At 41.2% G+C, this 72089-nt stretch overlaps 1 protein-coding gene and 1 long non-coding RNA gene across 3 annotated transcripts; both read left to right on the forward strand.

The window, feature by feature from the left end:
- The first annotated feature begins 1872 nt into the window (after positions 1-1872).
- Positions 1873-3040, forward strand: LOC118669386 (alpha-N-acetylgalactosaminide alpha-2,6-sialyltransferase 2-like). Its single transcript, XM_036335506.1, has one exon. It carries the CDS (start codon positions 1873-1875, stop codon positions 2935-2937), a length of 1065 nt encoding a protein of 354 aa, XP_036191399.1. The 3' UTR covers positions 2938-3040.
- A 23869-nt stretch (positions 3041-26909) lies between these two features.
- On the forward strand, positions 26910-56248 carry LOC118668803. 2 transcript variants are annotated; one of them, XR_004971761.1, is made up of 5 exons: positions 26910-26957; positions 30444-30539; positions 32177-32321; positions 34333-34598; positions 56051-56248. It is a non-coding gene; the product is annotated as an uncharacterized LOC118668803 (long non-coding RNA). The 2 variants fall into 2 exon arrangements; XR_004971762.1 differs by lacking the exon at positions 30444-30539 and having other exon boundaries at positions 26913-26957.
- The last annotated feature ends 15841 nt before the right edge of the window (positions 56249-72089 follow it).

The following is a 72089-nucleotide window of genomic DNA, read 5'->3' on the forward strand; positions in this document are numbered from 1 at the left end:
AATAATTAATTAATTGGGCATAATTGGGACATGGAGCAATGTACAGTTGTGAGCAACTGAAGCTCAACTTCACTGTGGAACTCGGAGCCCCAGTGCAGATATGCGCTGTAAAATTGTCTTGTCTCTGGGGTACAAGGGCTGAAGTATCTGTATAGCAACTGCTGTTAGTCATTGGTTAGGGGTGGTTCTCAAAAGTGGTTAATTCCCTGACACTACTGGCCTGTCACATGTGCATTGATGGTTTCCAGTGGTCAGAGAACCCTCAGGCAAAAGTATTTGGTGCTGGTGGTAGGAAGTCTGGGCTGTCATGCATGGGAATGCTAAGTGCTTATGAGCTATGGATGAAACATTCACAGCACCTGTTACAGTTTAGTGCTGTGGGGATCATGGGAAGAGAGAATTTCTGGTAGGCGGGAGTAGTGAACAATGTCCAAAAAGACTGGCAAATCAAATAAGTAAAAGAAAAACTGAGAATGAGTCATAAGCCACGGGGAAGGTGTTAATAGAAATAGGAAAAGAAAGTAAGATGCAGGAAGAGATGGAATGAGGGTGTATGTGTGTGTGAATATTTATAACTGAAAGAAAATATGCACACAAAGGCAAATTAAATAAAATTATCATTAAAAATAAAAATACCCTTTTATGTTTAATTCCTATATCGGCGTATTCAGGAGACTCTCCTGGAACTGCTAAGTCTGGCGTAAGCGCCACTTCTTTTCTTTCCAATACACCCTTTGCTTATTTTTATGGTGGAATTTACCTCACAGACTCCAAATTATTCATTTACTGCCTATGCCGGGATGGCATCAGACAGAGACACGTTAGGGCTCCATTTGGTTCATTTGCTATAAAGCTCTGGATTACGCTGTGCCCAGCAATCTTAGGACACATGGATAGAAACTAAAGCAGCGTCCTGGGGGATCTAAACCTGCCCACACAGTGTCCATTCCAAACAGGTTAGTCATACCCTTGACGCCTTCTCCTGACACAGTGAGGAGTTGTTGCATTACAGCCCACCATCCGAATACAGAGTGACTGCTTTTCAGCAATCACATTTCTCCTAAACAGTCTCTAGATGGAGATATTCATCTGCTGTTCTTTTGTTTTCTCAACAGCTGAGATGAACAATAGACTCAACAACAGAAAAAGTAAATTAAAATTATTCCTCATGTTTAAGTCCCTCAACGACTCAGGAATGATTTAGAGTGTTACGTAAGGCAGATAAGATACATGGGAAATATTTTTGAATTGCTAATCTGGATAATTTATTAAAGTGGGAGCTGGTGGAATGTTACCACTTTCCATATATGCACATTTTCTAAATAAGGTGCAAATCAGCCGCCTTTTTATATGGAATAAACTTAATCAGAAATACAAAGGAGTCCAAACATTTCCATCTCTTTTTGAAAATCTGCATTTCGTAAACAACAAGGGGGAGTAGCAAAGTCACCCGGCCATAGGGAAAAACAACATTAGCAAATGTTCTTGTGTAGATATTAACATGTAGGTAGGGCTTAGAAATTATTATTATTACTATTGAATAATCGTGTGGGTCACTTTCCCAGTAAATGGGCTATTCTGCACCCTGAGTACCTAGGCTTAGAAAAGGAAAATTAATTCGGATCCCACAGAGAGACATGGTCTGATGGAAGAATTAACCAACTCCTGACACTGGGCCAGCATTAAGGTCTCTGAGCTTCTGTTTTCTCCGCTGTCCGAAGCGGCAAGTTCTCCCTGCTGTACCCTTTCTACAGACTGGGATTGTGACGGAGCAGAGACGCTGGACTGAGTCAGGCCAGGCCGGGGGTGGGGTGGGCGGGGGAGGGGGGTGGTGGTGTGGGGGGGGGACCGGCCTCTGCCTGGCGCCTCGGGATGGGCCGCAGGTGCTCCCGGCGGCTGTGGCTGCTGCTCCTGCTGGCCGCCGGCGCCGGGCTCCTCCTCCTCCGGTGCTGGCACTGGGGAGCCTGGCCCGTGTCCTCAGTTTGGAGTTCATGGCCAGGGAGGCCGGAGCCCTGCCCGCGCCCCCTGGCCGAGGCCCTGCAGGGGCACCCGCGCTTCCAGCGGCTCTTCAACCTGTCCACCCCTGTGCTGCTGTGGGGCGGCCTCCTCACCCCGCAGCTCTGGGACGCCCTGATCCAGCTCCGGGGACCCTACAGCTGGCGCGGCCTCTCCCGGGAGGCCATCGCCTCCACGCTGCGCCTCCTGAACGGCTCGGAGAGCGCGCAGCTGTTCCCCGCGTCCCCGGAGCCGCGGTGCCTTCGCTGCGCGGTGGTGGCCAACGGAGGCATCCTGAAGGGCTCCCGCCAGGGCCGGCGCATCGACGCCCACGACTATGTCTTCAGGCTCAATGGTGCGGTGATCACAGGCTTCGAGAAGGACGTGGGCACCAAGACCTCCTTCTACGGCTTCACGGTGAACACCATGAAGAACTCCCTCTACAACTACGGGCACCTGGGCTTCGGCTCCGTGCCGCGGGGACCCGGCTTGCGCTACATCTTCATCCCTTCCAACCTCCGCGACTACCTGATGCTGCGCTCCGCCCTGTTGGGTGTGCCTGTCCCTGAGGGTCTGGACAAAGGGGACAGGCCTGAGGTCTATTTTGGACCACAGGCCCCTGCAGGTAAATTTAAGTTACTGCATCCCAACTTCATCCACTACCTGAAGGAGAGGTTTTTGAATTCCAGCCGCATTCACATAGATGCCAAAGACATATACATGCCTAGCACTGGGGCCCTCATGCTGCTGACAGCCCTGCATACCTGTGATCAGGTCAGTGCCTATGGATTTATCACAAAAAACTACCAGGACTTTTCTGACCACTATTTTGACCGAGAAAAGATGCCACTGAAATTTTATCTGAACCATGATCTGTATCTTGAGGCAACGCTGTGGGAAGATCTGCACAAGGCTGGCATCATTCAGCTGTACCAGCGCTGACCCCGACGTCTCCCAGCCCTTTGCGTCTCTTATAAAGCCTTGGCTCTCATCCTCTCGGTGGCTGAAACCGTTTTCCTTTTTAACCTATGAGAGGAGCTCCATCTTTCTCCCCTTCTTTCCAAAGGGGGTGTGGAAGGTGGGAAGGTGGGCTCATGACTCTCACCAAATATGAGACAACGGGATCTTGCCTCTGGCTCTTCCAAGAGAACTCCCCTCTGTATCTTACATTCCAACCTCAGCCAAGGAAAAAGAGACACCTCTGCTGGATCCGTTTTAAAATGAAAAATAACATTCCCAAGTAAATAAGCTGTACCTTAGCTCACAGAGGCAGGCGTATACCTGTGTTTAGCATCATTTTAAAAAAAATAATTATTGTTGAAAGTTTTACATACGTTCCTTTTTCCCCCATTGACCCCACCCCAGGCCTTCAGCACCCTATTGTCTGTGTCCATGGGTTATGCATATATGCATACAAGGGCTTTGGTTGGTTACCTCCCATCCACCCACCCTCCCCCACCTTCCCTCTGAGATTCCGCACTCTGTTCCATGCTTCCATGTCTCAGTGTTTCGCATCTGGAAGCCAGCATTTGGTTTCGTGATACTTTTGGAATGCCAATTCAGCCATTCCAGACCTATCACTGAACCTAGATTAAGCAGCAGTAGAGGCAAAGGCACAATGTCTAACCCAAATCGTCCCACTGGCTATGTCAGGATTTCACAGAACACTCCAAGTCTTCAGCAACTCAAAGATAAGTCTTAAGAACCTGTCTGTAAGATGTTAATTCTGTGAGGACATGATCAATTTGCTTTTGCCCTATGGGGAGTGGAGACTTTTTGTCTGATAAAGTGGGAGCACAAAAAAGAAGCAGAAAAGACAATGCAATTTGAGTTTAAATAATTATATAAATGACAAAAAAGTCATTTGTGTGTGTGTTTTTTTTTTCCATTAAGGATGTAGAGAAAGCATATAAAATGTAGGGTGAAGGGTGAAGATCACTTAGAAATCAAGAATCTGGTGAGGTAGACGGAGGGTTGAGAGAGGAGAGGGATGTTGGGGGGCTGGGTGAAGAAGTGAAGGGCTTAAGAAGCACAAATTGGTAGTTACAGAATAGTCACAGGGATGAAAGAACAGCATAGAGAATATAATCAACAATATTGTAATAACTCTCTATGGGGCCAAGTGGGTACTTGAAATATTAGGGGGACCACTCTGCAAAGTACTATGCTATACATCTGAAAATAATACAGAATAATATTGAATGTAAACTGTAACTGAAAACAACAACACCCAAAACAAATAAAAGAATCAGGAGAGATTTCTGGGTATTTGATGGGAGGGTCAATAATACTGAAGACTGCCTACCACTGGAGTAAATACCATTATAAATTTATTACTATCTTGTGACAAAAACCAATGGGTTAGGAACCCTCAGTCAAGTCATGATTCCAATCAATTTGAACTGAGATAGTCAATAATCAGTTTAATGGTTTTAGATGGATTAGAGCTGTAACTTCTGGGCTTTTATTGAGACTTGGTTGCTTCCCAGACTGGTTTAAGGAAGTCTCATCCAACATATTTTCACCATACAGCCTGTTTAACCAAGCCTGTGACAATGTCTTGATAACTGTAGTTATGGACAGTCTATTCCACTATATCAGGTGTTTAGCTGACAAGAGACTTTCCAAGGGAGCCTTTGCCTGGAAAATTCATGAAGGACCAGCATCTGGCCTTCAGGTCTGTGGTTTTGGAAGACAGAGTTTATCAACACTAGGAATGAATGAACTCAACAACTAGAATCAAGAGAGTAAGGTTTACTTAACTATAATAAATTTACAGAAAAACCTGATAAACAAACAAAATAGGTTGTGAGAGTGTTGTAAGAGACATTACAATAACCTTTGAATGTTAAGAGAGTACTCAGGACAGGTCTGACCTAGCAGTAGAAGCTCAATTCTTGGAAATAAGGAAGTTGTAGATCTAACCCCTTGATCTGTTTTCCTGATCTTGAAAAGCCAGTTGATTTTGAGTGGGGTTGTTTTCCTGAGCAGGATGCAAGGGTGATTTCTTGTCCAGATGGATCCCAAGAATGAAGCCATGGACAAAAGATGGTAGATGAAATGGTGGAAATTTATTGGAAGCAAATACAGACTCCCATGTAGGGAAGGGGTTCCCAGGGGGTAACCCACTAAGCTCTTTTTTGTTAAGGTTTATAAGAGCTGCAGTCCTTTGTCTCTTGATGCTCCCTTCTTATTGGTCATTATAGAAACTTCCCTCCTCTACCTCTCCCCCTTCAGTGGTAGAATTCTCTATCCTCTGTGAAAAATCTGTTTTCCTCTTTCTCCCCATACCCTGTGGCTTTTCCTATCTTCTGTGAATGAATGCTATCCTCTCCTCTTATCCTGCAGGACCCCACCCCCACCCCCCCACCCCCCCCATGAATGTATGCCTCTGGCAGTTCCAAACCCTCACCTATGCATTCCTTCCCCATGGACCCTTTTTATTCCTAAAACTCCCTAAACCTGCCTATTTTATCCCTAAAACTCCTTTCACTTTTTCTGTCCCTTGGTTACAAATGTAGGTGGGTGAAGCCCTGAAGGCGAAGCTGTGAATATAAAGTGCTAATGCAATTAGCCAAGGAGATTGCTTTATTCAAAGAAGTTCAAATTTCCTGAAATTCTAGTGGGTGAGACTCTTCTTATGCTTTTCAAATTTCTCATTTTTTTAAAATATATTTTATTGATATTTTTACAGAGAGGAAGGGAGAGGGATAGAGAGTTAGAAACATCGATGAGAGAGAAACATCGATCAGCTGCCTCCTGCACACTCCCACTGGGGATGTGCCCACAGCCAAGGTACATGCCCTTGACGGGAATTGAACCTGGGACCCTTCAGTCCACAGGCCGACGCTCTATTCACTGAGCCAAAACAGTTAGGGCTCAAATTTCTCATTTTTTTATATGAGAAAAGAAATAATCAAGATCTCACACAGTGGTTCCTTATTCTCCCGGTGTGTGCTTCAATTATTCTCTTTGCTATTCAGAACTCTCCTCAGCATAGAGCAGTCTGGCCTTAAAACCTGTACTGCTCACTCCAGGCAACCTTGTCTTCACATAAATGTACCCTGTTCATTTATTTCTCTTTGCATATATATATTTTTTCTACTGTGCCTCATGCGATCACCTCTGTTCCCTCTGCTTAGCCAAGTCATATCCATCCTTAGGGGCCACTTAACTCATTCAAAGCAACCTTCCTTGATCACTGCAGTCATTACTGGGCCACTTTTATTTTGAATCCTTGCAGCACTTATAGCTCAGTACACATAAATTGCTTTTAAACACATTATCATGTATTAGTAATACTATTGCAAGTGCCTTAGCACTTTCTCTCAAGCCAGAATGAGAGCTGGACCGTATCTTGACTTATGCCACTTTTGTACTTGTCAAAGTGCTTAGCACTATTCTTCAACATTATGTGACACATTTTTCTGTCTCAGGCTATTAATGCCTAAGACTGGATCACTCTAATACTCCTTCACTACGGACATAGTTAGTTGCTAACACTATATAACATGGATAGGTGAGGTCATAACTTGAAAGCAGACAGAGGGAAAGAGAAAAAAAGGGTCAGCAAGTGGATGGAGATCAGAGGGACAAGAAAGGGCTGGGAGCTGGGAGGTTTATGTGTCAAACAGCTTTTTTTTAAAAAAAAAAAATTAAGTTTTTAATTTTGTTTCAGAGAGCTGGACAAGGCATCTACATTCTAACACATCTTTCTATTTCTTAAAAATATTTTTGTTGATTTCCAAGAGAAAGGGAGAGGGAAAGAGAAACATCAATAATGAGAATCATTGATTAGCTGCCTCCTGCACCCTCCTACTGGGCATTGAGCCCACAACTTGGGCAAGTGTCCTGACCTGGAATTGGACTGTGACCTCCTGGATCATAACTCCACATTCAACCACTGAGCCACAATGGCTGTGCACATCTTAATACTCACTAACCAAATGAAGGATTACTTACTTATAAATAAAAACGTAAGAGAAAAAGGTCATGATTGTTTAACAGGGAATTGGAATCTCCAAATAAATTATCTTACAAAAAATCAAACTTATTTTTTGAAACACTTTTGTATTGGGAAGAATGAAGAAAACAAGTTTACACTGAAAAGAAAAATCTGTAGGCTTGAATAGCAAGTTGAAAACATTTTTTTTTTATTTCTCGAAAACTTTATTCAAAGTTATTCACCTCACTGTCAATAAGGTGTACAGTTAATTCTGTGCCATATTACTGGGCCTGCCCATTGCTGGCAATGGACTTTGAGACAACCCTTTTTCTGACACCAAAAGTTACTCTTTTCAAAACATACTGAACTCCCAATACTTGTGAAAGTATTGCATGCATCACTTTCCCATCGATCTTTAAATCTGAACTTCCATTATTAATCTGGATGTTAAAATGAAGTCATTTTAATTAAGTATGACTGTACAAATCAAAGTACCACTAGTTAATATTAGACAAGAGTATTTTACAAACACTATATTACATATTACCTTGCAATGTGAAACATTACATTTCATATTTGTGTACATTTATTTTAGATAACTGAGACTTCACAGAATTTAACAGCAAATAAAGTTTTAAAAATTGAATTCTGTACATTAGTTCCAACTAGCTCTATTTTACAATCTATAAGGCTCATGTCATAGTTCAGCACCAAAAATATCTACAGAACTGTCTAGCCAGTCTTATTCGGACCTTGTGATGGTTTTCTTAAGGTAGAATTCTGAGAAAATGCTTTATAGATCCTACTTCCAGATCTAAGTGGAATACTCATTTTGGCTGATTAAACTATGTAAAAACTTGGGTTTTACCTTTTTATTTTCATTAAACAGATTTTTTTAAAAAAGGAAAAGAATACTTACATAGTCTTTCGGTTGCATTTTTAACACTGACACATCAGAGTAACTAGTGCCTTGCCCTATCCTTCCTTTTTAAAATTTTTAAAAGGCAGCCAGAAAAATGTTTTGTTTATTCTTCAAAATAGGGTACACAGAAGGACTGCAGCAACAAGCTTCCTTATACACAAGCTCCAGTAACATCTCAGTGTTTTTCCACCTCGTCCAATATGAACAGATTCAGGGCAGACCTAGAGCCACACTCAGAGCTGAAACACACCAGGCCGCCCTCCCAGGCCTGCTCTGGGCCAGCCTCTCCGTTCAGGCCCTGTGATCACTCGACACTGCTGCCTGGATTTAAAGCCACATTCCAGTTTCCAACTCTTCTTGAAAACATCATTTTTATTCCTTAAATAATTCCTTCAAATATTTTACACAAATTTACATTTTCAAAAAAATAAGTCAAATATTTGCACTATGTTTGCTTGTTCAACTAAAATGCCATTTATCAAATTGGCATTAAACTGGACTGCAAATGCTATCCTGCAATTGGCATAAACATGTCACTGAGGCTGGATATGCACAGGTGCATGTTACATACATGTGAAATTGCTCACATCACTATGTATACTACTTCCACAAGTAGTTTTACCTATAAAATTCTTTAGATTATATTATTATTGTAGACATTTGCTCAGGCATTTTAAAAAATGCAAAAATTATAATGCTGTTGGGATTTAAAGACTATTGAACATAAGATAAAAGTCAACACTGTTTACAAAATACCTGAATATGGAGGACATATTAAACATACCCCTGTGAACAGCACATGGTGAATGTATATTATAGAGTTCTGGATTCTATAGGTCTGTTCCTGTTGTTTTATTCTAAATTTTACATGGTTTTAGATCCTTAAAAGATAGAGACTTAATCCAATATTATTACTTTAACTCTTTGTTCTAATCACCAACTTTAAAATAAGTACAGTGGAAGGATATAGACCTTAATATACTTGTAGTTTTAAGGCCAATCTAATTTTTATTGTTATGCAATATTTTAATTAACAGATGCCACTAATAAAAATGACTGCGTAATGGTTTTGTCCATGACATTTAAGTATTTTATTACTAAAATATTCCAAAATAAACCCAGTAAATATTTACTATTTCAATAGCCTGAGAGGTGAATCCAACTATTTTTATCAATTACAACTAAACTGGGATGAGAACAGCTGTGCTAAAACCCAGTCATCAAGATGTCTAAAGCACTCAGACTTTTCATCTAAGATAGAAGAATGAGCATCCAAAGTAAAGAGAACCCCATTATTAATCAAGTAACCAATCAACAACTACTGCTCTGTTATTCAAGCTAGTAGTTTTGCAAAGTTTGACATTTCTGCCTTCATTATTATTGGTGGTTCCCAGAATCACATTTTCAATGTCAAATGGGACAGCTCTAAGGCCCTCTTGCCCAGCAGTAACTGTGGGCAAGTGAATGACACCGTTTGTATTTGTGTAGACAGCTTAATCCTTCTGCGGACCATCATATCCATTCTGTGCCTCTGCGTACAGTCCTCTGGTGTCTCTTCTCTCCAGTTGTCTCCCAGTTTCAACTCTAAATATTAATGTCTTTCTGTAGAAATAAATTAGGGTGCTAAATTTGGAGAGATGGTAAGCCACATCTACTCTGGGACTAGGCATTTTCCATGCTGTTCATGGCACTGCTCTCACAGAATCTGATCTCTTGGTTTCTGATTCCTGTCCATCTGGGATTCTAGACCTGCCTGCTCCTTTCTGTCTTAGTGGACTCCTCATCATGTCTTCCTGGATTGCAGAATCTGCTAGGCTACTTCTGCTTCAGAGCCTTTCTCTTCCTGGCTCATCCTATCTAATAAAAGAGAAACATGGTAATTAGCGTATGACCACTACCCTTCCCATTGGCTAATCAGGGCAATATGCAAATTAACTGCCAGCCAAGATGGCGGCCGGCAGACAGGCAGCTGGAAGCGAACATGAGGCTTGCTTGCTTCAGTGATGGAGGACTCCAACGTTCCCCGCCTGCCTTGCCAGTCTCTGAGCTTGCAGTTTGAAACATTGTAACAAATATCGAAGCTAAAGAAAACCCCAGAAACCTGCTTTCAGCAGAGCCGGGAACTCAGAGCTGGAGTAATACATTATTTTGATTATAGAACCCAAACAAACCAGATACCTGCTTTCAGCAGCAGAGGCCTCAGAGCTGGAGCCAGAGCTAAAGCTGGCCAAGAATAAAAAAGAAAAAAAGAAAAAAAGGAGCAATTGGGAGCTTCAGTCACCCGCCAGCCTAAAAACAGCCCTCAGCCCCTCACCCAGACTGGCCAGGCACCCCAGTGGGGACCCCCACCCTGAAGGGTGTGTGACCAGCTGAAAACAGCCATCATCCCCTCATCCAGGCTGGCCAGGCACCCCAGTGGGGACCCCCACCCTGATCCAGGACACCCTTCAGGGCAAACCAGCCAGCCCCACCCATACACCAGGCCTCTATCCTATATAGTAAAAGGGTAATATGCCTCCCAGCACCAGGATCAGCGGAGCCGCGAGGCCTCCCGGCACGGGATCAGCGTGACAGGGGCAGCGCCCAAACCCCCTGATCGCCCTGCGGCTCTGTGTGTGACAGGGTGCAGTGCCCCAAGTCCCCTATCGGCCCTACTCTGTGAGTGACAGGGGGGAGCTCCTCAACCCCCTGATGGGCCCTGCTCTGTGCATGACAGGGGGGAGCTCCCCAACCCCCTGAATGACACTGCTCTGTGCATGACAGGGTACGGAGCCCCAACCCCCCAGATGGGCCCTGCTCTGTGCGTGACAGGGGGCAGTGCCCCAACCCCCCAATCGGCCCTGCTCTGAGCCTGACCAGGGGTTGCACCTAGGGATTGGGCCTGCCCTCTGCCACCTGGGAGCAGGCCTAAGCCAGCAGGGCGTTATCTCCCGAGGGGTCCCAGACTGCGAGAGGGCACAGGACGGGCTGAGGGACCCTCCCTTCCCCCCTGAGTGCACAAATTTTTGTGCACCGGACCTCTAGTCCTATATAATAAAAGCCTAGGTGGCATCATGTGTGACGTCATCACAAGATTGCTATCACCAGATGGCCACCACAAGATGGCTGCTGCAAGATGGTTGGCAGGGGAGGACAGTTGAGGGTGATCAGGCTAGCAGGGGAGGTTAGTTGGGGGCAATAAGGCTGCCAGGAGAGCAGTTAGGAGTCAATCAGGCTGGCAAGAGAGTGGTTAGGAGGCAATCAGGCAGGCAGGCAGAAGCCATTAGGGGCAATCAGGCAGGCAGGCAGGTGAGCGGTTAGGAGCCAGTAGTCCCAGATTGTGAGAGGGATGTCCAACTGCCGGTTTAGGCTTGATCCCTGTGGGCCTAAACTGGCACTTGGACATCCCCCAAGGGGGTCCCAGATTGGAGAGGTTGTAGGCCGGGCTGTGAGACACTCCCCCACCTATGCACGAATTTCATGCACTGGGCCTCTAGTTGTAAATAAAACCTCTGTACAACATGCTACCCTGTCCTTTGTTCTTTAAGGATCACAGACTTGAAGAGCAGCTAAATGAACTGGCTACTTTTTTATTAAATGTCTACTGTGTACCAGGCACTGCTCTAAATGCTTTACTCATATCAACTCATTTAATTCTTGTGGTGGCTGTGTGAGGTCCCTATTAACAATCCCCATGAAGTAACTTGCCCTAGATCACTCAGATGTTAGGGGATAGAGCCAAGATTCAAATCCAGATAGTTTGGATTCCAAAGTCTGAACTTTATATTTTTAAAAAAATATTTTTTAATTGACTTTTAGAGAGGAATGGAGAAGGAGAGAGAGAGAAACATTGATATGAGAGTGGAACATCAATGATTGGCTGCCTCCTGCATGACCAATCCTGGGGATCAGGCCACAACCTGGGCATCTAACCTGACTAGAATTGAAGCAGCAAACCCTTGGTACATGGTACAATGTCCAACAAACTGAGCCATACTGGCCAGGGCCCAAAGGCTGAACCCTTAACCATCACAGCATAAGATCTCTGTAAATAAACACCCAGGTGGCAAAATGTAAAAGAGACAGAACAGCAGGTTGAATCATTTCATATTTATTGTTATTTGCATCATGCCTCAGGATCTTATATGTGCAAAGTTACACCAGATAACAAGTTTACATTCTCTGAGTTCACAAGCTAGTGAACATTAAAATAAAGGAGAGTGTAATCAACACTATATGACAAATATAGTCTGGTTGCTAAAAGAGCACAGAAGAAAGGATGAGCAGTTCAAGGGCAGAGGATCAGGAAATATTGCATGGTAAGTCAGAGTTTGACTGGAGCCAAGCATAGTATTTGGAAATCCAAAAGGAAGAAAGAGGGGAGGACTTTCCAGGAAAGGGAATAAGAGAGGGAGAGTCCCAAGGATGCACTGTGGACAGGGAAGTACATGACTTTGGACAAGAACTTGGGTGAGAGCAGAAAATAGAGTTGAGAGGTTAAGGCTGGAAGTCTGAGACCTTATATGCCAGATGAGAGTGTGCATGCAGATTGAAAGGTGACACATGTCAGTGATTTCAAGCACGCTTCAGGAGGATGGACTGGCAGCAGAGCAGTCAAACAGAAGCTAGGAGCAGCCAAACAAAAGGTTCATATAGTCTCTTAGGAAGCTTATCAGGCAGTATAAAAGAGAGGGATGAATTTGAGAGCCATTTTGAAAGCAGAGACAAAAGCCCTAGTGAGTTGAATATGAGAGGTGAGGAAGAGTGCATTGTTGGAGCCAATGGAAGTCAGAGTGCCCTGGCCCTCACCCATGGGTAAGTATCTTTTTTTCTTTACCTGGTTTCTTAGCACACTTCACCCAATCAGAATGAAATGCAAGGCCTCCACACTCACTACCCTGCTTCTGTGACCCTCAACGGGGATAATAAAGTTGTACTTGACTCTGAGATGGCGAGTAGTCAAATCCTGCTTGGTGCATATGACATTGATACTGACAAGTGCCTACATCACTTTTGGAACCTTTGTTAGATTCCATTTAGAAATTGCATCAATTATTATAGCCACTGGTCTTAGTAGAGTCAGGGAAACTCCCAAAGTAGCCTAGAGAGCCATCGCTGAAACAGAGAACAGTACGTTGAGTTAATTGCTCACTCAGACCTTTATTTTGTTTTGGGACCTTAGGACAGGGGCAAAAGCTGAAGTGCTATCTGGAGAAAGGCTCTGAGAGCAGATGTGCTGTACTGAGTAGCAACACTGGTTGTGGGCGTTGCAGGGGGAATGATGGAAATTACCACATTCAAGCCATTCGGACTCAGGTCCAGTTTTTGTGGGGTGCTGGAGTTGAAATAGGTGAGGATCTATAGTGCCAAGCCCCCTTGAATATCTCTGGGGAATTTAGGGACCTGTCTTTTGTCTATGATAAACATTTAATGGAAATGTCTATAGCCCTTAAAAGGGTATGGAGATGATCATGATAATGAATGGCTGTAGGAGATGAGCAGACATGTTGGGTCTAATTTAGGTAAATAATTTTATCTCCTCCTTTCAGAGGAAAGAGTAGGACCTGGTTTGATGCCTGGGGATCCCCATTTACTAAGATTTAATACTTTTTCATTAGTTCTGGCCTGAAAGGGCCAACTGCCCTTGAAATTCCTCTTCATAGCATTTTCTTTCCCTTATCTCAGAAGAATGAGACGATGAGAAAGTCTGGATGATTTAAACTCATCTGTCCTTCCTTGATGACAATTCTGGCACAGCCATGTGATACTGATGGCAATGCCAAAGTCATAGTGTTGGTCCGAAAGCATGCCCGGACTGGATTTAAGGCTGAATGACCTCAATGGCCAATCCACTACCCTAGTCCTAACTGCAAATTGGAATACCAAGTGCTGCTGCTCTAATGCCACTTTATCACATGCCACTTAGTATGCTGAGAGCCTGGAGCTTGCCCAATCATTGCTCCTTTCAGCTGAAAACCGGTGTCAAAATAACATGCAAGGTATAGTCTCCATAAGGAGCAATGACATTTCGTAAAAGAGGCTGATGTGACTGCCTAAATCCCAAAGTTTTACTTAATTTGCTCTCACCAATCCTAAGAGATCTCATTTTTCTTCCTTATAGGTGGTTGGATTAAGCTATTATCTCTAAATTTGTCCAGTATGAGTCAGGTAATGGCCAGCATTATGTTCATCCTGATTTTCACAATTGATGCCTGATCTTTGAGCAGATGGCAACCACTTTAGAAGTAGGGGCATAGACAAAACTTGGCAGTGATATGGCAAGATCCTTCGCTCAAGGGCTGGAATCAAGATTCGCTTAGCTATGAAGTCATCAGGATATGGCATGAGTAAGAGCTGGCAGTTGAGGCCAATGAAGCCAGATTGCTTTATCTAGAATGCTAGAAGGGATTAGTGGGCTACTCCTCAGTGAGTCCAGAAATCCTTCCTCTCTGATGGAATCTACTAGAAGACAACTTGTTCCTAACATGTCTGAGCTTTACCTTTTGCTCTTTGCACACTGTGTGAATATTCAATTCAGAAATGAGGAATTAGGAAGAAACAGTTTTACATGTGATTGTCTGAACTGTGTTCATAGGATCAACAAAATGGAAATGCAACTCTTTAGGGCATCTGAATAAACAGCAACGTAGAAAAGCCATTATCATGATTTATACTGGAATTTATTCAAAGCTGCCACAGGTCCCAAAGCATCCTGGGGCCTATGATGACTGCATAATAAATTGAGCAGAGGATAATAGCAGAGATCATACATAAGAAAACCTGCACTATTGTCTGTGTCCATGGGTTATGCATATCTACATATACGTTCTTTGATTGATCTCTTCCCTTTACCCCCTTCCCTCTGAGAATCTTCAGTCTGTTACATGCTTCCAAGTCTCTGGATCTATTTTGTTTGTCAGTTTATTTTGTTCATTAGATTCCATATATAAGTGAGATAATGTGATACTTTTTTTTCTCTGACTGGCTTATTTCACTTAGCCTAATGTTCTCCAGGTCCCTCCATTCTGCCTCAAAGGGTAAGAGATCATTTTTTACAGCTGCATAATATTCCATTGTGTAAAGGTACCACAGCTTTTTTATCCATTTATCTACCGATGGGCACTTGGGTTGTTTCCAGATCTTAGCTATAAGACTTCAAGTCAAACATTAGGGCTTAATCAAACAATCAGAACTATATCTTACATTTTATAAATGCAAGGAGGGCTATTCCTTGGCCCCATATCCAAGTACTCTCAAATATGTCCAGACTACCTCCCAGTATTTGTGTCCATTATCACTGAACTGATTCAGCCTCATCTACTCTTGCTCAAGCCATTGTATTTGCTTTGTACTTGATATCTGTATCTTCAGTTTACATTCCCTCTAACTGAGTATCCAGGTTACCAGAGAGTTGCCTTTCTCAAAATCACACTTCCCATTATAACTTTCCTTCATTAGATAAATACTGCCTTCTGGATCAAGTCCAGATGCCTCAATGTGGCACATTAAGTTCTTTATCTTGAGGCAATGTTTGCCTTTTCAGCTTCAACTCCTGCCACTAACACAATCTTGACAAATTTTGAACACACTATGACATTTATAATTTTGTGCCTTTCTTGTTCATGGGTTTTCTTTCTTTTAAGAATGTTCTCCTTCCTCTCAACTTTCTGCATTCCCCTTGTTCTTCCTCCAAGACTCAGCAAGTAGAGTAATCTCTGAAGTTTTCCTGATATATCCAGACAGTTGGTTTCCCTACCCTGCATTATTCCTCAGACAGCTCTTGGTGCAACCTCATAACAACACTTTATAATGCTCAAGTTTCATATTTGTCTCTTTTTTCATATTATGAGTTCCTAAGTATTCATATTTTTTATCTCAGTTTTAGTGCTCATTTTAGGTTTTTGAAAAGTTAGAATTAAATCTAAGGCCCTGTTGGGTAGCACAGTTGGTTAGAGCACCATCCTGATACTCCAAGTTGTGGGTTTGATCCCCATCAGGGCATATAGAAGAAGCAACCCATGAATGCATAAATAAGTGGAACAACAAATCTATGTCTCTCTCTCCCTCTCTCCCTCTCTCTCTCTCTCTCTCTCTCTCTCTCTCTCTCTCTCTCTCTCTCTCTCAAATTAATAAATATAAATTAAACAAAAATTAATTCAATCTAAGTAATTGTTTCAATCATGCTACTGGTTAAATCAAATATGGGAATGAAGTGGCCAATAATTCCAAATGCAAAGTTTTCAAAGTATTTGGGATCAGAGTCAAAGCCTTGAGTTATTTTGGAAATAACTAACCTGAGACCAGTAGAACTGTATTCAGGATAATATCACCGCACAACACTGCTATCAAAGATATGCATTTGTTTATGCCTAATGGCAGAAAATATATGTGAATATATCTTATTAACAAGAAAAATAAAAAAATATCTTGTTAGATTATATTGTGCTTGCGTATATAATAATCTTCAGTTGGCTGGGATAAGAACTTGTCTAAGATGATTAGATGGAAGTGGTATAAACAATGCATATTGATATCAAGGGAACCTATTGCATTTAATTTTGATGGCTGCTAACATTGTCAATTCCTATGTAGTTCCAACAGCAATGGGTAGCAACATTGCTTTGAGGCACAAGCTGTTAATAAATAAAGCTCATTGTAAAATGTCAGCCAATGGGCATATCTTTCCCTATTGGGGAGAAAAAGCAAACAAACACAGCCTGATGTTTAGCTATCACATGTCTGAGGGAATTGGGCTGGGAGATGACTAATGACTATGTTCCGTATTGGAAATTCTCAGGTTTCTATGAGAAAGTAGAGCCAAGTGGGCACTGCTTTCATAAAATTTTACACTGAGTAGTGGCACTCTACTCATTCTCTCTTCCCTTTTCCCTCTCTGCCAAAGCGACATGTTATTTGTTTGTCCCCATTCTATTTGGAGAGACTATTTTATAGTATCTGTACTTTAAAATACATCAGCTGTGTGATATGTACATGGATGAGAAAATTAATTTTACACCAAAATAATTGTTTAGCACTTGATATACCCTTCTAATAACCAGGAGCGCACACTCGGAGCAGCCTCCAACAGGCACTTCAATATCACCCTCTAAATCTGTGCTATCCCCCTAATATTCCAAGTGTGGTCCAGAGCCCCTAACTGAGGCATCACCTACAATGGTAGAATGAAGCGTCTCAGGCCTTTAATCCAGACATAATGAATCAGTCTGCATTTTAACAGGATTCCCAGTGGATTCTGTGAGCATTTAGTTTGAGAATCACTAAAGGAGGCAGTCTGTTAATTAGCATGAGATATTAGAAATAATTTTTGTATTGCTGAAGTGAGTAATGACCAAACATGTGTTTTATTAGAAAGATTATACAGGTACATCTGCCCATGTTGGGATTAGATATAAGAATCTTGGGAGCCCAGTATCTTTTGGGGTGGCACCCCAAAATGAATCTAGTGTTCATTTGGTTTTGTATCCCCCCCACTGAATAGGAGATTCTGGCAAGGTTAGCTGACCCTGCAGTCAAAATATTGTCACATTTGCATTGGTGTAAAACGTACATGAAAGTTAGTTGCTTGTGCCTAGGCCAGGTGGCTCAGTTGGTTGTAGCACTGTCCTGCACACCAAAAGGTTTCAGGTTCAATCCCCAGTTGGGGCCAGTCTGGGAGGCAACCAATCCATGTTTCTCTTTCACATTGATGTTTCTCTCTCTCTCTCTCTCTCTCCTCTTTTTCTAAAAAAATCAATAAAAACACAAACATATCCTCAGGTGAGGATTAAAAATAAATAAGAATTTATTTGCTTGTTATTGTTTATAAGGACAGAGAATGAGGGTGTCATATGATTGTTTTTGTGCTTACTTGATAGCAAATGTTTGTATGTGCTTGCAAGTTTGTATGTCCAAGACTTCTTGAATTATATCATTATAGCATGCAACCTGATAGTGGTCCCAGTAATCACTGGGAACTTAGACATTTACCAGAAAGGGTTCTAAAAGGACCAAATTAGTTTGGAGCGGTTTAGAACAGCACTTGGAAGCTACACAGATCTACTTTTTCTTTTCTTTTTTTCTAGTGGTGATCTTGGCTTACAGATAGTACCATGACTGAGATTGTTTTGTATTTAAAAAAACCTTGAGTACAAGTAAGATTTAAGACTATCACTAATAATATTTTGTCCTGAAAGCCACTAGTGGGATTATATGTTCATTTTTGCAAAAGAACTTGGCCCTGGATTACTATTTCTCTCTACAGCATCATGTTAATTACAAGCAAATGGCACAAATAACCTTATACACTTTATAGACATTTCTGCAACATCCTCTTACTGTGTCATTTCAGGTAAGGAACCAACTCTGTTTATTTACACACTACAGGCCCGGTGCACAAAAATTTGTGCACTGGGGGGAGGGGGGGTGTGTCCCTCAGCCTGGCCTGTGCCCTCTTGCAGTCTGGGACCCCTTGGGGGATGACCGCCTGCTGGCTTAGGCCTGCTCCCCGGGGGACTGGGCCTAAGCTGGCAATCAGACATCCCTCTGGCAGCCCGGCAGCCCTCGGGGGATGTCCATTTGCCAGCGGGGAGCAGACCTAAGCTGCAGTCGGACATCCTTAGCGCTGCTGAGTAGGCAGGAGAGGCTCCTACCACCACCGCTGTGCTGGCAGCCATCAGCCTGGCTTGTGGCTGAGCAGAGCTCCCCCATGTGGGAGCGCACTGACCACCAGAGGGCAGCTACTGCATTGAGCATCTGCCCCCTGGTGGTCAGTGTGTGTCATATTGACCAGTCATTTCCAGTCTTTCTGCTGTTAGGGTCAGTTTGCATATTACCCTTTTACTATATAGGATAGAGGCCTGGTTCATAGGTGGGGGCCAGCTGGTTTGCCCTGAAGTGTGTACCGGATCAGGGTGGGGTCCCGCTTGGGTGCCTGGCAAGCCTGGGTAAGGAGCTAATGGCTGTTTGCAGCTGGCCACACCCCCTTTAGGGTGGGGGTCCCCACTGGGGAGCCTGGCCAGTATGGGTGAGGGGCTGAGGGCCGTTTTCAGGCTGGCCGGCGACTGAAGCTCCCAGCCTCTCCTTTTTTTCTTTTTATTCTGGGATTTATTTACCTTCTATAATTGAAACTTTGTTGCCATCACTGGAGCTGAGAGCCGGCTCCTACTCGCTCCAGCTCTGAGGCCATGGCCTGCAGAAAGCAGGTATTAGATTTGTTTAGCTTCTATAATTGAAACTTTGATGCTTTCGGAGCTCAGAGCTGGGCCGCAGCAGGCGGGGAACCTTGGTTTCCTCCATCACTGGAGCAAGCAAGACTCCTGCTCGCTTCAGCTGCGTGGCTGCTGGCTGCCATCTTGGCTGGGTTAATTTGCATATTGTGCCGATTAGCCAATGGGAGGCATAGCAAAGGTACGGTCAATTACCATGTTTGCCTATTATTAGATAGGATCATTAATTTCATTATAAATTAGCATTAAAAAACCTAACCTCTGGTATTCACACAAACTTTGCTTTCTGCTTTCGTTTTTATTATTTCATTTCTTCTGCTTACTTTGAATTTAATTTGCTCTACTTCATCTGGTTTCCTAAGGGGGTACTTAGATTATTGGTTTTAGACTGTTTTACTAATGCATCCATTCAATGCTATGAATTTCCCTCTCAGCACTGATTTTGATGCATCCAACAAATTTTGATACATGGTATTTTAATTTAGTTCAAAATATTTTTAAAATTTCTCTTGAGATTTTTTCTTTGAATCATGTGTTATTTAGAACTGTGTTGTTTAATCTCCAAGTATTTGCAGATTTTCTCTGCAATCTTTCTCTTATTGATTTATAGTTTAAATCCATTGTTACCTGAGAGCAGACACTGTATGATTTCTGTTCCTATAAACTTGTTGAAGTGTGCTTAATAGCAAAAGTGTGGTCTACCTTAGTGAGTGCTCCCTTTGAACTTGAGAATGTGTATTCTGCTGTTGTTGGAGGAAGTAGTCTATAGATGTAAATTATATATAGCTGATTGACGATGTTGTTGAGTTCCACTATGTTCTCAACTATGATTTTCTCCCTGCTGGATCTGTCCTATCTGATAAAGGGGTACTTAAGTCTCCAAGTAAGATAATGGAATAACCTGTTCCTCACTGCAAATCTATTGCTCTTTGCCTCACAGAGTTTGATGCTTTTCTGTTAAGTGCATACATTTTAAGGATTAATATATCTTAGAGAACTGGTTCCTTTATCATTTTATAATGCTCTTCTTTATACCTGATAACTTTCTCTGCTTTGAAATTTGCTGTATCTAAAATTAAGATAGCTATCTTCTCCTGTTTTCTTTTCTTGGTACTTTATGGTATTCTTTTCTTCACCCACTTATTTTATTTTTTGATGCATGAAGAGACTTTTTAATTTTATTTATTTTTAACTCCCCACACCAGTTTTAATGAGATATAATTGACACATAACGTGGTGTATATACAATGTGATGTGTGGAATCTCAAAAAGCTGAACTCAAAAATCATAGTATAATGGTAGTTGCCAAGGGCTTAGGGGTGGGAAAAATGGGAAAATGTTGGTCAAAGGGTATAAAATTCTACTTATTTTAATATATATGTCTACTTATATTTAAAGTGGGTTTCTTGTAGACAATATATATAGTTGGATCTTGTTTTCTGACCCAATCTGACAATTTCTGTCTTTTTACTTGGTAAATTTAGACCACTGGTACTTAATTATCAATATAGTTGGATTAATATCTACCAAATGTATTACTATTTTCTGTTTGTTACTCTTGTTTATAGTTTCTATTTTAATCTTCTCTTTTGTAGTTTTAATTGAGCATATTTTAGTATTCCATTTTGTCTCCTTTCTTAGCATATCAAATTTACTTCTCTTTTTATAAACCCTTTTTTAGTGGTTGTCCTAGAGTTCGAGATATACATTTACAACTAATTCAAGTCCACTTTCAAATAACAATATGCCACTTCATGGAAGTGTAAGTGCCTTATAATAAAAATAATCCTAATTCCTCCTTCTTATCCTTCGTAACTTTACTGTCAACCATTTCACTTACTATAGATATGCTTATATATGTAAATATGCATAATTGCATCCATTGTTACTACTATTTTGAATATACTATTGTTAATAAAGAATAAGAAACAAAAATTTTTGTTTTACCTTTATATTTCTTTTTTGGTGCTATTCCTTTCTGTATGTAAATCTAAGTTTCTGACCCATGTTCTTTTCTTTCTTTCTAAAGAACTTTGGTTAATATTTCTTGCAAGACAAGTCTAGTAGTAAATTCCTCAATATTTATTTGTCTCATTCTTTGTGTTTGAAGGATAATGTCATAGAGAATAGGACTTTAGGCTGGTGTTTTTTTTCCCCCCTCAAAACTTTAAATATTTTACCTCACTCTCTTATTGCTTAAATGGTTTCTGAGAAGTCAGGCATGATATTTGTTCCATTTTTTTTTTTAGAGAAAGTATATTTTTCAGGTCTCTTCTTTTGGTATTTTTTCTTTATCTCTGATTTCCTGTAGTTGGAAAATAATATGCTTAGGTGGCAGGGTTATTTTTTATCAGGTGTCTGATATTATTTTGGGAAAATTGTCAATCATTATTGCTTCAAATATGACATAGGTTCCTTTTGATTTTTCTTTGCTCTGACATTCCCATTACACATATTCTTGGATATTCTCTTCTGTCTTTTTAGTCTTTGTTCTCTTTGTTGTTGTTTTTTTTGTTTTTGTTTTGTTTGTTTGTTTGTTTTAGTTCTGGATGTTTCTATTTATATTCTGTAGCAGATGTTCTTCCCTCAGCCATGTACAGCCAATTAATAAGTGTATCAACGTAATTCCTCATTTTCATTATAGTGCTTTTATCTCTAGCATGTCTTTTGGTTGTTTCTTTCCTTTTTAAATATATTTTTATTGGTTGCTGAGAGGAAGGGAGAGGGAGAGAGAGATAGAAACATCAATGATGTGAGAGAATCATTGATTGGCTGCCTCCGGCACGCCCCCTACTGGTAATAGAGCCCATAACCCAGGCCTGGGCCCTTGTTTGGAATCAAACCCGGGAACTTCAGTCCACAGGCTGAGGCTCTATCCACTGAGCAGAACCGGCTAGGGCTCTTTTGGTTCTTTCTTAGGATTTCTGTCTCTGCTTACATTGCTTATCTGATCTCTCACTTTCTCTAGATTAGTGTTAGCATGATATCTTTCTTCATTTCATCTTTTATTCTATATGCATCTTTATTTTTAAAGTAGGTTTCTTCTAGAAAACATATAGTTGGGTTAGGTTTTTTGATCCACTCTGACATATTTAGGATAAACCTAAAGAAATCCATTGCCACAGCATATAAAAATTGAACCTCTGAAAACTAAAGGCAAAGAAAATTTATTAAAGGGGCCATAGAAAAAATGTTTAACCTACAGGGAAAAACAATTTGAATGACAAGAGATTGCTCATCAGAAACTATGGAGACAAACAGTAAATACCTAAAAAAAATTTTTTTTAGTTGCTGAAAGAAAAGAAAATGTAACTCAGAATTTCATAGCCAGTGGAAATGGCCTTTAGGAGTGAAGGGAAATTCAAGCAAGATATTCTCAGGGGAAGGGAAACTGAAATAATTTGTCATAGCAGATCTACCTTAAAAAGTAGCTAAAGGAAGTTCTCTAAATGGAAAGAAAATGATGGAAGAAACTTTGAAACATCATGAATTAAGAACTGAGTAAGCAAAATATGAATAAATAGAATGGACTTTTCTTCTCCTCTTGAGTTTCCTAAAGTATATTTGGTGGTTGAAGCAAAAAATGTAACACTGTTTGGATTTCACGTCATTTCTTGAATCCGTAAGTTTATGTCTTTTGCCACTTTTCAGGAGTTTTCATTCATTATTTTTTAGCACTTTTTTGCCCTACCCTTTTCCTCTTCTCTTTGATTACAAGAATAGTTTATCTTTTGTTAGAGTCCCATAGATCCCTAAGGCTCTAACTATTTTCTAATCTATTTTCTTTCTGTTGGTTACATGAATAATTTCTATTGTTCAGTCTTTAAGTTCACTGATTCTTTCCTCTATCTCCTCCATTTTATTGTTAGGCCTGTCCTCTGAACTTTTAATTTTGGTTATTATATTTTTCAGTTCTAAAATTTCTACTTGGTACTAATTTATATCTTCTGTTTTTTTGCTGAGACTTTCTTTTTCCTTGCTGGGGTTTTCTATTTTTTCTTCCACTAGATTCAAGTGTTTGTGATTGCTCATTGAAGCTTTTGTTTCTAGGGAGGAGGAGAGATCAGTGATGAGAGAGAATCACGGATTGGCTGCCTCCTGCAAGCCCCACACTGGGGATCAAGCCAGCAACCCGGGCATGCAACCCCAACCAGAATTGAACCTGGCACACCCCCTCCTCCTCACCCCCCTCAGTCCACCGGCCAATGCTCCATCCACTGAGTCAAACCAGCTCAGGCATTTTTTGATGGCTGCTTCAACATCTGTGTCATATAATTATAATGAGCCTGTCATCTTGGTATTGGCACCCATTCATTGTCTGTTTTCATTTTGTTTGGTTGTTGGTATAATGAACATTTTTAGGTTGAAATATGGAGTTTTGTATTATGTTGTGATTCTACATCTTACTTAAACCTGTTTTAGCTGGATTTCTCTGACATCACTTCAGCAGCAGAAGGGAGGGCACTGCCTCTTTACAGTCAGGTGGTGTAGAAACCCAGGTTTCTTAGTCTCTATTGACTTGTGGATAAGAGTCTTCTTCTTATTGCTTCATAGGACACCATGGGTGGGAAAGTGCAGTATATCAAGGTTCTGGAGAAAGATGGCAAGGGGCAGACATGTCCCTTGCAACTCCCCAGCCAGAGGTACTCCTTCTCCCAAGAGGATACCTCAGGTCATGGGGGACGGGATCACCTCACAGCTGAGTACTAGATGGTGCTGGGGGTCAGACTGGTTGATGGCGGGGAACATTACTGGGAGGTGCACTCTGAGCTAGACAGCAAGGCATTAGGCTTGGGGGTGGCCTACTGCAGCCTGGGCTGCTTTCAGCAGCTAGGCAAGACTGCAGGGTTCTGAAGGCTGCTCATCAACACCTGGTTGTGGTGCCCTGCCCTACAATGCCCATATCAAACTGCTCCTGCACACCTTCAAGGCAAAGTTCACTCAGCCACTGCTGCCTGCTTTCAGTTTGGTGTGGCAGCTTCCAGGTGATGACAGGCCTACAGGTCCCTGCTCTGTGTGCTGCCTGCAGAAGAGAGGCAGGGCCACCAGCAGCTCCAACACTGGCCTCACCTAGGCCAGTGCACCCAGGCAGGCTGATTTTAGGGGCCACCACCAGGCCTCGGCTGTTTCAGCCAGGCACCCTCCTCTCACTTGCTGCTTGGAGCCTTAACTCCTAATGGGGATCACCAATAGGAAGCAGGCACCAGGGCAGGCCCTCCTCCCCACCTCACTTCTTAAAAAAGGTCTGAAAAACACTGAAAAAATCAGTTTTATTTTTTCCCCTCATTAATGCAGAAGATAGCTCACTGTAATATAGTAACACCACACAAACAAAACGAAACGAGAAAGCAAAACCAGCCCCGAACAAACACAACCTGCAACCATGACAACATTTTGTCAACAATCTAGACTTAGAAATTTAAGAGGCTTGGCAAAGGAATAAAATATTCTACTTTTGTTAATTCTGTCCATGGACTTCATTAAGATCAGTTAGTAGGAAAACTTTTTGTTGTAAGCTGATGGTTGCATTATTTAAGAGTATAGGGAGACACAAAGAGGAGCCTGGTTCATTGGGAGATGGGCGTTACTGATAAAGGGAGAACTTATGTACATTTGACAAGACTAAAGTTTTTCTTTCTGCAAGCTGTCTGTGGTTATATGATGGCTAATGACACATGCTTATCATTTCACCTCCACTTTTAAAGGCCAAGGCCATGCGATATGGTCTCATCTACTCTATAAAACTCATACATTGTGGACATTATTCACAAGTGAGTGGAAGGACAAAGGAGCTCCTGGTTGATGGAGTGGCTTTAGCCTCATTACTGTTGGGTGATTCTAAAACCGTGTCTCCTCACTGGCTTCTTTTGCCTCCACCCCAGCAGAGAGGGGGAACGGGCACCTCACTATTGTGTGTGTGGAGGGGAGGTGGATGTATAGAGTTTTCCCTCTTGGTCTCCACTGTGGATAAACACCAGCGAGTGATTGAATCTAGACTCCTAACAAGTTCATGAAAGTTAAACTGCCTCTAAATAAGACATTTTAATTTTCCAAAGGAGAGGAGACATTTGTAATTTTTGAGAAATCAAAGATAGTGAAAAAATGAATGGGGAAATATACCTTCTGATTTTGTTCTGAAAAGTTTATCTTACTGCCAACTGTTACTTAACATGTTGATTTATTTGGCATTCTACTTTATCTATTTGTGTGTGTGTGTGTATGTGTGTGTGTGTGTGTGTGTGTGTGCTTTAGGTTTAAGACTAAGCAATTGTATTCTTAGAGGGAAAGTTTTAGCAACTTCACAAATATTTTGATCCCTCTGAAAGAAATTGCTTTTGCAATATTTTATTTGCATGCTGTTCTCTCACTGCATTCCACTTCTCGAAGGCGCAACTTTATATGGATGAGTACATTGCTGGGAAAAATTTCTTCTACCCATTTTCTCAGGTCAGAAATTTTGGTTGCTGGAAGCTCATGGTATATTGTTCTTAAATAAAATAATAATTTTATAAGGAAGTTCCGGTCTTGGCCACATATTGGCAACATGTCTAATTAAATTTTTGTTTAAATTATCAACTTACTTTCGTTACCTTCTGCTTGATGTCAATTAATTGCATGGATTCACCCTGTAAATGGAAATGGGCCATGATGGAGAGAGTTATGACCAAAACCGCCCCTTGTCTTCTGTATGCTTCTCACACTGTACAGAATCAAATTGAAGAGGCAGCTAAGGAGATTAGACTGTATGATGCCTCAGTGTTTTAAGGGATATGTCAGAAACTGTTGATGTTCAGATTTCAGGATAAAGGGGAAAATATCAATTCAGAAAGTAGACCCAAGCATGAAGGATATGAAGAGGCTACAAAAGCAAGTGTAGGGAAGATATATTATTTTTGATGAGGAATTATGACAAAGTATGAGACTGTCCACTTGAGTTGCTGATTTTCCTTTCTAAATCTTGATGAGCCTTAATTGTGATCATTATTGCACTTCACTTTTCAGAGGTAGTATTTCTCTGACTATTACAGATAATATCCAGTTCTGCCATATAATTTAGAAGGATTGGTCTAGGATTTAGCTTGCAAAATGCAATGGTAGAGAAACAGAAAATGGCTACAGTTGTAAGTGCTTTAAAAGTGCTGCAGCTTAAAGACCTGTCAAGGAAAAGTGAAGAGAAATTTAGAAAAAAACTTTGTATATAAAAAAGACATACTTAAGACTGGAAGAATTTTGATATAAAGGGTGAATGTGTGGATGAGGGAAAAAATGTTTACTTTTTTCTTTCTGCTTGAAATCTATTTTAACCAAATCTAGTTATTGGTATCCTTGTATAGATTTTACCTGATGCCTAATAAACTCTCAATTGTGGCTTTAACTTACTCTTCAGCTCGAGAATATCTGTTTCCATTTTATTTTTGATTACCGTGTCTGTCTCATTTCCTCAGGTTTTCCTATAGTACCACTGGGAATCCACAGGCTTCATCTCCATTTTCTTCTGTCTATCATGTTTGTTATCTATCTCACATTTTCATGGTGGCTTACTCAATTATTGGAGAGTTCCATATTTTTCATTCCCCTATTCAGATGAGGGCGTGGGAGGCACACTATTATGCACAGTCCCAGCCAAATTCCTAGAATTATGTGGTCAGTGAAAAGTTGTAAGCCACAGACTACTCTGTTCTCCTATATTTTCTTGTCTTGTCAGCTTCCTATGGCACCTTGACACTCAAAGATGCAATGGGCCACTCTCTTCTTTTCATTGATTTTTTTTTCTTTTTTTTTTTTACAGAGAGGAAGGGAGACGGATAGAGAGTTAGAAACATCGATGAGAAGGAAACATCGATCAGCTGCCTCCTGCACACCGCCTACTGGGGATGTGACCACAACCAAGGTACATGCCCTTGACCAGAATCGAACCTGGGACCCTTGAGTCCACAAGCTGACGCTCTATCTGCTGAGCCAAACTGGTTAGGGTGGGCCACTCTCTTCTTGAGATGTTCAGTGGAAGGGGATGAAAGTGGGTATTGTCAAAACCTGGTTGTCTCAAAACACATGAATTTCTGTCTTTTTTTATATTTGGGGCAAGAACCATATTCTTAAGGAATGCTGAAATGTTGGATTGGTCTATCTTTTTCCTGTGTGACTCATTTGTTTTGTTTTAGAAGTCAATGCTTATGTAATAAGTCAAAGCTGATATTTTACTTTATGACCCTGTTTGGTGATATAGTTCATAGAAATACCTGGATCTTTTCCTTTTTCCTCATAACGTTTATTTCCATCTGTAGTATTAAGTTATCATTTGCTTATTTGCCTATCTTTTGTCTCTCTCTATTAGAACATAAGCTCCCTCTGAGCAAGGGATCTGATTGCTTTGTTCACTGCTGGATTCTTAGGGGCTGGCATGCAATGTATATGCTCAGTAGATATTTGTTAAAAGGAAGAAAGGACATAACTGTACATTGGCGAAGACAAAGATGATTATCAGGCTCTTTACTTCAAAGGCTCTATGGTCCCAATACAGAGGGTATCCCAAAAATGTGTACACACTTTGGTTACCATTATTAATTCCAATGGATTAAATCTGAAAAGAAAGAAACATCAATTGAGCTATTGGCTGTTAAAGTGTGTATACATTTTTTGGGGAACTCACTGCATACAAGTGTCTATAAATGAAGATGAATGATTTAGGAAGGGAAGATGAATGGTTTATTTTGAATATATTGGATTTAAGGTATCCAAAATACATCATGGAGATGTCAATTGGTTATTTAGATTGAAAATATGAAGCTAAAGGGTAGTTTTATGCAAATGGAGAGACTGGGGATTCAATAACATCCTTACAGTATGTAGTGTATAAAACGCACTAAGCTGACTCTTTGTAGAATTGAATGACTAAGGGGCCAAAGACTCAACCCTTGTGCACACTAATGTGGAACTGAGAAAAAATATTTTTATATAATTATGACCTCTGAGCTAAGAAAACTAAGTAAATGGACAAACATTGGACATTAAAGAGTGATTGAATAGAGACCTCTGGAGATAGGGATTTGTCTCCAGGAGCTACGTTTTCATATTCCAAGGAAGGAGGGTGCAATATCTGGGACCATCTGTTTATAATGCAAAGAATCATAGAATATCAAGGAGAAAAGGTTTATCTCTGTTTTTCTGGAGGGGAGAGTGCTAGCTTTATGGTAGTTTCTATTTAAGTTCCCAGATTCATACATTTAGAATTATTCTCCCACCGTGCTAAAGAAAAAGTCACTTGTGGATGCAGGGTTACATCTGTCTCTCATTGTGTCATATTGTAGGGAGAACATGGGTCATGGAGAACCAACATATTTGTTGCTGTAAAGTAATAATACTATGACTTTGATCCAAAAATCTAATGTTTGATTTTAGGGAAAAATAAATAAACATGATATTAAAAAACATTGGCTAATACTTATGTTCTAATAAGAGAAAAGAAGAAACTCTACAAATGACTGAGAACTGGGAAAGGGTGCTATCTTAGAAGATAACCGAGTTTTCCAATGTTTAAAGAGCTCCGAGGTAGAAGATGGATTTAATCTAGATTATAGAGGGCTGTATAAGGTCAGTTGTCCTGGAAGGCAAGTTTTGGTGTCAACATTTTCAGCGAGGAACCCCACAAACCGTTAGAATAAGAGAAGTAACATGTTGCAATGAAAATAATACTGAATCAGGAATAGAACAATGCTTAGAATTTTTTCGCCTTCCTCATAGCCATGTTGTTTGGTGAAAGCAAACAGGATCATCTTTGAATCTCTATTTTCTCATCCTTATTCAGTCTACTTAACAGGACTTTCCTGAAGATCAGTAACTGTAAAATGTAAAATTTTAAATGCCAAAAGAATCTTAGATACATTCCCCTGAACTAAAAGATGTAAAGCAGAGATTAGGTGGCCATCTCTCAAACCACCTTGGATGTCTGACATTCTGATAACTGCAACCCCCAATGTCTGAGGGCAACCTCATGGGGGACCACAGTAAGAATCACCCTGAGTCTAGTCAGCCCACAGAACCATGAGATACAATAATAAATTGTTCTAAAATGTCATGTAGTGCTGCATAGCAATATGCTTCAATGCATTTCTGTGTGAACTGGGAATATACAAGAAACTAAAATACATGAGGATTCCCAAGGCTAATCACCCTATGTTTTGCTAAAAGTATAAGCTTTGCTGTTGTCACACAGTTAAGTGTGACTTTAAAATTTTTATGTGCTGGAGTGCTCATTTGCTTCAAGCTTCCAACTCAGTTCTCTGTGGGACAACTGCACTGTGACTCCAGCTCCCCCAAAGGACATAATTCAACGTTTCTTTCCAAAGCCATTCATGTTACCAGGGAGTGCTGCAAATATATTGCAAAGGGAGAAAGAACATATGGGTTCCCTTATAGTATTTTCTTTGTTTAAGAAAATAAAATTACATAAAGAAAAAGAAATGATTTTCCTATCCTTTGGGAGGTCCCATAAGCACCTGAGAATTGTTTGAGAATATGATCTTGTTTTTGAGAAAATTGTATATTTTGGGCATACTTTTCCTGATGATTGAACACTAATGTTATTTCACCATAGGACACAGTCATTTATCAGCAAGGAGGCAATATGTGATAATAATAGAGATATACTTTAATTTTTCAGAATTCTTTTATATATATTAATAAAATTACAGAGTTTTAAAGTGGGGAATAATGTTGGACAAAAATGCAGCCCCTTCGTTTTTCCAATAAGAACAGTGGAGGCGAGAGGGTGGAGTGGTTTGCTCATGGACATTTAGCTAGTTGGTGGCAGAACCAGATTCTTCAGTCTTTGTCCACTATCCATCGTAGCGCTTCTGTTTTGGGAGACCTTTCCCTGGTAAATATAGCAAAGCTTCTTTGTCTAGTTTTATAGTTAAGGCAGAGTATCATTATGGTTGAGTGATTTAATTAAGGTCAAAAAGGTAATTTAAAACATAACCCTAAGCACTCCTACGACCCCTTATCATCCCAGCCATTCCACTCCTGGGCATATACCCATTATTTTTTTAAAATATATTTTTATTTATTTCAGAGAGGAAAGGAGAGGGAAAGAGAGATAGAAACATCAATGATTAGAGAGAATCATTGATTAGCTGCCTCTGGAATGCCCCCCACTGGGGATTGAGCCAGCAACCCAGGCATATGTCCTTGACCAGAATCAAACCCAGGACCCTTCCGTCCACAGGCCAATGCTCTCTCTATCCACTGAGCCAAACCAGTTAGGGCCCATAATTTATTTTAATAGCGTGGTTGTGTGGGTTAACTAAACAATGTAAGTGACATACATCCCCTAAAATAGAGTAGATGATTAAAACTAGTTTCCTTCCTTTCTCTGTAGGTTATACAATCACATTTCATGGAGCAGAGTGGAAAGTTAATTGACTATGTTTTTCTGTCAAGAAGATACATGTTAAGGCTGTTGTGGGGTTGAAGGGTGAGGCTCTCTGGCTTTTCTAAGTCAAGTGCAGTTATTGGTCAGTCACACTCTGGAGGCAATTAACACATTCTCCGGACAAAGTTCACTTTCAAAAGACTTCTCTAACTCTGCCATTCTGATTGCTATTCTAGACACCTTGGTTGTTATGCAGATTTTTTTGGTGTGTGTGTGTGTGTGTGTGTGTGTGGTGACTGCATCTTCTCTGCATAGGACTGGAAGATCATCCAGGGAATTCTTTTGGGGTCCCAGATACTTCCTACAAGAGGAAGCTGATCCCCAGGAGCCTGGTAGTTTGGTACCTTTATATAGCGCGCCCCCCAAAAAACTGTAGACACATACTTTGAATAATTATAAAGATAGTAGTGTTTATTAAAATACATTTCATTTTCAAAATTGAGCTATCAGCTGTTAAAATGTGTATATGTTTTTTGGGACTCCCTTTAGATGAAGCAGAAATGGCTTCCCCTTAAGTACTATTGGACCATTCATATGTAATAGATAACTGGGACTTTATTCAGTCCATGATGTGCGATGATAAGCAGAGTGAGGGCTTTGCAATTTTACGTATTTGCATGCACCTGCTAGCTCTAAGTTTTATTAGCTTTAGGACCACTACAGTCATTTGTTTCTCTTAGTCTCAGAGTTCTCTTTGATGAAAAAAAGAAGATAAAGGAAAAAAGGGAGGTAGAGAGAGGAGAGGAGGAAGGGAAGAAAAGAGGAAGGGAGGGAGGAAAGAAGGAAATTAATATCTTTTTTACCAAATTGTTGTCGGAATAAATCAAAATGAGATAATTTGGGAGATAATTCGAGGAGGCACTTAATAAATATTTTTGCTCCCCCCCCTCTTTTCTTAAAACTGATTTTGGAGTTTAAAAGCCTTTATTAAATAATAATTCTGGACATGATGGGTGGAGATTACGCAAGTGGGAAGGGTATAGTCCCTGTCCTTAAGGACCATTAGATAAAACAAAAACTTGTTTAACATAAATTAGATTGCAGAGCCCTGGTAGGGAACTGTGCCTAAAAGCTAATAAAATTTCTTACAAATATCACTGAGAAGCTTCAAGTGAGTCTTCTTGCTCCTATGTCATCTTGTTACAATGACATTTCAGCCAATATATTTTTTGGCTCGATGAATGCCTGGCTTTGTCCTCAGGCAGTGGATACTGTCTCACTAGAGAACTTGTCATAGAGAAACTCCAAGATGGGGACTATATTATTGCCATTATATTGATGAGGGAAATTAAGGTCCAGTGAGGTAAAGTAACAAGTCCAAGGTCATATAAGAAGGAAGGGGGCACCTGGGTCTGTTCTATCCAAATCTGGAGACTTGATTCATTGTCGCCATGTGCTGCAGCCTCTCCAGGTCTTGAGGAAAGTCAGGAGAGCAGGTTGTCTAGCAGAGAGCATGGCTTCCAGAAATGACACAATAGAAGCTTTAGCAGGTTCTGAAGGGAAAGACATTCAACAGCTTGGCCCATCTGGAGTAGAGACATGGGATAACTATCGGCAGTGGCAGCTGCTGGAACAATTTGGGAATGCCACTGCTCCAGGTTGAGAAGAACAAAGCACACATTAGGCTGGATGCTTGATTCTGAAGTAATTAACTTCCTTGTGTTTTGTCGGTTGGGCAGGAGAAAGAAATGACTGAGCCACGACTTTCCTTCTTCCTCTTCTTAAAAGCTCTGCAGTCAAAGCAGTCAGTTAATATTCTCATACACAGGCACGTGGAAACCAACCCTTCCCATCTGCTTATGCAAAGAGCCATCGTGATGTGAGGTAAGGACAATGTAACAGACTTTATCTTTTAAGTGTTGAAGGGAATGGCTCCATTTCTGTGAAACCATCCATTACCTTTAGAGTGATTTTCAGCATAATGCAGAGGATGCATGATTTTTACTGCCTTTTAAACATTTGCAAGATGGATGCTGTTTTAAAAATATTGAGATAAAGCTGCGCCTAGGGAAGGATGCTACGCGGGAGTCTGTGTGGTGAGTGTTAGAGGCATATGGGATTCTTTCTTTAAGTGAAGGCTGGCCTAGGCAAACTCACCATTGGGTAAAGTTTGTCTTTCGTTCCTTTCTGTGACTCCCTCTCCCCCACCTCCGGAAATCCGATTCCTTCACAAAACTGCTCAGAGCAGCTTCCTCCCCTGGGTTTCATCCAACATTAAACCCTGCCCTCTGACTCCAATTCCCAGAGCCAGAAGTTCAATTTTGTAGAAACAAAAGTGCTAAAAAAGGTCTATTTCTTTCATCTCAAGGGGAGCAAGCATGTGCCCAGCCTTGCCACTTAACACAGGGCCCAGGGCCAATGGCATAAGACCACCTGGGAATTTGTTTAAAATGGAGAAGTTTGCGTTCTACCTGAGACCAATCGAATCAGACTCTGCATGTTAACACGTTTCTCAGTTGATAAAAGTTGGGAAGCTCTGCTCTAGAGACTCGAAGTCCTTCCATGGGAAACAAAATCCAGAGCAGAATTTCCTATGCATCGTGTCTTCCCCAATTCCATGTGGTCTTCACCTGTGCTGGAGTCTGAGGTCAGTTTGCTCAGTTTGGGAATCTCAGGGTTAAATTAAATTAAACAGGTCATTAGGATGATGAAAATACTAACATACCCTAATTGCAACCAGCTGCCATGTTTGAGTACTTATATTCAGGTACACTTGAAAATTTTCTGATTTATTTTTCACCATAATTCTATGAGAAAAGTGCAAAACATGTCTCTATTTCATGTGGGGAGAAACTTAGCTTCAAGAAATTAAATATGCGGCCCAAAGCCACAGAGCTTGTAGAGATTAAACTGAAACCCAGGCGACCTGACCCAGAACCTAAATGACTGTTCTGACCCTGCTGAAAGGTCTACAAGCCTCTAGAATTCTGATCTGCTTTGTGAATCTGTAAACCACATCTATAGTTAAGGTTCCCAAAATGGATTTGGCCACAGAGCCCCCTTTGAAAGGATGGAAGAATTTTCTAGAAGAGACCCCACAGAACATCTGGGAGCTGTCTCCCGTTGTCCCCGGTGCACTGGCAACCCTCCTCCTCCTGGCTTAGGGTCCCTATATCCAGCCTCTGTGGATGGCATTCAAAGGACACTCTTGCCCTCCACCTTATGGTTGGATTTGGCCAATGGGCGTTTGATGGTCAGAGTCCAGATGGATGGAGAGGTCAGGTTCCTCATTCACTGGGCTCTCTACCTGCTTGACTGCAATGCATCTCTCTACCAAGGGACACGGCTTCAGGTCCGTCATTCTTTCTTACAGCTTCAGGTTCAGGGGCAGGAATGGACCCTTCCTCTAGGGCAGCGGTTCTCAACCTGTGGGTCGCGACCCCTTTGGGGGTCGAACGACCCTTTCAGAGGGGTCGCCTAAGACCATCGGAAAACACATATATAATTACATATTGTTTTTGTGATTAATCACTATGCTTTAATTACGTTCAATCTGTAACAATGAAATTGGGGGTCACCACAACATGAGGAACTGTATTAAAGGGTCACCGCATTAGGAAGGTTGAGAACCACTGCTCTAGGGTGATTCACTGCCCCTCGTTGGTTTCCCTTCATTTTTCCCACAAATCTGCAAGTAGGCCTTTATTCAACTGACCAACTTCACCACTTGATTATGCCATTTGTTTCCTGCCTGGATCTTAACCGACATATCAACAAAAATGTAATGAGGTATATTTCAATGAAGATGTTTTTTAAAAAAGTATTTACCAGTACTTCTTATACTAGTACTTCTTAACTTCTTCCTCACATCTTCCCTCATTCCCCGAATCTTCAGGTGAGATCAGTGTTCAAGAAAAACGTACCTCGTTTCTCCATGGGCCTTCTTCAGGCATTTCCAAGGTATTGCGAGTACTCCAGGTGGAGGATTCTGAGAAACTAATATGGACGGATGTTGGATACTCACACCGGAGGGAAATGGATACAGCAAAAAGCACAGCCTGAGGCACTCATTTCTTCTCATCAGAAACACAGAGGAGCATGATGTGGCCACTCTCTCAGAGGAAAACTGCTGGGATCCATAGCACTGGAGTCTCCTAGGGGGTGAGTATTGGGTGGAGGCGATGGGTCCTGAGGAAAGGGGAGGCTATGAAGAAGACTGCTGCAGAGAAAGAAGAGGAAACAAATTCCTTTCCTAGAAAGTGCCTCTGGCCTCAAGCAGGAGTGACAAAGTCGATCCGTGGGGTCTAAGGTATATTTCTGTTTGTGAGAGATGTCAACCTTAGAGCGTCTCTGAGTCCAGACGGTGGCTGTCAGAACTGAATACCCCTTCTGGGAACAAGAGACATCTGGACCAGGTCAGATATGCTGAGGCACTGGGTTATGAAAAGAGTAAAGAGAACTGACAAAAAAATAAGAGGCATTTTGAAGAAACGGAGGGTGAGTTAATGAGAGAAGAAGGGCTGTGGGAATAGCTTTCTCCCATATACCATAAACATAGAGAGAAGGGCATTGAGGGCACGCTGCTGAAATGCTGCCTGAGCTCAGGGACGCCCTGCATCCCATGGAAAATGACAAGTGGACTCTTTGCCTCGTTCAGAAGGATGACTGCCAGGACAGCAGCTTTGATCTGGATCCAAAGAAAACGAGAAAAATGGGAGCCAGAGTTTCTTAAATAGATACTGCATCAAACGCTGGGACATAGTAGCCTCATTTTAATCTCCTTACAGCATCTATTTTCCCCCTTTTATTTCATACACAAGAAAACCGAGGATCAAAATTTACTAGCATAGGGTCACAAGACCAGTATCAGAGCCCAGCTCGCACTCAGTGTGCTCCGAATCTGAGCCAAGGATACCAGGCATCCTCCTCCTGGTCCAGGGAGGGTCACTTTCCCACCTCATCATGGATGAAGGGATCAGTGGAAAGCAGGCAGCATAACCTTGGAGTGGCAATAATTCCAGCAATTAAGAAAAGCTGATTCAGGTATCCAGTGCCTGAAGGAAGAGGTCTGTGAAGTAGAAAGAGGAAAACTGAGAAACTCCCTGAAAGAGACAGTTTTAAGCTTGCCATTGCAGCCAATGAAGTTAATAAGGTGAAACTCCATATTTTAAACTCCCATTAACCGTATGTGTCACACAGTTTAGACCCCACAGCTCCCTTCCACTCCAGCAAATCTCGGTTGAGCGTCAGAATCTATTTGAAGTGCTGGACCACACAATGATTAGATCGAGAGAGTTGATCTCAAATTGACGGTGCACAAGAATCACTGGGGAGTGACAGTTAAAACACAGACTCCTAGGCCCCAACTCTAGATGTTCTGATTCGATAGGTCTTGAGTACAACCCAGGAATCTGCAGTATAACAACCACCTACGTGACTCTGATGGAGGTTGATCACCTGCTTGAAGCATTGACTTTGAGGCACTTGGGGTCTGAAATCTGACCTAGGAAAAGAGAAATCTGCAGGAAATAGGAACACATGGCAGACATGTAAATAAAGCTAGTTCTGAAAGCCCGATTAGTATAACTCTTTTTTTATCCATTTTTTTTCACTCTCTGTTTATAACTCTTTACTCCTTTATCAAGTCACTCTTATACCATTTAATGGACTCAATCACTTGGGTGCTTGAAAATATTCTTTTTTACCCACTACATCAGGGTGGGGAATGTCCAACTTGGCGAGGGCCATATAAGGCCAGATAAATCATTTGGTCTGGCCCTGCCAAGGCATTAGGGGTGAGTTAATTAAATGTTTGAACAAATGTAGAAGGCTAATTTTTAAGTTGATAATTTTGCATGGCCCACGAATGATGTTGTGAATATCTAAATGACCCTTGGCAGACAAAAGGTTCCCCACCCCTGTACTACATTATCCAATCTGATATACCCTAAAAGGTAACCTTCCCAAACCCATTTTATAATGCCATTCTTTTTTTAAAAAAAAAAAAACAACAACAACAACACACCAACCTTCAAATTTTGTTAATGACTTTTTAATTTTAATGATTTTAGTGATTAAGAGTTAAAGGCCAGTCTCCTTGACATGGAATTTAAAGTTGTCTGAAATCTAGCCTCTCATTTTCTAGTATAATTCTTCTGCATCTTTTATAGAATAAGATTGTCTTTTTTTTTTTTTTTTTTTTTCCCAATTATACTCTGAGAAGCCATTCTTCCATGCCCCTGCTCATATAGGGAAGGAAACTCCTCATGTCGTCCCACATTTCTGCCTTGAGAGATGGAGGAGAAGGTGTGAGGATTAGGTGTGCTGATAAAACGTTAACAATCAGCCCTCTTTGAGGGGGAGGGGACTAGGTCTGATTTTTAGCATTTACCAGTTTTCATGCTGTCAGTAGTCCCAATATGGCTGATTTCAAGTGGACAATATTGTGGCACTGGAAGTGGGGTTCGGGAGTACTCTGAACAGTGGGGCCCTCTGAGCCTCGCTAAGCTAACTCCCTCACACTACTGGGAATGGTGTGTGAGAGTTGGCTTCTTACCTCACACATCACAGTGGTGTCTGGCTGTAGGGGAAGCTTTGTTGGTCTTTTCTAGGATAATTCTTAGAAACACACACCATTGGGTGGAGGAGTGACTAGCCTACATGCCAAATTCATTCCTCCCTGGGGCCCCCTGGTTTCAGGCCTGATGGCCTCTGTCCTGTGCAGTGCTCAGTGTTCTGCTAGCAGCTGCTAAAATCTTATTGGTGAATTATAACTTCGTCACTCTCCGTACTTTCAAGGCTCAGTGATCCTTCCCCATCAGCTGAGTTGCCTCAACTCAGCTAATGCTGGGACCATAGTCTCTGTGCTCAGCCACGTGGTCCACGTGCCTCTTGGCTCATGCTGGTCACTCACGTGGATTCCCCAAAGCAGGCCTGCAGTTCCAGACTCAGCCAGCTTCCGAGTCCACCCTGGGTGCGAGCAGGGACTTCTCTATCCCTAACCCAGGCAGGGGAGGAGCCTTGGGGGCAGTGACTGTGACCTCTCTTCCTTTAGTTTTTTCCTCCACACAGGGGGGTCATGCTAGTCACAGAGATTGTCTAAGAGAACTAGAAAGCTCTGCAGTCCTCACCTGACAAACTGAGGAGGGCATGCCAGTGCTCTGGGCCCCCTAACCTGTTTGCTGGTTCTAAAACCACCGACTTTCTTCTTTCTGAGGTTTCAACTTAGAATGGGTAGCAGGATATATATTTCCTTCTCTACCCTTCTCTTTTCTGTCTCCCTGGACTTCCATTTTTCTTGCTGAAGGACACCTATTTCCATTTCCTTTGAAAATACCACTTTTCTCATATTGTGAGTTCTCCCTAAAAATGCAGACTATGCCCCATCAGCATGGCTCAGAGGTTGAGCGTCCACCTATGAACCAGGAGGTTACGGTTCGATTCCCAGTCAGGGCACATGCCCTGGTTGTGGGAGGCATACAGGAGGCAACCAATCAATGACTCTCTCTCATCATTGATGTTTCTATCTCTCTCTCCCTTACCCTTTCTCTCTGAAATCAATAATAAAATTTTAAAAAATGCAGAATAGGAAGAATGTACAATGTTTGGCAAAAGTAGGTTTGCAGTTGTGAGTACATAAAACATAGCTTATTCTTGTATTATTATTTATTAATTATTGTATTATTAGCTGTATTACAATTGTCAACCTCTTTTGCCCACCCCTACATGAACAAATAAATACACTATTTATTTTTCCCATGGGTGCAAAGAGAAATGAATAGCAAACAAAATTACAAAATTTGTAATGACAGTCAGTCAGGACTCAATAAAAAATGGATTATTGTCAGACTGGCATATATTTTTGAATGTGTTTTATTTGACCAATTAATAATTGCACTACATTTGATGTTTTTCTGGCCTTCAGAGTGTCTGCTAGACACCTACCCACTTTGCACACTGGAATACGACATTTCACAGGATGCCGTTATCTCCGGAACAGGAGGTCTGTCTCTGCTGTGACAAGTGGCAGGAAAAATTCTGGCTATCTTGCTTTCCAACCCCGTGATCGAGCCAAGAGTCTAAGTTCTTGAGAGTCAAGGGTTTAAAACTGAACCACAGATGAGTCAGCAATGACTCTGATGGCAATTCTCCCAGAGAGAAAACATTGAACAAAGGGGAAATGGCTTGTTCCTTCAGGGTCTTAAATATTTAGGGGGGTAATCTTCTCACCGGGTATCTCTAAATTATTTAAACTTAATCGGCCTGCCCTGTGGTCTGTTCTCTGAACAGGATTTGAAAGCCTGACTATTTCCTTCTCACAAGCCTGTAGGTTTACAGCTTAATCAAAATGACAATTACCTGAGGCATTGTGTCTATTATAAAGCACATCCATTACAGGGTCACCAAGGCGGGGAGGTGGGAGGGTGTGAGGAAGAAGTTCAGGCTGCTGGTGTAACTGGAAAGCAGATTCTCCTCTGCCTCTACACCTTCCCCTAAGGTGAGGCATGAGCTTGCCCTCAAAGCCATTGGCTCTTTTGGCGTCCAATTCTGAGGCCTGTTTCCGGGGTCACTATATGAAATGCTGGTTTCACAACCACCTGGTATGTACCTGAGGACCAGGGATTCCAACTGCCTTTGTCCTTCTGCCTCCAGATCATTTCTGTCCCAACATGCAGGACTTCTTTTATTTTGATGAGAGAAAAAATAGAAGGGGTTGAGACATTCGGACTTGACTTTGAACAATTTAGGGGCTGACATTTGATCGAGGGATTCTATTATTCAATGTGGAAGCTCCAAAAGTGGAATTGAAGCCAGTGGGTGAAATTTGCACTGATGTTGCCTTTACTTTGTCTAATTAGTCTGCTAGGTCACACCTGCGTAGCTAGGTATACTCGAAGAGCTATGAGCAGTAAATAAAATGTTTAATGGCAGTAAGTTTTCACTGCAGAACTGATTATTGGACAAGTGGAGCTCTTCCGGTACCACTGGGAGAGGATGAGATACAGTAGAGAGCTTTATTTCTGTGCAATTACACCTCTGGGTTTCCAAAGCCCCGTTTCCCTTAGTCCAGTCATGGAAGTGTAGCCAGTGTCTGGAGATTCCCTTCTATGTTGGAGCGGGGTCCAGTTCAGCAGCAGGCTAGTTAGAGCCCACTATTCCACTGTGTGTGGGGTCTACATGGCTGAGGTCCACACTGGAGAGTGCTTATGGGCCAGAGCCAAATGTGCCAAGAGGAACCAAGAGCACCAAGAGAGTGAATTTCTTTGTTTAGTATCCCAAACCTTGTCAGGCTTGCAGTGGCCACACCCATCCTGGCCAATGACCTTTGTTCCCAGGTGTGACTGACAGAGAAGCATCTTCACTAGTCACCCCAGTTTTACTGGGCATGTGTTTATCTTCTCTTTGTCCAATCACCTTCCCCCAATGTTTTGCAGGGGGAATAGGCCTACAATGTCTGGCTTTCCATTTGCTCCTTTCCTATACTCAATAATTAGCTGATTACAATGATATCAGTAGAAAAATGGAAACTCCAGTCCCTCAAAATTTCTCACTAGAGTTCTCATGTGGCATATATACTCATCTGATGGACCATAGTACCCCGTTTCAGGTGCACCTGTTTCACTCCATGGTATGTATTCTTGCTGCACTGATGCCGCAGAAGTAAATTGATGCTACTTTTTGCCCTCTTTCATGAGGTTATTAGTCACTTGATCTCTAGTCAGAGTAGTTAGTGAAACCAATTCTCTTGCCTTAGGTGGTCATGGCCGCTTTAGTACTGTAACAATTACCTTCTCCATTATTCCAAAACTCTGTGCTGCCCCTTCCCTATGGTGATTTGAACACGGTATTTGCACATAAACTTTTTGCTGAACAAATTAGGTGAAGTGAAGTGAGGAGAAAACTGGCAGAAGGGAAGCTTTTTCTTGAGTCCTTAAAACAGGGAGCAATTTGTCCCTTAAATGAGATCATTGTCTGGAAGGCCCCCATGGCTAAGCTCATTAAAAAATAAAGCCATAAGCGCATCATAAACCAGGTAAGAGGTCTCAGTGTGGTCCTTGAAACAGTGCAAAGTAGAGAGAATCACAAAAGAAGGTTGGGGACCAAGATGAGAAATTACATCCACCTTGCTCTGTGGATATCTTTCTCCAAATTACAGTAAAAAAAATGCTTAAAGGGAGAACATAGATAGAAATGTTGTTTTCTTTCAGGAGTATCCTTCTTTATTAACCTTGGAAATAAGAATTGCCCTCTCTGTAAAGACTGGTAGAAATGGAATGGAATGATAAGATATAAAGGAGTCATGATTATATTTTATTAAGGAAAATGCACTGAATTATTCTCTGTTATGAGAAAAGGAACAAGAAAGTGAGCGCAGAATAGATAGTTATAGAATGTAGTTTAGGGGACAATGTTGGGACATGTGGATACATGCAGTGGAGTGGGCGTTTTGAATATGAAAACATTAAAGCCAAATAAAGTCATGTGTTTCCTGTGTGATGAACAGCTTCTGCTATCATATTAGGGGGCAGGGGTTAGACATTGGTATTGACTGTATGAGATTCTTAAATCTGTGGCTTCTTTAAAATAATTTACAGGAGAGTGATACAAATTATTGGGTGTGTTTGTTCTAAGCTGTCTGGGGGTTACCTGAAAAATTGGCACACATAACTAATTTCTGTTTTGCTTAACTTGAAACTCACTCAGGGCAGAAAAGCAGTGGGCATCACCCCAAAACATTATAAGGCAAATGGACAGCCAGCAGCCACCTGGGACAATATATTATGGTAGAGACAATAGGCAGCCTTAAACCTGGGAGTCAGCTATATGGGAAAAGGCTTTCTTTGGGAAATTGGAGCATTTAAATGTTCTCATGTATACTTGAGAATTCATATAGACACACACACATGCCCAGGGCTGGATGCATGTTTAGAAAATATCTGAGAAAACCCTTACTTAGCTTTGGTGTTTGGCTGATTGCAAGGCTCCATGCAAGCAGAAAATTAAGGCTAAGTAAGGCAGAGTTGTAAATGGCCCATCTGAGTGGGATTGAAAGAATACCTTAGGACAGGGACTATCTTGCAAAGCCTGGAAGAGGTGTTTTTAAGCTCCCAGTATTCAAGCAAACGTCTTTCAAAACAGTAGCTGGGCCGAAACCGGTTTGGCTCAGTGGATAGAGCGTCGGCCTGCGGACTGAAAGGTCCCAGGTTCGATTCCGGTCAAGGGCATGTACCTGGGTTGCGGGCACATCCCCAGTGGGAGATGTGCAGGAGGCAGCTGATCGATGTTTCTCTCTCATCGATGTTTCTAACTTTCTATCTCTCTCCCTTCCTCTCTGTGAAAAATCAATAAACTATATTTAAAAAAAAAACAAAAAACAAAAAAAACAGTAGCTGGACACAAGCTAAAAAAAACAATAAAAAAAAAAACCCCACAGAGCTTTTTGTGAGCATATAAGAAAAGGGATACAGCCTTTGCAAAAGTAGATTAGAAATGTCACTAATCAAATGGATGACTGCACCCTGGCTGGTGTGGTTCAGTTGGTTCAGCATAGTCCCAAGCACCCAAAGGTCGCCAGTTTTAATCCCTGTCAGGGCACGTGCCCAGACTGCAGGCTTGCTCCCCGGTAGGGGGCATATAGGAGACTGCCAATTGCTGTTTCTCTTTCTCCCTCTCCCTTCCTCCTCTAAAATCAGTAAAGACATGTTTTAAAAAGTGGATGACTGGGAACTTAAAAAACCCACAGATAACATAATTAATGGTGAAAGATTAAAAGTTTTTCATCTAGAGATCAGGAACCAGACAAAGATGAGCACTTTAAACACTGCTATGCAACAGGGTACTGGAAATTCTAGCCCCCAAAAAACCAAACCGATTTTTGAGGTGCAAGTTTAGATGTTGAGAGGGACTTGTTGGGTGCTACATCTATTACATTTCTTGGCTCACGTGTTTTTTACACAGGTGGGTTTATTGTGAGTAATTAAGGAAGTTATGCCATTGTGATTTGTGCATTTTTATATCTAATATTTTAATTAAAAATTAAAACATATACCATTGAATAAAAAAGTAAAGTGACCATTGTGACTGCAGTTTAGTTTTAATATAATTGCATCGCTATTTTTGAATTAAAGTAAAAAATTATTTTTAAATAGAACATAAGAAAAAATACATAAAAACATACAGTGAGCTTCAAGTAAATGAACAAGAAATGCTTTTTACAGCAGCTACCTTCCAATGGACAACCGTGAGACATGGCGTTTCTCATTTCGGCAATAAACATTTCACTGGAGCTGATGATATAGACTAGAGGAAACTTGTGATCTAATTTTACATGATTAGCTTGGTTGTTTCTTTATTGTTTCTTCCTCTATAACTTTGTGAACATTAAGGTGGGGAAATGAGTCTTTCCCAAAAGATTGGCTTATAAATCATTACCCACTCATTTGTCTATGTTGATTTTTTCCCTTTGACGGGAGTCTGGATATCTGCAGAAGAAATCTTCCTACAGTAATGTGCTTTGACTAATGCTAACTTTATTAAACTTTGTGCTTCTGGCATGCCCTTGACATTTTGGAAAGCATTTCTATTTTCTGTCAATAATATGATAAATCCAGATCCATTTTGGTATTTTCTTGGTCAAATCATGGAATCAGGTGCTTTACAATGTTCCCATTGATTTTCCTAGTTCTACATATTATGTTGCTTAACACTACCTTTTTTTGTTTTGTTTTGTTTTGTTAATCCTCACCAGATATTTTTTCAATTGATTTTTAGAGAGAGTCGAAGGAGGAGAGAGAGAGAGAGAAGAGAGAGAGAGAGAGAGAGAGAGAGAGAGAGAGAGAGAGAGAGATTGGTTGCCTCCCAGCCTCCCACATGCATCCCAATGGGGCCAGATATTGAACCCAGGCACCTGCCCATGATCAGGAATTGAACCCGTTACCCTTTGGCCAGGGATTAACCCTACTTTTTTAGGGCAAGGCTTCATCAACCACTAAGCTTTCTTTTACCCCAATACTTTACAATAAGATGACCAAAGCCAGTGTGGAGGGAAATAGAAGACCCCTGCTACTGTGAAGCTGAGGCCACATGCCAGTTGTAGAAGGCATGTTAACATTCTAGCAGGATTTTGTAGCTAGATACATTTTAGTGAGCATGGTTATTTGCAAAAGCACTGTGAATGCTGGTTTTAAAATCTCATTGTTACTAAACAACTGCTATGCCCCTTTCTCCTTTGTTCATTAATATTGGAACACATATTAATATAGGAGGATATTAGAAATTAATGACCCTCATAGTGCAAGTGAATAGATTTGAACTAATCCTATTTGCTATGAAATCTGTTCTTCAGTGTGACCGATGTCTTTTAATTATCACACTAGCTGTCTCTAGTGTTATAGAGCGTGGCATCTTTGACTTTATTCTTTCCCCTCTCTTTGTTATAATATAGCAGTTGGAGCCAAAAAGTTCTGGGTTCAAAATCTAGATTTGCCACTTACTATCTGGGACTTGGACATGTTATTTATCCTCTTGCTTTACTTTAGTTTCTTTATCTGCTAAATGTGGGATAATAATAGTCTTCATTTTGTGGAGTTATTGATAGAATCAAATTATAAAATGAAGGCATCTGACAATCAGTAAATGCATAGTGAATACAACTAATTATTGCTGTTATTGCTAAGTACCACTGATCCTAGCTTTAAACTTTATGTTATTGTTGCACATTGCTCTCTGTTCATACCAGTATTGTCTTGATTTAGGTCTAGTCTTCCTGCTGCCCTGGACTCAAAAATCTAGTCCAGTCCTCTCATTTTACCCACTTTTTCCCCTTATCTTAAGCTGTTTCTTTTAGAAACATTTAATCCCTTCCAGTTATCCAGAAAATCAGGTTGAATTGCCCTAGGCTAGTTTTTTAGGCTCTTAAGTGTTTGAATGGATGCTCCCTTTCAATTCTCTTTGATCTTAATCTGCTCTTAACCAGTTGTGTCTTAGATCAGCCACTAGACTTGGCAGTGAGGTTAATACTCTCAAGATTTATTATTATTATTTAATTTATTTCATAGAAGTGCTGGCTTTGAAACCTCCCTCCCATTAATTCGCAGAGTAGCCTTGGGAAAATCAACAGGCTTCCTTGTCTGTGCCTTATTTTATTTGTCTGCACATTGACAGGCTCTCAAACTTTAGTGTGTGTAAGGATCCCTTAGAGAAAGTATGAAACATGTAGACTGTAGCCCTTATTCCAAAGATTCTGATAATTTTTGATTTCTAAAAGTGAAATATAACATACAATAAGTCCACAGAGTACACAAATATTAGGTGTGCATCTTTGCATCTTGATTTTTTATGTATGTATACTGTTGTGTGAACACTATCCAGTCAAGATAGAAAACATTTCCAGTACCACAGAGGTTTTCCATGCCTTCAGTCTATTATCCCCCAGAGGCAGCTACTATTACTCCTATCATGATTCCTCTTTAACAATATGCTCAGATGGTTGTTGGTGTTCCTTTTAGATACAGTTGATCTGGTTCTCAATTTTGAATAAACTGGTACTGTTGTCCTATCAGTGATGGCGAACCTTTTGAGCTCGGCGTGTCAGCATTTTGAAAAACCCTAACTTAACTCTGGTGCCATGTCACATATAGAAATTTTTTGATATTTGCAACCATAGTAAAACACATATTTATATTTTTGATATTTATTTTATATATTTAAATGCCATTTAACAAAGAAAAATCAACCAAAAAAATGAGTTCGCATGTCACCTCTGACACATGTGTCATAGGTTCGCCATCACTGTCCTAGATTTAGGTATTTCTTAGAAACACATTACTTATCCTACCTGTCCCCAGCCCCATAAGAAATACCAAAGGACTTTCATCTCCTTTGATTCTTCACCTTTACAGACCTTCATAACCTTTCATATTCTTCAGCATTATAGTGTCCTCTTTCCAATCTAGGCTAGAAATATAGAATAACAAAGTTAGAGGTCAGGTATTCCATCCTCCATCACTTGCAGCAATTCCTTCTACAGTATCCTTAGAAAATGATGGTCTTTTACCTCTGCTTGAAAACTTCCAGTACCTGAGAAGTGATCACACTCCATTTTTGGATATTTTTCTTCACTAGAAAGTGCTGTTATATATTGAGATTGATAAAATATTCTTCAGTTCATGTGCTCATAGTTATGCTCTTTAGAATGATAAAGAATATCTGGCCCCTTTTCCTTTCAAATATCTATGATTCTTGCCACATATACCCTAAGATTTTTTTTCCTATTTGTTGGAAACATGTAGACTCTAGCCCTTATCCCAAAGATTCTGATAATTTTTAATTTTTAAAAGTGAACTATGGTATAACATACAATAAGTGCACAAACTCCCAGCACTTCACTGGACCCTGTCATGCCTTTCAAAGACCCAAGTCTGAAGGTTACTCTACAATTATGGGGAGAAATTACACTTTATGGTGTAACATAACTGTGGGAGCAATAATTTATGGGTTCTACCCTAGGGGACACAGAGAACAGCACAAATCTCTCATCTCCTCAGGACCAGCTTTGTGACTTACAGCCTGTGCACTTTCCCTGAGCTCATGCCTCATTGGTCGCCATGCTTGGTTTGGTGTTCTGCTGTTATCATTCTAAAATTCTTAATATATTTTCAACTAAGGGCCCTGTGTTTCATTTGGTACCAGGTCTCAGAAATGAAATAGCCAGTTCTGCCTTTCTGGTTGCCTTACATTTGCTAATGCTTACATATTTTGATTTTTCGTTTTTACTCACACTTCCTATAACTGCCATTAAGAATGTATTATATTTTATAGTTCCTTTTACTTATTTGACAAAGCTTTTCCTTAGAGCAATGAAGATAGGTTCAATATTGCAATCATGCTCGTGTTACAGATGAATGATCTAGGGCTTAAAGAAATTCAGTGAACTGCCAAGTTTTTATAGCTTATTAGCAACAAAGCAAGGCCAGAAGTAGGTCTCCTGACTTCAGCATTCTTTGGATAAGGACCTCCTGCTCTTCTCCTGAAACAGTGCTATCTTTCCAGATTCCCAGGGTTCAAGTTAAATACTCTAATTGTATTAACTTTCCAGCTTCCCATGGTTCTCTTTTTTGTTCACTTCCAAGCACAGTGCTTTGACTTGACCCCATGTATTGCTGACTCTGCTTAGTCTAGAATTCCCTCTATTTCCTCCTCAGGTCATTTACCCATAATTGCCTAGTCCTTTCTTATCTAATAATTGAGCTTATTTTTTTACCCTAAGTGATTTACCCTGAGTTTGCATTTTTAAAAGTAATCTCAGGTTAATTTTGAGAGAATTTCAATGCAATCTTATTTTTTCCTCCATCGATTATGATTCTGATCTATAGTTAATCTCCAGATCATTAAGGATACTCTAGTAATTGGAAAGAAATCTGCATGGCTTTGTTTTTTTTTTAAGTGCTCATCTAACTTGTGAAGGGAGGTTAAAGGACTTTAAGCTACTGAGACATGCCTTATTTGATCAAAAAGAAACCCAAGGCAATTTTAGGAAAATGTAACGTCCTTTGCAACTATATTAGTCAGGTGATGGGAAATGGAGGGTATAATGTAACAAGGTTACAATGACTATCTTAATATAGCCAAGTTGATAGTAGTATGAAGGCTCAACATTGGTGTTATCTCTGCATACTCCACAGACCGACCTCAGTCTTGGGGGTTGTCTGGCCCCAGTAAAACTGTGCAGTTGAAGTCTTCATCCTCTGCTGATGACTCTGACTAAGGCTGTTTCTCCTGGGTAGCCCACTTTAGCATGTACATTTCATATGCAGTGCCCACACCTGAGTTAGCTTAACATCGCTATTTTCTAATTCCTGGAGGTTAAAATAACATGACTTGGTTGAAATGATTTAATTGTCCTATGTCTGCAATGTTGCCAGTTGAGATGTTCCCACTTTAGGCATGTACCACTGATCTGGAGAGAAATTTAGCTGGTAATTTGTATCCCAGTTAATGACACCACCATCTTCCCCACTGAAGAGTTGAAGAAAATGGGCATTCTCCTAGTTCCCACCCTTTTCTTTACTTGCACATCCAATCCAACAACTAAGCCCTGTGCCTCTATCTCCAAATACATTTGAAATGATTTCTGCTCTCCATTCACAGCTACGCCTACACAATACATAATATGCCCACATGCTACACACTACAACTCAAGACAGCACTGCTTCTCACCTGGTCTCTGCAGTAAACTCTTAAACTGATTCCCTTTGGCCTGTTTATAAGCCTTTCTATATATAGTGGTTAAGATTATACTTTCAATAATGCAAATTAGATTATGTCATTCCTTTTATTGTAGCTCTACCCTAGTTCTGTGTTGTTGTTTTAAGTAGAACAAGATACCATCTATATACTTTCCCCCTTGTTTGTATTGTTTTCTTTCTTCTCCTTCCAACCCCAAACTAGAATGGATTTTCTTGGGCTTCCTATCCTATCATCATTTATTTCTCCGAGCTAATAAGAAGACTGTTGGCACCTAATAGGTGCTCAAAAAGTATTCACTGAATAAATAAGTGAACCTGTAATCCAGGGCTGAAATACAGCCCATTTCTCTTTATTTCAGAAAATTCTCTCCAAAACTCCAGTACTAATTCCAAGCTTTAGCAAACAATTGGCTTCCCTGGGGTTGGCTCTCCGGGCTTGCACCTCCTCTGCTTATCCCTTTGGCTTGACTATAGCCAAAGACCTCACTCTGATTGGGGTCTGGTTCCCTTCTTTCTTCCTTTATGACTTTTCAATATATCTTCAGCTCTGCAACTCTAGGAGTAATTGTTCCTCTTCTTTGAATTTAGCTTTTGACTAGTCATGCCTTCTAATCTTTCCTTTATATACGTAATGTTGACTAGGCTGCCATTCCTAGCTTCCAGTGCTCTGGCTCCCTCCATGAGCCAATTAATAGCTGCAAATTGTCATATACTCTTTAACTCCTATAGGGTTCAATGGATCCCGGTACTTGGAAAGTGTTTGGAGTGATAAGCCAAATGAGTGCCTCCTTCTGATCGTATAACGTATTCACGATACATTTCCTCTGCTGAGATTTGCAAAGCTTCATTACTTATAAACACTTGTTTCATAAAAGTAGTCTGTATATTTTTGCTTACTGTGTCCATCTATGAATCCATGATGAGAATACCATTGCTTAGCACTCATAGAAAAATGAGCTGCATGTGATATATTCCAAACTGTTCTCTGACAACTAAAACTTAGTTGTTCACTTAGAAGTCAAGAATGATAGCAATAAGCAGCTGGCAAAACAATCCCAATGGCAGAGCAGGGATGTTGAGCATAACTTTGGCTCGCATTTTCAGGATTTTTTAATGCTTGCTTGCAACTGTCACTTCCTTAAAGATTTCATGAAGATTAATAATGTAAGAAAAAGGCCATCTTTCTCAAGTAACTGAACAGTTACTGTTAGACAGGACTTTTTCTGGCAAAATAGGGAAAGAGAAGCAATTTGTTTCCTTTTATATGTTCATTTCTATTTTTCTTTAAATATATTTATTCTGCTATTTGTCAATCATATATCATTAAGTTTGGAAAAATTACATTTCTGTTACAGTTATATCATGGTAATAATAATATATAATAATAATATATACATATATGCATATATGTAGACACCTGTACATGTATGTTTGTGCATACATATATATATATAATATTTGATAGGGTTATTTTGATAATAACAAATATGAATAAATGAACTGAACTATTAAATGTACCATAGTCGGCACTCAAAAAATATTAGCCCTTATTATTGTTATATTTTATTTCTATAAATAATTAATACATTAATATAGAAAAGGAAGCATGACAGTGTGAAGACCTTTACTGCCCTGCTCCCCAGTGAAACAAATGAAAACTATAAAAAAACTATTTAAAAGCCTCTGTAAAATTATAATAAAGGCAAAAAGCAAATAAAAAAATCTACTCAAAAGCACTTATGAAAAGTTGGTAAGAAAGGCAAGAGTCTGTAATGTTTGAATTAGAACCACATGGCATTACTATAGGAGCCCCAAATTCCATTTGTAGGTATATATCCAAGAGAAATGAAAACATGTATCTATACAAAAACTTGTACAAGAATGCTTGTGGAAGCTTTATTTGTAATAGCCTACTGTGGAAATAAACCAATATTCATCAACTGAAGAATGAATAAATAGATTTGGAATCTATAATAATAAAAGCATACTATGCTAATTAGACCAGACGTCCTCCCAGAAGACCTTCCGGATGAAGACGGGGCTTCGAGGGAAGCCTGGGTCCTAGGTTCCAGAGGGAAGCCTCAGGCCTCTAGTATCCATATAATGGAATGTTATTTGTCCATAAAAAGAAATGAAGTAGTAAAACCATAGCTACAAGAAAAGAAAACTACAGACCAATATTTCATATGGACATGCCACAAAGCTCCTTAACAAAATATTAACAAACCAAATTTAGCAGTATATTAAGAGAATTACACAACATGACCAAGTGATGTTTCTTCCTGAAATGCAAGGTTTGTTCAATATTTAAACATCAATCAGTGTAATGCATCAGGTTAACAGAATAAAAAACTCCCACACATATAGTAATCCTATCTAATAAAAGAGAAACATGGTAATTGGCGTATGACTGCTACCCTTCCCATTGGCTAATCAGGGCGATATGCAAATTAACTGCCAGCCAAGATGGCGGCCAGCAGCCAGGCAGGTTGAAACTAACATGAGGCTTGCTTGCTTCAGTGATGGAGGACTCCAACGTTCCCCACCTGCCGCTGCAGGCCTCTGAGCTGCAACTCTAAGCAACTATGTAACAAATATAGAAGCTAAACAAAACCCCAGAAAGCTACTTTAGTCTTCCGCCAGGCTTCAGCCAGCAGGATCGCAACATTGTAAGCAAAGGCCAGAAACCTACTTTCAGCAGCAGAGGCCTAAGAGCTGGAGCCAAGCCTCAAAACTAAAGCTGGCCCAGAATAAAAAAGAAAAAAAGGAGCAGTTGGGAGCTTCAGTCACCCCAGCCTGAAAACAGCCCTCAGACCCTCACCCAGGCTGGCTAGACAGCCCAGTGGGGACCCCCACCCTGAAGGATGTGTGACCAGCTGCAAACAGCCATCATCCCCTCACCCAGGATGGCCAGGCACCCCAGTGGGGACCCCCACCCTGATCCAGGACACCCTTCAGGGCAAACCAGCCGGCACCCACCCGTGCACCAGGCCTCTACCCTATATAGTAAAAGGGTAATATGCCTCCCAGCACCAGGATCAGCGGAGCTGAGAGGCCTCCCAGCACCGGGATCAGTGTGACAGGGGGCAGCGCCCAAACCCCCTGATCGCCCTGAGGCTCTGTGTGTGACAGGGGGCGGGGCCACAACTTCCCTATCCACCCTGCTCTGTTCCTGACAGGGAAGGCGCCCCAACCCCCTGATCAGCCCTGCTCTGTGCCTGATAGGGGGGAGCTCCCCAACCCCCTGATCGCCCTGCGGCTCTGTGTGTGACAGGGTGCGGCGCCCCAACCCCCTGATTGGCCCTGCTCTGTGCATGACAGGGGGTCGCGCCGCAACCTCCCCATCGACCCTGCCTTGAGTGTGACAGGGGACGGTGCCCCAACTCCCCAATCGGCCGTACCCTGAGCATGACTGAGGGTGGCATCACAACCTCCCGATCACCCTGCTCTGTGCATGACAGGGGGCGGCGCCCCAACTCCCCAATCGTCCCTGCTCTGAGCCTGACCAGGGGCTGCACCTAGGGATTGGGCCTGCCCTCTGCCACCCGGGAGCAGGCCTAAGCCAGCAGGTCGTTATCTCCCGAGGGGTCCCAGACTGTGAGAGGGCACAGGCCAGGCTGAGAGACCCCCTCCCCCCCGAGTGCACAAATTTTTGTGCACCGGGCCTCTAGTGTCTATTATAATGGCTATTACTTTATAAAATAGAAAGTAAAATTGTTGGCCAGGTTGCAGAGAAATTGAAACACTTGTGCATTGCTTATGGGAATGTAAACTGGTGGAGCCACTGTGGAAAACAGTTGGCAGTTTCTCAAAAGGTTAAACATAGAATTACCATATGACACTCCTCTATCAGCAACTGACAGGTCTGACAGGCAGAAAATCAGTAAGGATATAGTTGAACTCAACAGCACCATCAATCAACTGGATCTAATTGACATCTACATAACATTTCATCCAACAAAAGCAAAGTGCACATTCTTTCCAGGTTCACACACCTGAGCCATAAAACACAACTTAACAAATTTTAAAAATAATAGCCATTATAATAGGTGCAAATTGGCATCTCATTGTCATTTTGATTTGATTTCCCTAATGGTTAGTGATGTTTTACATCTGGGATTTCCTTTTGAGGTGATGAAAATGTTCTAAAATTGTGGTAATGGTTACAAGTATCTGTAAATACACTAAAAACCATTGAATTTCCCTGGTCTGGTGACCCAGTTGGTTGGAATTTTATCCCCTGCACCAAAAGGTTGCGGGTTCCATTCCTGATGAGAACACATACCTAGGTTGCACGTTTGATCCCCAGTAGGGGCATGTATGAAAGACAACTGATTGATGTTTCCCTCTCACATTGATGTTTCTTTCTCTTTCTTTCTTCCCCTCTCTCTGAAAATCAATAAACATATGCCCTTGGATGAAGACTTAAAAAAACCAAAAACTAAAAACATTGAACTGTCTGTTTTAAGTGGTATGAGAATTATATCTCAATGAAGCTGTTAAACAATGGAAAAAAGAGACAAGGAAAAAAAAAGAAAGCTTAGTATTTCTCTGTGCATGATGACACAAACATGCAATGATATGGATGTACTGCCACATCTAACTCTGAAGAGGAAAACTGCTGCCATGCATGACTGAAACATCTCAGGGGGTAGGAAGGGACTACTTATTGGCCAAATCTTGAGAAGCCTGGGAGTGACTCTTTTGCTGGGAAAAATATTCATAGGTTTGTGGAGAACAAATGAAAGAGAGATGGAAAATGCTAGCTAAAAAAACGAGTTTCCTTCTTAACGAAGCAGGAGAAATTTTGGTGAGCTAAAACCATAAACTCTTAGAAGAAAACATAGGGGTATATCTTTGCTACTTTGAATTTGGCAATGGATTCTTATATATCAACAGCAAACACACCCACAAAATATATAAGTTGGACTTCATCACATTCAAAAAGGTTTGTGCTTTAAAGGACATTATCAAGAATATGAAAAGAAAACATACAGAATGGGAGGAAATATTTGCAAATCACATAGCTGATAAGGAGCTAAGATCTAGAATATATTCAAGAACATTTACAACAAAAGGACAAAATGACCACCTGGTTAAATCTTCATCTTCCTGTGAATTCTAGATAATCAGCCCTTCTTCTATGCAAAAGGGAGCAGAGTTTGGAGAAGTTGGGTCACACAGGAGATGAGAATCTGCTGTTCCCAATCCTCAGTCTCCTCAGCCCCTTACTCAGGTAGGGGCTGGGGAAAGCATTGAAATGCTGGCCATAATGAAGGTACAGGGTTTCCTCGCCAGGGTGTCAAGTCCAGGAAGGGAATGTTTGCTAAACTCTTAGGTAAGTTACTTTCCTTCATTGGACCTTAGAAGTGAGGAGAATAGGTTCAGGACTTCTGCAGCCCTTTCCTGCTAAACACCACTGGCTCTCAGAGATTTTGCCTCTATTACCAAGCCAGATTTTTGGGGGTTGTGTGGGCAGCTGGCCCCCAAGGACAGAGATTTTGAGGTTTTGAGTGGTTCCAGGGTGGTTGGGTGCCAGAAGCCAATTCTAGCATGTCATAATTTCAATAGTTTCATCAAAAGGTTGATGGAACTTGGGGACTCAACAAGGGCTGAGTCACATATGTTGTCACCTGTTGGGAATGGCTGATGGCATTTCCCCAAACCTGAAAAGGGATGATTGCTTGCTGGCAGACAGCTCAGGGCATCTTAATCTACATGTTATTGCCTCCTACTGGCCAAACACCTGAACAGCCATAGGCTAATTCCCCCATTCTGACAATGCCTCTGTATACTAAACCCTGACCCTTTGATGTATATATCTCTGCCTCGCCTCAGGACAATTTGTGTTAATAAAAAGCATGGGGTCCTGAGACAAGGAGATTTTAGTTCCTTTTAGCTAAGCTCCTCTGACCCCCAAATGCCTTTCAAAATAATACTTCATCTCTGAACTCTCTCTTTATGAGGTTACACACGGCCCCTTCTCCAGATTGCTGAACCCTTCTTGATGCCGGAACAAGAACCCCGGAAGTTGGGTTAATATCATGCTCCTCTTCCCTCTCCCATGAAAGAGGAAACCTTCTTCTAGGGAACCCCAAACCCCACCTATTACTGTATCCCAATGGAGGCAGGGCTTGCTAGGGATGCTGTGGCACCTGGAGCCTTCCTGAGCCTGGGCCACCCAAGTGTCTCTGCTTAGAACCCACTGGCCCTGGAGGACTCAGATCCGTGAAGAGATGAGGTGGGCTGTGTCTACTCCCTTCCCCCAGTCCCAGAACCCAGAGATGTGGCCTCACTTGACCAAGCCCAGAGGGGGAGTGTGGTGGGGAAGGGATAACATAGAAGCACACAAATGTTAGCTATTATTGCTATTATGTTATGACTATTGTATGAATAATTAAATCAGACCTTAAAATAGAAAAGGAAAGCTTAATATTTTTCTGTGCATGATGGCACAAAAGCGCAATGAAAAGAAAACCCGCTGCTGTGAACAACTGGAGTCTCCAAGGGAAAGAAGATCTGTGACAAGAGTCAACCTGGATGGTCTACATTCCTGCTAGTCAAGGCTGGTCCACAGGACACAGCAGCAGCAGCGCCTGGGAGAGTGTGAGAAATGCAGACTCTCAGGTCCCCACTCAGATCTACTGAGTCAGGATTGTCTTTCAACAAGATCCCCCTTGCACGTTCAAGAGAACACCGGGGAACGCACAGCTAAATTAGCACATGCCACAGGAAGTCTATGAGAGGTGGGATGGAGGACCAGTCTAGGATCCCCTAAGAGGGAATAAAGGTTACATGACCCTGACAAAGGTTTCAGTCCCAAGGGTGGGAATGTTCTTGAGGATTCACATGGCTGGAAATCAGTGATTTGGTGGGAGGATTTTGCCAAGATCCTACTTAACAAGGTAACCTTGCTTCATGTTATTTGCACATATTTGGTTAACTCAGTGTATAGTGTTACCGACTTTCACTTCATACAGCTCCAGTGTTTTTGGAAAGTTAGTTTAAAAACTAACACGATAGCTTGAATTCTAACACGATTCTTAGTGATCCCCATGGACATTCAAGTTTGAGAAGCAGTGGGGGACATGCCACTCAGGTAGACAGAAATGATCTACAGAAATTCCTGGAGAAAAAGAATAACATACATACTATAATTATCTATGGTTTGGTAGGAATATTATTTTTTTAGTCAAATAAGAATATAAAACTGGAATACTATTTTAATGGAATAAGTTTATGCCAACATGGCTAATTAAAAAATGTTCTGTGATACCACATTGGCATCGCAAAGAAAAAAACAAAAACAATGTTTTTGCCCCCAAATCTTTTATTTTTATAGCCATAGGGAAAGTTGGGCTTTGAACCCTAAAAGTGAAGTTCTATGTCTCAGTTTTGTTTTCTGCCCTACCTTGTGCTTCTATTTCCTAACTTAAATGGAATACTAATGTTTCCTCTTATCATCATGACTATGGCAAGTATCAATGTAATAATTTTTGTGAACATGCTTTGGAAAATTAAATGTTGTGAATTATTTTTTATGTTTTTATTGACTTTAGGAAGAGGGATAGAGAGAAACATCAATGTGAGAGAGAAACATCAATCAGTTGCCTCCTGCACACACCCTGCGATCAAACCCAAAACTTGGGTATGTGCCTGACCAGGAATCAAACTGGTGACCTTGTGGTGCACGGTACCTACGCCCAACCTACTGAGCCACACTGGCCAGGGCATGTTGTGTGTTAGTTTAAAAGCCACCGATCATTTCCATTTCCTCTGTTCTAATGATGACTGCAAATCAATTGGCGTGCACGGTCTTCCCTTCTCCAAGAGCTCTCTCCTTGCAGACCTGCTTGTCTTCTGTGTTTTTTCATGGAGAAAGTAAGATACTGAAGCCAAAGTGTTCTTACAGGGTTAGCAGAAGCAGCGCGCTATTGTTTATCCCCACATCTCAAATCTTCTCATTGAGCTTTTCCATTCTGCCACATGGAATGGAAAATGTTTCCCGAACACTATTGTTTGCAGTTATAATCCTTTACATTTTCCTGGCTGCCAGACCCCCCGCGTCTTTGCGCCAATCTGGAGCACACACCGGGGACTATTTCATTTGTGGCGCCTTCTTGTTCATGCTTTTGGATGGTTGCCTTTTCGCAGCACACGCAGCTCATTCAGGCATTAACATTTCAGGAAACACACAGTGGCATTTTAAGTGAAGTAGAAATTAGCAAACTCGGCTGTTCTTAGTTACTCCTTTCTCCCAAATTCGAAAAGAAATCACTGTCAAATCACCCAAGTCGCATTGATCCTTTTGAAACTCCCCGAGTGATTGTCAGTATTCTGCCAACCTCTCTGTTTCTATCCCCTTAGGTAGAAATTATGCCCCTCTGGAACAACAGCGGGAGAAAACTGAAGCATGCTAGATTCAGAGAGAACAGTCCTCTGAGGCACGAAGAACTCCTTCCCCCAGCCCGTGGCTCCTACTTCTGCTCTGTGGCTCTTGTAATTATGTCCGTGTGAATCCATGTTGCACCGACACAAGTTCTTGATTATAGTTATCAGTCAATATATGTTGGTTGGTCAATTTATTGGTAAAGAATCCCTTCAACAAAGAAAGGGTGATAGGAATTTCCAAGGCTACAAAGAGACCCAGCAAGGGGCTGGATAGTATCTGTGGTTTTCTCCACACAATATGTTGAATGGGAACCAAATTTACATTTTGCTTTAGATCAAATGGGCAATAATGTACTATTGCTCATTAAAAATAAAGTGCTATATCACTAAAAAAACAACAACAACAAAACAAACAAACAAAAATAACACTAACCTATTTGGGAATGGTTAACAAATAAATAGTCTCACATGTTCACTACCACATTGGTAAGCACTTCTGACCGGAAGAGGAAATTGGGGTGCTCACTCTTTTGCCTGAAACAGTTCGAATGGAAATACAGTTGATCCTTGAACAACATGGGGTTGAACTGCAGGGGTCCACTTATGGGCAGATTTTTTTTTAAATAAATACGATAAATTTCTTTTCCTTATGATTTTCTTAATAATGTTGTCTTTCCCCTAGTTTACTTTATTTTAAGAATAGAGTGCATAATACGTATGGCATAAAAAGATGTGCTAATCGGCTTTGTGTTATCAGCAAGGCTTCCAGTGAACAGAAGGCCATTAATTCAGTGGACCCTCTACATTCGCCGATGCCCAACTTCAGACTGAAATTTTGACCCACAGTTGGCTGAATCCATGGATTCCAACCCATTGATACAAAGTACCAACTTTAGTTAAATTTTTGGGAAGTAAAAGTTACACATGCATTTTTGACTGCACAGGGGATCAGGGGGTTAGAAAACCCTAACCTCCATGTTGTTCTAGGGCCAATTGTATTTTCTGATTAAAATTAGTGATGGAAGGAGACCTGCCTTGGGGTGGTGAATGCACAACACAATATACAGGTGATATATTATAGAATGAGACACCTAAAACTTATATAATTTTATTGACCAATGCCACTCCAATAAATTCAATACAAATAAAACACAAAAAAATGATCATACAACTAAAATACTACTTAAAATAATAAAATAACAATAATAGAATGTCTAATAACCTGGTGTATTAGGGTTCTTCAGAGAAACAGAACTAAAACATTTTGTGTGTGTGTGTGTGTGTGTGATTTATTTTAAGGATTGTCTCACATGATTGTGGAGGCTTGGTAGGTCTGGAATTTACAGCATGAGTCAGCAGCATGACACTCAGTGAAGAGTTGCAGGCTGAGCCCAAAGGCCCACTGTTGGCAGAATTCCTTCTTACTCAGAGGAGATCAGTCTTTGTTTTATTAAGTTCTTTACTGACTATTGAGGTCCTTTCATATTATGGAGAGCAATCTGCTTTACTCAAAGTCCAACAATTTAAATGTTAATCTCCCTTAAAAAAAAAAAAAACTCCTTCCAGAGACATTCAGAATTCAAAACCTGGACATCATGGTCCGGCCAATTTTACACAAAAAGTGAACCATCACAAGGTTAATCAGAATTTTAAAAAATATTTTTATTGACTTTTAGACAGAAAGGAAGGGAGAGGGAGAGAGAGAGAAAGAAAGAGAAACATCAATTGGTTGCCCCCTGCATACCCCCTACCAGGGATTAAGCCCACAACCCAGGCATGTGCCCTGAACTGGATTGAACCAGCAACCTTTTGGTGCATGAGAGCATGCCCAACCTACTGAGAACACTGGCCAGGGTAAGGTTAATCAGAATTTAACTAATTTTAAGAATTCTTGTTAGTTGAGGTTTTATTTTTTAATCAGCTACATCTCATTGAGATATTACACAGCCTTCTCTTTCCTTATTTCAACTCCACCTTTTTTTTTTTTTTGGCTTATGTTACTGCCCTCCCTTCCCCCCCACATCACCCCCCCCCGACCCCCCCCCCACACACACACACACACACACACACACACACACACACACAAACTCTGATCCTGACTGTGACCAAGCTTGGAGGTTAGCCTGCATGGAAGAAAGGGGGTGCAGTTTGCACTGAGTTCTTAGAAACTTACTTTCTGTAAAGATGTAATGATGTTACTGTTGTCTAGTCCCCTGGCGCTTTTGTACCTTTTCATTTTGAGTTGTAGCCACAAGGAAGTTAAGATGATGAATGTGAAATGGAAATTTTCTGGTTCAGATACAATTATATGTTTTTCAGTGGCTTATTTTTTTATTTTAGTAAATAAGCATTTAGCAGAGTCAGGTAGTAGAACTAATGATTACAATTTTGCCTCAAACAACAGAGGAGACAAATACTGTAATTATATGAAGTACAAATCAAATCACCTAATTAAATAGAGAAGGAATATCTGCAATAATTGCCGAGGTATAGACCAGTTAACCGTGCACAGAAAGAGATCCCATAATTTTAAGAAATACATCCATGCCTGATTTATCAAGAGGGAAATATAACAAGTGCATTTTTACTTAAAAAATACAAGCTTCATCTATAGTAAATAACTTCAAATGACTCCTCAGACTTCTCTATCTCTATTTCTTTTTAAAAATATATTTTTTTTTATTGATTTCAGAGAAGAAGAGAGAGAGGGAGAGAGAGATACAAGCATCAATGATGAGAGAGAATCATCGATTGGCTGCCTCCTGCACTCCCCCTATGGGGACCAAGCCCACAATCCGGGCATGTGCCCTTGACTGGAATCGAACCCAGGACTCTTCGGTCTGTAAGCCAACGCTCTATCCACTGACAAAATTAGCTAGGACTCTCTATTTCTTTAGAGAATTGAAAACATATATGTAAATGATCCGTTTTATAGGAAAAGAATATTAATACTTAATTGTACAAATTCAATACTTCTTTGTTCATGTCCCAACTCCAGGAAGCCTCAGTGATGACTGCCAGCCCATGATAGCTACATGATGTGCAAAAGCTCAGCTCTCAGCCATTGGCTTCCTCCGTTTTTTTGGCACCATGGTTGCCATATGGCTTGCCCTGTGTGCTCCAGTGATTGCCCAGAAGGGCTTCATCTGCCTGCCCAAGACTCTAAGTCTATCCGAAACAGAAATTGTGCCTTCCATCTCTCCTGTCTCTTCCCATTCCTACACCATTTACTGAAAGCATTCATCATTCTGTGTGTGAGTATGTGTGTGTGTGTGTCCATGTAAGTGTCACACTCTGCCCTTTGCCAGGAAACATCAAATGGTTCCCACCATAGTGTTGTGGGAAGCACATTGGGGCTGCACTCATGGCATTCTGCAATGCACTAACCAGCCTGGACTTTTACATCTAATTATTTCCTCACAAAATCTCGATAAAAACATGACAACTCTCAAGATCCCTTAGTCAAAGAAAGCTCTGTGTTAATAGCTCAGATTACATTCCAAATTTCCTATACCATTTCATCTTCGTCTCCTTAAAGTGTTAAAGAGAATTTCCATGGAGAATTCTCACCTTGTCACATTCCCAACAGCAGAAAGTTCAGGGTTTCTATTATCATCCTCATCCTACCTGCTCTGGCTCAGTGGGTATCCTTACTCCAACTTCAATAAGGAAATGGCCAAATCCAAGCAATTTTCCTTAATTTCATTATATCCCACCTTGGCGTCTTCTTGTGTCTTCACTCTTTATTACTTTGGCTGGATCCCATTGTCTTCAACTTTTCCCAGACTGCTCTTCAATGATCGATCATTAAGGTATTCCTCTTCATCTATAAACTTGCTCAGTCACTCGCACCCTGAAATCCATTCTAGTGCACCAGGGAACATGTCCCTGTCTCTTCTGTAATGGGTGAAAGCCTTCTATCATGTTTTCTGTACTCTCAGCTCCCCCCCCTTTTTGGTGTTTGTCTCACCATTTTTCTAAAACTGCTCTTTCAACTGTTTCCAGCAACTTTATTTATTATTTATTTTTTAAAATATATTTTATTGATTTTTTTACAGAGAGGAAGGGAGAGAGTAGAGAGTTAGAAACATTGATGAGAGAGAAACATCGATCAGCTGCCTCCTGCACATCTCCTACTGGGGTTGTGCCCGCAACCCAGGTACATGCCCTTGACCGGAATCGAACCTGGGACCTTTCAGTCGGCAGGCCGACACTCTATCCACTGAGCCAAACTGGTTTTGGCAGTTTCCAGAAACTTTAAAAATAATCAAACAAATAACCCAATAAAGTAATAATTTTTCAGTCCCTAGCCTTCTTGAGTTTTCAGCAACTTAGGCTATTTGGAACATTCTTGACCCGAAATGTATTCTCTTAGTTCCTAAACTATGAATTTCTGAAACTCTTCCTACTCCCACTAGCATCCCTGTCTCTGTCTCCTTCGCTAGTTCTTCACTCAGTTTTGTAGCCTAATGGAAAGAGCAATGGTTTGGCAGGACAACTGAACTCCAATCCTTGTTTTTCCAAACTTTTTTTTTTTTTATTGCTTAAAGTATTACAAAGGGTATTACATATGTGTCCTTCTTTTCCCCACGCCCTTGACAGTCCCCTAGCCTCCCCTATCCCCCAGTGTTTTATGTCCATTGGTTATGCTTATATGCATGCATACAAGTCCTTTGGTTGATCTCTTACCCCCCTCCCTCCTGCCCCCCACCCTCCCCGGCCTTCCCGCTGCAGTTTGACAATCTGTTTGAGGCAGCTCTGTCTCTGTATCTATTATTGTTCAAAAGTTTATACTGGTCTCTATTTTCCATGAATGAGTGCCAAACTTATTTTTAACACTGGAGATTGCTTATTCTGGGTGGTTCTCAGCCTTTGTAGCTATAGGACGGGGTAGTCTGCGACACTGCATTTTAATGGTGCTTTACTAAGTCTTAAGAATCCCTTTCACATTTTTTTGGCCACCATCATGATTCCAAACACAACAGCTACACTGTATTCTGGTATATGGATTGGGTATTCATGGTAGATTTTTACTAATAGGGAAAGATTTGAGTCCGGAAATGCAAGCAGTTTGGACAAGTGAGTCCAGAGACTGTTAGCCTAAATGAGTTGATAGATACCATTTCCAACGATCAAGGTTGATGAGGGAAAACATGCCCTGCAACGGGACAAAAGGGATGCTAGGCACACCATCCACTGGGATGGCATTCAGTCTGGCGGCCCATATTCTCCACGTGCGATGGTGGTTTAGGGCTGGGAGGTGGGGTGGTTTCCGTACCAGTAAAAGCACTTTGCTACTGATGACCTAGGATTCGCCTCTAAGATCACCTTTGATTCTAAATGTAGAAATTCAGTATTGGTTTTCTGGAGTTGATATGAGAACTATGTGAGATAATATTTTTAAAGCAGTCAGCACAGTACTTGGCACGAAGAGATCAATTCATACATTGATTTGTTTTCAGTACCTTCTCCGTGACATTAAGTGAGGGCATGCCAGTGTGCATTTTACCAGGCCCCACACCCAGTATAGTGGCCTAGCCACATACTAGTTAAATATATTAACAGTTCAATTTGTGTTGACTCATTTTACAAACCCAAGACATGGAAAAGTGGCTCAATAAGCAGGAAGGAGCATGGGGAGAGGCATTTACAGTTATCTAGCTGTGAGGACTTCTCCTATGTTTCAGTGAGGGCAAAGGGAAAAAAGGACCTTGCCCAGTTCCAGTAGAGCTCCTGCTTTCTAACTTTGGGAGCCTGTCCACAACGTTTCTATCCGGAAAGCAGCAAGGATCTCACTTCTGCTCCACAGGGACACTTCCTCCCTGCAGTGAAAGTCTTTGTTTTATATCACATCCTGCTGGCGGGGAAGATAATCCTTGTGATTTCTCCTATATTTATTTCCCCTGAAAATTGCTGCCAGGACTCCTCAGTCCTGTGCAGTGAGTCACTATTTTTGTCACATCACAAATATCAGCAACACCTAGCTGATTCCACTTAAAATCAAAACAATGAAAAAAAAGAAAGAAAGATAGAAAGACCAGAAATACGGCCCAAACCTCAAACCAAGCATTAAATGTCCCTGAAAATCCTGCAGCAAGCTTGCTGTTCTTTTTATGTAGGGAAATGGACCACAGTCTGCAATGCAGTCGTGGCTATGTTCCTGATTTGCTTAGGTTTGTTTTAAGTGAATTTCTACCCTTCCTGTGCGTTTAAGTGTGAATGACAGAGAGCGGGAGAGCAGCTGTGGCCATTAGCACCATTCTCAGGCGCTGATTCTTCAAGAAGTTGGACACTAAGCTTAAAACCAGTGCAAAATATACTAATTACATTACTTCTCCCTCTGCTAAATTTTATGATGACAATTATAGAGTGGGATGTGCCACAGTTTTAAAGTCTCTTACAGTTTATTAAGCACTTTCACGTGTACTATGTTGTCTGGTCCCTATGCCCATCATGTAAAAGAGATAAGGCTGCATTAAGCTCTTTATCTTCAGATGAAAATACATGATGACTCAGAAAAGTGAAATGTGTTGTCTACAATCACTGAGCTAAACACACACACATACACACACACACACACACACACAACCAGAGCCGGAGCTCAGAACCAAGGATCCTATTGCTGAATCTGGAGCTTTGCTCACCAAAGGTCTCCTGTCTTCCACAAGAGCCTCTGCAAACAGACAGGCTTCTGCCTGATGGTGACCCCATGCTGAGGTCATTGTAGGCATTTGCCTTTCTTCCTCCTCTCAACATCTAGGACTCTTTCCCCATCCAACACTGCCCACTTTGTTCTCTATTTCTGGGAGGGGTAGATGAGTCCTTGTTTGGCTCTGCACTTCCATGATTGATAGTGGCTGTATAGACTGAAAATTGCATCGCCCCAAATTCTTTTGTTGTATCACAAACCCCTCCTCCTGCCCCAATGTGATGATATTTAGAGGTGGGACCTTGGGGAGATAACTAGGCCTAGATGAGGTCATAGGAATAGGACCTACATGAGATTAGTGCTCTTATAAGAGATACCAGAGAGTGCTGGCTCTCTCTCTCTCTCTCTCTCTCTCTCTCTCTCTCTCTCTCCTCTGCGATATGGGGACACATTAAGCAGGACCGGAAGAGATGTCTTATCAGAACCAGACCATGCTAGCACCCCAATTTCAGACTCTCAAACTTCAGCGTGTGAAAATTAACTTCCTGGTATTGAAGCCACCCAGTCTTTGATGTTTTGTTTGGCAGCCCATTCTGACTAATAGGGTAGATTAATGCATTTCCTTTTCTGGTGTGTCCATTTTCTTTGTAACAGAACTAACTCAAGGATGTGCATGCGTTAATCTAGAGCAGTGGTTCTCAACCTTCCTAATGCCGCGACCCTTTAATACAGTTCCTCATGTTGTGGTGACCCCCAACCATAAAATTATTTCTGTTGCTACTTCATAACTGTAATTTTGCTACTGTTATGAATCGTCATGTAAATATCTGATATGCAGGATGTATTTTCATTGTTACAAATTGAACATAATTAAAGCATAGTGACTAATCACAAAAACAATATGTAATTATATATGTGTTTTCTGATGATCTTAGGCGACCCCTGTGAAAGGGTCATTCGATCCCTAAAGGGGTTGCGACCCACAGGTTGAGAACTGCTGATCTAGAGCCATGAGCACTGGAGGCACCACGGTAGAGCGCACAGTCTACTGAGGGTTCCGGCTGGTCTGATCATAGTGGGGATCTTTCCTTTGCTCATACAGTAAGCTAATACTAAGGCATCTATGGATCAATAACTAAAACACGAGTGGAAATGACAAGGGGCCTTTGTAAGTTTCAGCTGAAGTGCTGAGACAGTCCCTCAGTGAGTCATGAGAGAGACAGCAAAGGAGACAGACAGAGCAGGGAGGCAACAAAGGCAGCAGTTGGTCTGATTACTAAATTATTAGAAGGCATACAATTTCCCTGTTGAGTGTCATTTCTGAGTAACGAATTACACGTTTAAAAGGGTGAATGAAAAGGGCAATGTGTGTTCAGTTCCACCGAGACTGCCTTTACGCCAGAAGATCATCCCACCCTCTCTGCAATGTCTCTCCTTGCTCTTGCTCAGAAGATCCTCAATGGGACTTCCTCCCCATATTATCAAGATTGGCCATCTCTATTGATCAAATTTATCAAGTAGAAGCTAACCTCTCACCTAGAGACCTCCTTTATTTCAGTATGCCCTGAGAAAAGTCATCCTTCATGGATCCAGACTTTTAAGTGGAATTTTACAGCAAGAGTCTGATAGTATTTTAATTAACTCAGCTAAGCCTCCCCATTACATCCAGGAGCAGGAGTTTACAGGTTCATTTCATTTCCTTAATTACAATGATAAGGCCCGATAAAAATTCTGATACAGTGCCAAGTTAGTAGTCAACGTGCTGCATTACGTGGGGATGTGTCAGTCTTTGCTAATCTGTTCACAGAACTTCAGATATGCTAGAGGCACCTGTAGCAAAGGGCTTATTGCTTACACAGAGCTGTTTGCTATTTCCAGACCTGGGTGAACTTTTGATTCGTGAGGTTGGAATTATTTCAGCTCCAGAGAGATTCTAGACCTCTGCTGTGGTCACAAGGGAATTCTTATCATCGGGAAGTGTTGAAAACACTTATAAACAAAAATTAATTCTAGACTGTATTAAAGAATATACAGCATTTATTGAGCAAAAAGAAGCTGCAGACCAGAAACACATATTCAGGTAGCAACCTAAATTGTGTTCCACTGAAACAAAGGGGAGGCTGCCTTATATGTCGAAAGGTCTATTTCATGTAAATGAGGAATCAAAATTGTGCAGTTATGATTGGTAGGAGACAATTTATGCGGTTCTGATTGGACGGGGCAGGTCTCAGTCCATTGGTAGAAATATGAAATCAGGGTTTCCCTGCAGTTGTTGCCTCAGATAATTTAAACAGCCGGGTACAGTGCAGAAAGCTGAGAGTTCAGTCTGAGCATCTTCTCAGTGTCCAGAGTACATTTGGAGCCCCCATCAGCAAATGGCCACTAGACTCTTATTATTCATAAAATTTGGGCCCTAGATTGAGCATGGGAAGTCCATCTCAACAGATAAATTCCTCCTCAGGGGGTTCACATCAAATGAATCTTTCTTCTTGGAACCCAAACACCTGATTAAAGGGAGAAAAATGCAACCATTTAAGTAGTTCCCTTGCTTATTAAATTACCTCTCCTGTACTTGAGAGAGTGGGGTAGTGTAGAAAGGTTTCTCAACCTCAGCACTATTGACACATTGGATCAGATAATTCTTTGCTTTGGGAGTCTGTCCTGATCATTAGGGATGTTTGGCCGCAACCTTGTTCTCTACCCGCTGGTTGATATTAGCATCCTTCTCCTACATGTGGCAATGCAAAAAAGGATCCAGACATTGCCAAACATCACCTGAAGCATAAAATTGCCCCTGGCAAAGAACCACGGGTTATAAGGTTAAGTGTGTAACTCTGGGATCAGATTAGTTTACACCCAGGTCCCTCCCTGTAGGGGCTCTAACCTTGGGCACTTAAACCCTGGATGTTCACATATGTAGAAAGGGATCAGGGCACCCTCTGCATGGCATTGTTGTGTGTGTCACGTAAGTTGACATATAAAAAGTTCTTAGAATTGTGCCTGGTGCATAGTAAACACTTAATACATACCTACCATTTATTCATATTTTAGTATCTTCCAGATTATCTACATTTTACAGATTTATTTATACAAAAACAAGAATAATTAACCATAAAAATCAGAGACAGACAGTTGCCATACCAAAGTTTACAACTGCTTGATGTCCTAGTTTGGTGAAAGACCTGTTCCAGTTTGAAATCATAGACATAGGTGCACATTCTATTTGGCAATAGATAACCTTCTCTTTGTCCCTCAGCATTCTCCTTGAAAGAAAAGTATCACCTGCCCCATAGGACTATATTATATTGTTCAAGACCATCCAGTACAAGACTGAAAAATAAAACCAGACTCCCCCTGACCCTGCCTGCTTTCCCACCTTCCATCCTTCTTTCTTCCTCCTCCCCCTTCCTTTTTCTTCCCATGTTTGAATATCAAAAACTTTATTTTTCTTGGTTCTTATTCTCAAAGAACAGTGATTCTCAAACAGCTGAGAGTTTGTTAAGACACAAGCACAGAATTACCAATTCAGTAGGTCTGGAGGTGGAACCCAAGAATTTGCATTTCTAATAAATTCCCAAGTGATCCTGAGGCTGATGCCTTTGCTTTCCGACAACTCTGGGAACTAATGTCATACTATTTATTGCTAAGCGATTCTTGATCTTAAACAGGCATTAAAATCCCCTAGATAGAGGACTTTTACAGGTAACCCTAGGCCCCATCCCAGCGTTTCTGATTTAATACATTGAGAACCACCGCTCTAGGAAGGCAGCAGCCTGGAGTGTTTTAAAATAAGACCTAAGGCCCAAGCCCCAGCCCAGACCAGTTAAATCAGAACCTCTGTGGCTTGTAATGCTCAGTGTGGGTTCACCATGTAGCCAAAGTTGAGATGTGGTTCAAAAACAGGAAGAGAAATTTACAAACTCTGGGACTACAAGAAGAGACTTTGAGGATTTTGTATTTAATAGGTTCAATTCTAAACTGAAAAAGCAATTCAGAGTTTTTGGTATTAATATGATGAGCGTATATCTAATCCTGTCTACCTTGGACTACCGATGCATTATAAAGCCTCGAAGGCTCTGGAGGCTAGGAAGGATGTTGAAAGATAGTGTTCAGGTTGAAAACAGAAAATTTTGTGGCCATCTGAAGCTAAAGTCAGAAATAGATTTTTAAAAAAATATATCTATATTTATTTCAGAGAGGAAGGAAGAGGGAGAGAGAGATAGAAACATCCATGGTGAGAAGGAATCATTGGTCAGCTGCCTTCTGCATGCACCCCACTGGGGATTGAGCCTGAAACCCAGGCATGTGCCCTTGACTGGAATTGAACCTGGGACTCTTCAGGTTCTATCCACTGAGCCAAACCAACCAGGGCAGAAATAGATTTTTAAGAGATCAGACAAATGCATGATTATTCAGAACATTTTAAAAGACAAATATTTTCTCCCTAACCAGTTTGGCTCAGTGGATAGAGCGTCGGCCAGCAGACTGAAGGGTCCCAGGTTCGATTCCGGTCAAGGGCTTGTACCTTGGTTGCAGGCACATCCCCAGTAGGGGGTGTGCAGGAGGCAGCTGATTGATGTTTCTCTCTCATCAATGTTTCTAACTCTCTATCCCTCTCCCTTCCTCTCTGTAAAAATCAATAATATATATTTAAAAAAAAATAAAAGACAAATATTTTCAGAGGCATCTTTGACTCTGACAGTTAGGCAGCCTGGGTATTTTATATTCTTTCTCCTGATTCCTGTTGAGAGACATAGAGGGATTTGACTCTAAATGACACTCCTGTTTAACGATTGAGCCCATTGTCCTCAAATAGAAGTCACTCCTTTCATTTTTCTAAAAGATTTTTGGAAATGCCTTGATCTTTCTTTCAGCATTACTTGGTGTAGTAATCAAATATAGAAGGCAGAGGTATGCTCAGTGCTTCTGGATTATGCAGCAATAGATTCTAGAAACTTCTGTAAGAGGACCAAGGAAACAATGCACTATTGAGATGGAGGAAGAACAGCCTGAGGCCAGGCCTAGGTATGTGATCTGCGCATGCCACCTGAGCTTTGAGGTCTGGGATGACCCTTAAGGAGACTGCCTGGTAAAGACAGAGAAAACTGGCGGTTTGGATGTCTGGCTCTCAGAGACCTATCAGAGGGTGGCAGTGGCCATCTGGTGCTCTGTTGTCGGGTCCCACACCGAGGGACTTCTCTGTGCCTGTTCCCAGGCATACAACAACATTACGTCTTTGAGAATGATAGAAGGTTTCTTTCCCTCAACTGTAATTACAGCATTTTAATTAAAAACCTGCCCTGTCCGTTTTCATATACTGTCATTTCCTAAGGAATGTGGGAAAGCCCCTTGAAAACATAAAGTTTCATCATTCAGTGTCACATTCAGAGCTCCTCCCCACACCCCATCAGGTCCCAGACTGGACCCCATAATACTTAATGTCCCTTATGCCATTTTGGGTTCCCTGGAATTGAGTACACCTGTAATTCTCCACAACTTCCTTTCCCCTCAGTCCTGGGGCATTATTCCAGTTAATACCTCCATTTGACCATCATCAACCTCACCAAATTTCTTAGGTTTCCTTAGCAGGTTCTTCTTCAATTTGGTTGCCTATTGGCAGACTTAGTCCTGCATTCTCGTCTCCCTGCTCCTGGAACCACTCTGGTAAGTCTACGTGCCTGGTGGCTAAGGTGAGGCTTGATTTTGATGTATCAAAGTCAACTACATTTCTTGCTAAAGCTATATGGGCTTTTCATTTATTACAGCAGGAGAGTGGTGAGGAATCAAAGAATCACCCTACCAATGAGGATTTTTCTCATGTTCTAAAGGCAGTGCTTCCCCCACCCCACCCCCTTGCATTGCATCTAACTAAAGATAATGATGCTGAGCAGTGGTGGATTTTGAAAGGAGGATGTGATTCCTATTTGCAAGTAGTTGAACGAAGTCAACCTAGCTTCCTATCCCAGCTTCCCACAGGAAAAGGGCCAAAGAGAGAACAATACACAAAGCAAACATTCCTAGATCATGTTCTTAACAGTATAAAGTGACTTCATCTTGCCTTAAAGTGAAGATTTTTATGAGTATCTTCCCAAAAGGCCCCTTTTGAATTCCATGATTATTAAAGTAAAAACGAGGTCGACGTTATGAAAAAGTCAAATAATAATAGAAACAGGTTATAATAAGTTAAAGGGGTTTGCTTATGCAGTGGTTTTCCAATAGGATTTCACAGAGCCTTGGTGTTACTGAGTTGCTCCAGGTGGGGAGATGTGATGAACGGTGCGTGGTAGGGGAACAGCATTCTATCAGTTAATACTCCCACCATGCCAACAGAGCTACTCTGCTTTCTTTGTCTTCATATGTGAGATAATTAAATAGACTGACATGCTTTATATGGCCTTATGTGCAGATTTATAGAATAATATATCATTAGATTAGCTTTAATCATTTCTGTGAAAGGTTTTGCATTGGCTCTAGGCCTGAGCAGAAGGACTAGCATTTCTCAGTGGCTGGTAAACTGGTTAAGGTAGGTTTAACCTGACAGAAATGCCAACTCCAAAAGAGATGACTGTGGGACAGTGAAGGATGAAAGGGACCCTCAGCCAGGTAAAGGAGTAAGCCATATACTAGTAAATCCCCGTGACTGCGTGGGTCGAATGCCTCTTTAGGCTCCAGAAAATGACAACCACCAGTTGGAGTTTGAAATGTTTAGTTTCCTAATACTTCATCCTAATATTTTTCTCAGAAGCTCAAATTTCAATAGCCTTTTTTATTTTTTTAATTGAGTTTGATTATGAGAGAAAAGCATTCACCAGCTGCCACCTGCATGCCCCCCCCCCCCACCCCCCTGCAGCCCACAACCCAGACATGTGCCCTGATAGGAATTGAATTATGACCTCCTGGTTGATGGGTCCATGCTCAACCACTGAGTCACACTGACCAGGCTCAATAACCATTTTTAAAATATGTTTTATTGATTTTTTTAGAGAGAAAAGAGGGAGAATGATAGAGAGATAGAAACATTAATGAGAGAGAAACAGTGATTGGTTGCCTCCTACATACCCCCTAGCAGGGATCGAGTCTGCAACCCAGGCATGTTCCCTGACAGGGAATCAAATCAGTGAACTCTTAGTTCATGGTCGATGCTCAGCCCTTGAGCCACACTACCTGGGTTCAATTACCCTTTAATTAATTTACAATTAAGCATATTTAATTTAAGGTTCGTGTTTTTATAGGTACGAAAAAATCTATGCCTCGGAAAGACTAAATGACTTGCCTAGGGTCACACAACTAAAGATGAGATGATTTCCTAATTTATTATCCAGCAATGTTTCCTCTACAACAGTAATTAAAACCATCTTTAGAAGTTGATGGGTTCATATTTTTAATGTACATGAAACAAAATAGTATAACTGCTTTAGCTGAAGCCACGTTCAAGAGGGACTCTCAGTCCTGCCTCATTCCATTGCTCAGGACTCAAAGTAGAGAACTAGGAAGCTGGAATTTGGGAGACATGGAGCAGATCACGAGAAGGATAGAATTCAAGGACCCAACTATGAAGCCCACAGTGGGCAAGTAGCTGGCAGAGGTAAGCTGCCTGAGAAGAGTGGTAAAGATCCAACAGCTTGAATAAATAATTATTGAATACCTACTGCTGTCAAGGAGTAACTTATAGATCCTGATGTAGTCTCAAAGCTGAATAAGTAGAAGTAAGAGCAAGAACAATAATCAGGCATTCAAGGGAAGGATGTAGTTGTAACTTGAGATATAGAATGTGGAGGGTCAGATGGAGGTTCTGCTAAGGGGCACATGAGATCCCAAACTGCTCCACGATTTCAAATATATGATTTTTTAAAATTCCCTGGAAAAATACTCCCCCTTGTCAGTCTTTACTCAATACTCTGACATAGCTCAGACCGTTCTCAACCGGTGATGTTTCCCTCCTTCTAAAGGCGCAAGTAAATAATACTCTAAGGAGAGTCCTATGGGCTTTACTTTCCCATTCCCAATCTTCTTCATTTTCCTTAGCTCTGGGCTATATTCAGACGGAATCGCCAATTTTACAGGAAATGCCAAAAATTGGCTATGAAATATCTGCCATGTCGTTTTGCTAACAGGAATCCTCTATTATTCTGAAACGCAGTGCACGTGTGCATTGTTAACTTGAGATGAGTTGGAACGTGGATGGTGAACGTTTTCCTGGACAGTGCAACCTGGAAGCTCTACCCCATTAAGCAGAGCCAGGGCGCATTTTATTGTTCTGCTGGAGCCCTGCAATGCATCTGCTCCCGGAGCATCTAAGCGACACCCTTTACTCCCTCAATACTTCATCGGAGACTAGTTTATCTCCCCGATAATGCCTTGCCTTGAGACAATTAGGTTTGATATGTGTCCTCATTATGATTTTATGAAGCAGTAAATGCCACCCCCCAAGGAGGCAGCATCCACTGAAGGGTGAGACTTAGAACCAAATTGGTTTTTGAAATTCAAAGGGAATATATCATTGGTACATGCGGCTGGTGTTGCAAATTCTGTCACATCTGAAGCCCTAAGACATGCAGCTTTATAGACTGCAGGAGAAGGAGTGGAGGCACACCAAAGGGCATTGTCTTAAATTTTTAAGTGTGTTCGGTAGAAAGGCTTTTCCTCTGCCAGGGGGCTTTGCTAGGGAACGGCTAGGATTCTCTACTATGAATGAAAGTCTTGCCAAAAGAGATGAAGTGGAAGTGAGGGCAGAGAGGGACTCCAGGGCTGGACTTGTTTAAGCTTTAGGATGACTCACAGCGTCAAGAAGCCTAAAATAGGAGGCAGACTAAAGAAACACACACACACACACACACACACACACACACACACACCACTAAACTTTTGGGCAAATTATACAAACTTCTTGAGGTGGCTGTGTTATGGAATTTTGGCTGAGCAAGGCTGTGTATAATCATTGCTGTAATTACAGTTGATAATTAGTGCCATCTTTAGCCTGCTGATATGCGTAATTAATGTAGTCTCTACTTACCTGGGAATGAAGCCCAGCAGTTTCTTAGGATGTCGGAATACCAGAAGTTTTGCTAAGAAAAGGGAGTTTTGCTTTATTCTGTCTGGTAGCAATACTATCAACCTAAATTAACTCATTATCAAGTTACCAGTTAGATCATGGAGGCTCACTCATGTGCATTGGATGATTCTCTTTAATATTTAAGAATTTGAGATTTGGATTCATAATGCCTGGGCTCAAATCCTGGATTTTTTCCTTTCTAACAGTGTGACTTTGGCAGGTTACTTAACCTCGCTACATGGTCCCTCCATCTATGAGCTGAAAATGACAATAGTACCTGAGTTACAATATCCTATTAATAAAAGCTTATGTGG

The sequence above is a fragment of the Myotis myotis genome, unplaced genomic scaffold (assembly GCF_014108235.1).
Source record: "Myotis myotis isolate mMyoMyo1 unplaced genomic scaffold, mMyoMyo1.p scaffold_m19_p_14, whole genome shotgun sequence".
NCBI lineage: Eukaryota > Metazoa > Chordata > Mammalia > Chiroptera > Vespertilionidae > Myotis > Myotis myotis.

Coding starts and splice junctions, on each gene's coding strand:
- LOC118669386 (XM_036335506.1), top strand. CDS start 1,873: ATGGGCCGCAGGTGCTCCCGGCGGCTGTGGCTGCTGCTCCTGCTGGCC.